The sequence below is a fragment of the Alnus glutinosa genome, chromosome 1, assembly GCF_958979055.1.
Source record: "Alnus glutinosa chromosome 1, dhAlnGlut1.1, whole genome shotgun sequence".
In the NCBI taxonomy this organism is placed as follows: domain Eukaryota; kingdom Viridiplantae; phylum Streptophyta; class Magnoliopsida; order Fagales; family Betulaceae; genus Alnus; species Alnus glutinosa.
The window spans coordinates 41,343,604-41,412,713 of record NC_084886.1 but is presented as its reverse complement, the minus strand read 5'-3'; the positions used below and the strand labels follow the sequence as shown (position 1 = coordinate 41,412,713).

Sequence of the window (69,110 nt, the reverse complement as noted above, 5' to 3'; positions counted from 1 at the left end):
GAGTGCTAGCATGGAGTTTAATTCTGTGGGCCCTCCAAGGCTAGCTCTTAATAGAGAAAACTTGCAAAAGGCCTCATTTTATTTTGGGTTGGTCCCTACTCACTATTTATATATGATCACTGACCCATTATGTGTACGCAAAAGGCTTCCTAATCATGAAGGATAAAAGGCCCTATCCTTCTCTTGCTCCTCCACGCAATGTAATTAATAAAATACACACCGTGACACCTTAAAAACCATTTTCCTTAATCAAGTGAATGCTAATGTATGCTTACAATATTGTAAGGGTTGCTTGGTAGTCTCTAAAACCCCAAAGGAATTATTAACTGACAACATTTCATAAGAATTCTCTGGATTTTAAACACAGTCAAAACTTTCTTGAAAAGTTCGTAAACAAGCAAACCTAACAAAGTAATACGTCATACTATCATACAAGAGCGAATTATATCATGAACAAGTATAAATATACCAGTGTCTACAGTTTTCTTCTTTTAATATTATGGACAGGTTTGAATCTCATTGGTGTCTATGGTTGTGCTCCAATGGAAGTTAAAAGGAGAAATAAGCATGGATCCTTACCTCCAGATCTTTCCTCTGATACCATTTCCCTTTCAGCATGAACTCTTGATCTAATAAATCATTTTTTGGGTCATATTCAGCTCTGCAGCCCAAAAATGGAAAGACCGCTTATCAGTTTAATTACTTGAAGAAGAGTTTAAAACTTTAAGCCCAAAACAAAAAGAAATTACTGAGGTAACAGAAGTTTGAATATTTACAATCTTATTTTCCTAAAGATACGCCTCACACAAGTTCAAGTGATTATAAAATTGATGTTGCCTTATGCTTCATTCAGATCATTGCATAAGTTGTGCTTCTTTTTGCAACTTTGAGTATGTGCATCAGCAGGTTTCCTTTTTTTCTCAAAATTTCAATGCAAAAGCTTCAGATTCTTTTCAAATTTCATTCTTGGTTTTATAAACTATCTCCATTTAATGCCTTCCGGATATCCTACATGACAATCTACCTAACAACCGCAAAATAGTCTATAACTTGAAACATTGACGTTCAGGAAGTGGTCTTTTACATTAACAACAGTCTAGTAATTAAACAAAATCAAATAATAGCTTCTAAATTCACAACTTCAGAATTACAGTCACTGTGAACAGCCATGTGAACCCCACAATTTCACAAGCTTGTTAAATCCTGAAGCCCGATGTAACCCATACACATAAATAAGAACTAAAAACCAACAGTTCCAAAATAGAAATTCAAAGCTGAGCAAATCCAGTGGTTCCCATTTAAAAATTTACGCCATATTATCAAAAGGAAAAAATATTAGTGAAACAAATTTCAGAACATCTACGAAAATTTAATACAGTTCAGACCCAGCATATCCATCAAAAAGAAAAAAACTCTGCTTGGCAGCTGAGAAAACTAAACAAAATCAAACAAAATCAAAATTTAACTCCTCGCTCTACGCTTTGCTTCTTTCCACACACATACAAAAGAAGTAAATCAAAAAAGGATACAATTCAATTGTAGTCTGCCAAATCCAAACAGTTGAATCAGGCTTAGTTGTGTGAAGGGTTTCATTTTCCTACCATCTCAGACCCAGATACCCAACAATTTTTTTTTTCAATTCTATCACTTTCCCACCTTTTCTCAGCAACCAAACGGAGCATAAACCAAATCCCATCTACAATTTCATGAACAAAATCACAAACTTTTATCAGAAACAACGAAAAAACGATGGTTGTTCGTTACCTCGGTGGCCGAATGATAAAGTTGACAAGCTGCTCCATGGATTCAAACGTAGACAACCAACGATCTCCTCCTCTAGCTTTGTCCGAGCTCGTTCTTCTATTACTTTTATCGAATATGATATTAATGCTTACAATTTCTTTTCTTTTCTTTTTTTGTGAAATTGTTTCTATAATTTAATGGTGAGGAAGAAGCAGAACAAAAACAAAAACAAAAGAGGGAAGCTTCTTGATGGGTACCGATGCATTTCTCTCTCAATTTCTCAAACAAAAAACCAAAGGAAGAAGAAGGACCAGCCTTTGTTGGTTTCGTTCCCCATGTTTTTGTTTGTTCTCATTTGTTTTGCTTTTTTAAAATATATTTTTATTAAAAAAATTACTAACTTAAATTTAGAGTCTGTTTAACTTTGCAATTTAAAAAAATAATTTTTAAAAATGCAGTTAAACATTTAATCAAATCATAATTTAATTTTTTAAATTTTGTATTTTCAAAAAAACACCCCTTACTTACGATTTAATAAAACAATTTTCTACTTTTTTAGATTAAAATTTTTTTAATTATACTTTTTATTTACGAAATCACAATTGCAAACCTGTTTTTAATAAGAAGGCATAAATGTATGATGGGATCCAAATGTGAAAATATATAAGAAAGATTTTTTTAACAAAAATAGAAGCTTTATGCAAAAACAAAAAGAGAAACTAGATAGTGGGCTTTTTGAAGTGGATCCCATTGGGGGTATGGCCCAACTGGGATGAGCTCCTCTCCACATGCAAAATTAGCAACGTGCCAACAGAGACCAAACTCTGACCAATAGGAAAAAAACAAACAAAAACTATTTTTTTTGAAAAAAAACATGCCAACAAGATTCCCTCTCCCACTTTCTCTCTCTCTCTTTCCTTTTTTAATTCTCCCCGTGCTTATAATATTATCTATTTAATCAAAGTTATTTCTTCTTAATTCAGTTTATTCAATCAAAGTTCATACTTTTTTGTTGAGTTATTGGAGGGTCCGAGTTTTGCTTAATGTACACTAGATACAAACTAGCACTATCAATGGTCTTATAATTTAGTAGTATTTTTAGGAATTGATGGGATAAAGAGATTAAGGATGCTTTCATCAATTGCAGGAAAAGAAAAAGTGTGACGTCCTACATACAAATGGTATCAGAGTCATTGTCCAGCCTGAGATAGTGGGAGCGTGCACAAGCCCAAGAGGGTTGCCGGCGGGCACTCGCTGGGATGCCAAGAATGGGGTGATCCCATGAGGGTCGCCAGCGAGGACGCTGGGTCCCAAGGGGGGGTGATTGTGACGTCCTACATCGCCTGGGAATGGGGATGTGCTTATATCTATAAATGCACCCTTTATGACACAACTCGTTTTAAAGCCGTGATGGCAATGAACCTATCAGAACTCCGCAGTCAAGCGTGTTGTTGCGAGAGCAATCCCAGGATGGGTGACCTCCTGGGAAGTTCTGTTTGGGGAGCCAAAAGCGGACAATATTGTGTCATTTGGGGTGGGTCGTTACAAAAAGAGGTATTTTTTAAAATATATATATACTAGTGTATATAAATGTTAGGGGCAATGTGGCCTCTTTTGGGATGCAGCCTTAGACGGAAGAAACAAAAAGATTGAAGTGGAAGCAGTTGTGCGTGACAGTTCAAGAGAAGTCTTAGTGGCATTATCCACGAGAGTTCTATATATTAATGATTCTTATGTAGCAAAGGCCATGGCTGCATGGAAGGCTGTGACTTTTTTATGTGAAATGCGGTTTCAGCAAGTGATCTTTGAATGGAATTCCATGATCGTGGTTACTGTATAAGTTCCATGTTGGAGTAGGTTCAGCCAGCTCATTAAATACACCAAGATAAGGATCCACAGCTTACAAGCATATGATGTGAGGCACACTCGACAGGATGTCAACAAAGCAGCCCACCAACAAGGCAAGTGAGCATTGTTGAAATTGTTAGATCAAGTCTAGCTTTGAGGAATGTTTTCCTTCCGTGTTCATATTATTGTTCTTGTTGAGCAAGAGTTTTTTTAATTAATTTTTAATAAAACCACTTTTGTTTAAAAAAAAAAAAAAAAAGGTGGAAGAAAGCAGGGGGGCTCTAAGGACAACAGCCTTACTTGGTATGAGTTAAAGTAATAGTGTGATAATGACTTCGTAGCTTTCTTTTAAACTTCATTGATGTGAAGGGTCACCCTCCTTACCAAATGGTTCCACTGAGATCATGTTGTGCGTTAGAGTTTTGACTCAATTGAGTTGCCTCACCCACCCACACACGTATGCAGCAATATGAGTTTTTCACTAGCTACCCTAATTAATTAATAGATATGTATGAGTTATTATAGGACAAAAATATTGTTAGGGTTTTTTCTTGTTAGTTAGGAAGCCTATTTAAGATGACAGAGGGTTAGGGTTCTTACATTTTTCAATTAAAAAATAATAAAAAAATAATTTTTTTTAAAAAAAAAACTTAAAAACTCAAATAAATAAAATAAATAAATAAAACTAAAATTTTATTTTTTTTAAAAAAAGAATTGGGTATTTGGGGGGTGGCTTGCAGGCCACCCCCTGGCAGCCACCACCCACATGCAAGCCACCCCCCACAAACACCCATATTTTTTTTAAAAAAAAAAAATTCAGTTGTTTTTATATATATATATTTATTGAAAAATGACACGTGGCAGGGGTATTATATGCATATTTCGACAAAATTGACATTTTTGAAACGTTTTGGTAATTTGAGAGGCCAGAGTTCAAGCGTTGACAGTTCGTGGGGCCAATTGAAAAACGACTAGCAATTTGGAAGACTAAATTGTAATTTTTCCAATTATTAATTTAGTTTTGAGCCCCTCCCTTAAAATTTTAATTTCGCCCTTGGCACCTCCAACTATTGAGTGACACTCAAAGGTGTAAAGTTGAAAGAGTGATAGGTATGTCTTCCATTATTGATTAGATTCAATTTGTAAAGCATAGATCATCAAATGTCTATAAGAGAGTTTAGTAATCTTATCATAAAATTTTAACATGGTATTAGAGCATGGATGCAAATGCTATATGCTTTCAATATTTTGATTATGCACATTATTAGATCTGTGGCATGCTGCACGACCCATAATAATAAAGTTTCTGCATGTTTCTTTTGAATCTTGTTGATCACAGAAACATGCTATCCAACAGGCCCCAACTTCATCATAGTTCTTCATTTTCTTTGCTTCTCAAGAAACTTGCCCTTAGACATACATGATCCTCGTTCTAACTTCCCAAATATTGTTCTAAATTAGTTTCTAAATTACTATTTTTCAATATATACATCTTCTGCAAAAAAAACATAAAGCATGTCCTTGATATAGGCAAGTTGAAGAGATAAGAATGGTTGAGGTTCATTTTTGTTGGAAACTTCGATTGTTCGAGCCCAACTTCGATCGTTCTTTGGCGATAGTTCAAAGGCTGTAGATTTTTAAAATAAATAAAGAGATATTCCTTTTAAATTTATTTGAAAAGCATTTTATTAAAACGTGTAAGAGGTTGAATTTTAGGTCATTTTTCTATTTTATTTAAATATAGGTATTAGGTATGAGAGGCATTATAGATTCAAAGTAAATTGTCAATGGTGAGTATTGGTGACATGGTTCAGCCTATATGAAGTATCTCTATAGGGTGAACTAGATATTCTTCGGCCTTTAAAATCTGCTCAACTAAATTGTAATTAAGTTGTTGTTGATTTTATAGACATTCCATAGCAAAATACTCATCATTTTACCAACCTCTTATGCTTTTCCTTATTTTGACTTTAAGATCTCAATTTTCAATTTGATAAATTTAAGACATGAGTTTATGCACATTCTAGATTCATGATATATGCTAGGTTTTCTGTCAAATAAGTATTAGAAATAAGTGTGAAATACTATTATGTCCCTCCAATAATTTATTTTTTAAAATAAAAAACAAGTGTAGGGCGCTCGCCCAAACTTGAGTGGCCACTGCCACCTTAAGAAACTTTTGTGTTCGAAATGAAAGTTCTCTTTTAAGATGATTTTGTAAAAATGTAATTTTTGTATACAGTTATAACTTATAACTTTGTTTGAAATTAAATTTAAAACATGCATGCTTTTATTTCACAAAAATTCATGCGCACATACATCCACATATAGAGAAACTATACGTATCTATGTGCTTATTTATTTTCGTAGGTTTGAACCACCCACACAAAAAGTCATGGTTCTACCCCTGATCAAAGTCTTTAACAATTTTTTTTTTCTTAATTGAGTAAGGAAAATAGTTACAATGGAAGATTCTTTACACTCTTGATCCGAAAGGAAGAGAGTGGACGATCCTAAAACCAAAAAATAGGTGAGCTCCTCAACAACATACTCAACAGGAAAAACAGTGCAAAAATACATATAAAGGGTAAAAAATTGGTCAAACAAGTGACATAGTCCTTTCAATAAAACACACAAAACGGTTATAGAAGTAAAAGATGCACAGATTAAGGCAAACCTATATAAAACCTCACTTGGAAACAACAAGCACCAAAAAGAGGCTGAAATTGAAGATGCACTACTAGAGTTCGATGCAGGGACTGAAGAAGAGAGAGAAACCAACACATATCCGGATTCAAAAGCCTCCACTAAATGATCAAACCACAAATAAGCAAAGAGATAATAACACGGTTGCCCAAAAAAAAAAATACAATAGAAAAATAACAGAACGCCAAAAAGCAGCTGGAGCGGCAAAAGAGGACGTTGGAGCCTAGAGTGAGCAAGACCACAGGCTAGAGAGGAGGAACCAAGCAGGACGACGGCGTGCTTGGGGCAAGAAGTGGAGGTGGAGGCTGAGCTGCAGCTAAGATGAAGTTTGGAGGGAAAAAAAAAAAAAAAACACCTGAAGGAGAGAAAGAAAAACAAGAGAAAACAGAAGGAAAGGGAGGAGCGAGGGAAAGAAATCCATCCCTCCTCCCTTTAGGACCACTAGAGGTGGAGGAAAAACCCTCGCAAGGAGGTGGGAAACCTTAGCTTACTCGTAGAGAGAAGGTGGAGAGTCTTTCTCTAGAAGAGAGAAGCCGTTAAAAAATCTATTTAATCGTCGTTTTGTTTCTTTTTTCTCTTTAAAGCCTTCGAACAACTGAACGCAAGTGCCCATGCATGGATATAGATTTTGGCTAGAAAGTTGCAATGGCTTGTTTGATTCGTAACTCCTGGAAATTTATTTATGCTCTACTATTTACCTACATGCTGCCTTGTGGTTAATTGGTGTAATGTTGACACTTTTTTCTTTTTAATAAAAAATAAAATAGTATAAAATTATATACATTATTAAATATATAAACTTTAAATTATGACCATAAAATAAAATAGACCGTATCCATTTCAAATAAATGAAACTCGTCCGTGGTTTGTATCATTAAGATTGTAGAAGGAAAAATACCACTTTTATGTCTTAACTTGACAAACTTGTAGAGAAATTCCATTTGGAATATTCTGAGAATTTTGGATTATACGACCGATACCCAAATATGCCTGGAATTTGGCAATATGGGCAACTTTTACATTAAAAATTGGATGTTATTCGTCAAAAGGATATGTTCTGCGCATAATCATAAATTAGAAGCTTTAAAGCAACCAAATAAAGAGTCTATTAAGCTGGCTGTTAACAAACAGGGCGTTACTAGAGCTTTCTGCCACGGCAATAGTTAATAGTTTGAACTTGGAATCATGAATCATCACTCCATGATCATCATCAACAAACAAAAAAATAATCATAATTTTCTTTTTACAAATCAATGTTTAGGAGGAAATTTGTAAGATTCCTTGTCCAGTGCTTCAAAAAGTGCAAAAGAGAGGTCATGAGCACCAACAAGTTCAACAACCATTCTCAAGCATTTGTTGGATAATTGCTGAAACACCAAGAAAGCTCACTGTCAAACTCAAACATATGCCAACTCGATTTGGTCCAAGCAACCCAAAAAGATATTACAAACAATCATTCATGTTCCCCCTCCTTTTTTTTTCTTATTTTTTTTTTTTTAACGAACAAACAAACTGAGAAATAAACTAGATACTAGGTGGAAAGGTTCCTACCACCTCTTGAAGTAGATGGTGGGTCCTTACCACTTATAATTGGAATTGAAGATAATGGATCGGAGGAGGATAAATGAGAATGCTACCAAAAAAAGATCTAGTTGTGGCCCAATGTGCCACGTGGTGGGCACAGAAGTTTGAATTTCTAATGATTTTGTGAGCTTTTCAAGAGGAATAAGCTGAGATGGATCCAATTGTTTTTAAGATAAGGGATGAGATCCTCCAATCTTGAGTAACAACAGGATTTTGGAGAGCAAATATGACAACTTGGGAATCACCTTTCAAGATCGATAAAGTGATCAAGTTGTAGTGATGATGCCATTGAGACAACTAACTTGGCTGCAAGGGCTTCTCCATAATTTGGTTGGCATGGAGGAGATAGTTGAGATACCATATGGAGAATATGGCCTTAAGAATTTCGATATATCGCAACTTGGGGTTGAGAATGAATCTTTAAAGGCTGTGTCAAAATTGATTTTCACTAAGGGGGTTTAGGAGGTAGCTATTTTTCTGGTAAAATGGGAAGAGAGGGATGCCAAGTATTGAAATGTTCCACAGTAACCATATTGATATGTTTAGAGATAAGATAATATCAATATTGATTCCTTCATGAGGAGATTTGTTTCGATAAAACTACAAGAGGTTACAAGCCACCGCTGCAAAAATCTAAAATTTATGATGTCCACTGGAGGCATATTCAGAGATGTCACTGGAGAAATAATCTGTTGAACCCAATTTACCATAGTATTGAAGTTGAAGGCTGAGGAATCTAGTGGCCAAAAGGAATACAGACATACAAAACGTGCAATAATGCAATTGAAAAAATAAAAAAAAGGTGATGAAGAGAGTCATCACCAATTTTGCAAAGCGAACCTTCCGGTAATCTATTTGGGAATGGCAATATAGAATTTATCTTGGAAGTTGTGGGAAGGATATTCCAAGCAATTTTTCACAGGAATAGTCTTAACCTATCATTTAGATTTAATTTCCAGAGAGACTTTTCCAAAATGGTTGGAAGGATGGTATAATCAACTTGATGATTAGTTGCCAAGATAGAAGGATATTTCGGGTAGGTCTGAAATTTGGTAAGGTTGGAAATTGGAATCCACAGGCTGTGGTCCATATAGGGAAATGAGAGTTGATTGAGCCTCGTAGACATGCACCAGATATGAGGACTGAGGAGTGATTTGCATTGGAAAATACCTTTCCTTTGAGTTGCCTTTTCCTTCTTCAATAGCGTAGACTTCATGTGTCAAAGTACGGGGATTAACTGACTTGTGGGGAATTCTTCCTTGAGGGCGTGCGCTTCACGTTGGGCCTTGTGGACAGGGCGGGCTTGGGTGTGGAGCGATCCCTGGTGGTCTTGGAAGTGGGGGGTTGTGGGCTTTTCTGGGAACCGATTCCGGGAGTGTTAGATGAGTTCGGCTTCTCGTGAACTCAGTTTGATTCAGCTCACTTAAATTTGATTCGGTCTTAGTTCGAAAAATAAATGAGTTGTTTGTAAACATAATAATTTCCTTGTATATTAAATGAGACATACTCGTATAAATTTGGTTCGGCTCGGACAAAGCTTATAAGCTCGACTTGTATAAGTTCGAATCGAATCATTAACTCGCTCGTGTGTGTGTGTTTTATATATATATATAAATGTATAAAAATATGTTTTATAAATATAAGATTCTATAATTATAGTGTATAAATATTAACATAGTAAACATAATATATGTAATACTACAAACATTCTATTTATAATGTGAAATATAGATCAAAGTTAAAATTGTATTGAATTTTAATATATTTTTTATTTTTAAAATAAAAATTATTATAATACTCCAATTGGGCTCGAGCTGCCCGAGCTCGATTGGAGGCTCTGCTAAGCTCTTAACAAGTCGAATTTGAACAACCCCTCAAAACTCAGTTCAAGCTCAAGCCCCTATTTTATGTTTTCTAGCCGAGTCAAGCAAATCTGGCAACCCCAAGCTCGACTTGGCTCGAATACAGCCTTACGATCTCCTATTTCAGTAGTTTTCCATTTCTTTGGACTATTTGTCTTACTTAAAGGGAATGGAATCAAGTAATAGAGGGTCGCATGCCTCCATTTCACCAAGTATTATATTTTTATCGACAACTATTACATGTTCAAAACTAGTGACTAAAATAAATGAAAAACTGGTTGGAAATTGTACACAAAAGATAGTCAAATACAAAATTCAGGAGTGGTTGAATCGTGTATTCGTGTATGTTAAAGTATAGGGAGCCCCAATGCAAAATTTTCCATAACCCGTGTCCTTTCTCAATCAAGGAAAAGTATTATATGAAAGTCATAGCCTTAAAGTAAAGAAGTAAACCATCTCTACTACTTTTATTCCACATTATTCAGCAAAACAAATACTTTAATCCCCATTCAAAGCTTTAATCTACAAATTATTCTACCTCCACTTGTGATGGGCTGGGGAGAAGGCTGTAGAGGGCGGAAACGTCGGAGTCTTATCTCAAAACTGTTATAATAACCCAAGCCTCTCTTCGTCCCTCCAAACAGAACAACAACTATTTTCCTCCACTCGTACACCACCCCTATCCAGTCAGGAAAAGCCAACACAACCTTTGCCTATCGACCACTATTTTAAGGATCCCCCACCCAAATAGCCACTTGTCTCTCCTCTTTCTCCTCTTAAAGGCAATTCCGGCAAAACCCATCAGCCATCCGGCATTCCCGAGGTATTTTCTTTGTCCAACTTTGCTTTGTACAAGTGAAATTTTCAAGATTTTGTGAAGTAATGGGCTGCTGGGTTTGTCAGGCAGACACTAAGGTGGCAATGTGTCTGACGCATTTGGTCATATAGCAGCCTGAATCTGGCAAACTGGTCACCAAAATTTGACACATACCTACCCTTTTCTTGAAAGTAAACATTTTTTTCTTCTTCTTCTTTTGTTTGTACATTACCCCATAATCTTAAATCGTTTGTTCAAGAGTGATTTTTAAGTCAAGTGCATGCATCATTATAAAAAGAAGAAACATATTATGCATTATCCCATGAGTGCCTGCTGGTGGGACTATAATCACCATTGGCTTAACTCTTTCTGAAGTTATTGAGCATTGCCTTCATCTTTTTATTTTATTTTTGCATTCAGTAAAAAGAAAGAAGCAAAGAAAAGAAAGCAAGTTGTGGAGAGTTTCCCTTTTTTAAAAATGATTCCTACGCATATCTGGTCCACATGAGGAATGGTTGGGTAGATGCCAATGGGCAATGAACAAATAGTCTATGGGCTCAGGAAAAAAAAAAAATTAATAAGAAGAAGAATAATAGTCTATGGATCTAAAAAGTCAACCATATAATAAATAGTCTATGCATCTACAAGTCAACCATGTTGAACTTCATATTTTCTCATTAATAATTTTCCTTCAAATTTGTCCTTGACAAACGTCACGTTTGACTTCTTTTAGTTTTATGTACTTTAAAACCAATTTTGAGTGCTTAATTTCTTATTTAGCTTAAGTGGATTTGATTTCATGATATAAGTTTTTTTTTCTTTGTAAAGGTAATTTAAGTTGTTAATGGCTATTCATGCCTCTGCAATGATTATAAATGATGATACCAAAATAGATGATGAGAAAGAGAGCAGAAATATTTTTAGTTGCTGGGTATTCATTTACATGACACACACACACACACACACACACACACACACACACATATATATATATATATATTATGAATGAAAGGTACTCATATTGTCCATACAATAATACATAATGTCCAGTGGGCAACCTGAAAAATGTAATGAGTTCCAGGCCACATCTCAATTATCCGCTCTATTGTTCAGATGGATAGTGGGAAAGATCCACTCATCCACACCCCTTTACACACACTCCATGATATACTTATCTTTGCTCATAAAAAAAGAAAAAGAAAAAAAAAAGGGAAAAAGTGAAAACGTGATAAGAACCATTTTACATGATATTTCATCGTTTATTAATGGTTTCCATAGGATTAGTACGTGTTCTGTTGTTGGATTTTTGCATGTATTAAACTTTTCAGTCTAAATCCAAAGCTGTTTATTTTCGGTGGGGAGCAGGTGAAAATGGCGCAGATTTTGGCACCCTCTACCCAATGGCAGATGAGAATTACCAAGAACCCCGCAAATGCAAGCCCCTTGACAGCAAAGATGTGGAGTTCTCTGTTATTGAAACAGAACAAGAAAGGGTCATATAAAAGCTCAGCTAAGTTTCAGGTTTTTGCTCTGAAGTCTGATAACAGCACTATCAACAGGCTAGAAAATCTACTAGATTTGGACGTCACCCCGTATACTGACAAAATCATTGCTGAGTACATTTGGTACACGATCTTTGCTTACATATGTTTGAGAGCAATTTCTGGTTCAGCTAGATCTATGTGAACACTTCCTAAATTTTAAGATAATGTCATACTCATTTTGAAACAGGATTGGAGGATCCGGGATTGATCTGCGTAGCAAGTCAAGGGTATAATAATGTTAATGACATGATACAGTAGAATGCAAGCGTCCATTATTTCTCAATGTTTGATTTTGATTTTTGTAGTTTAACATGTTAAACATTGATATTGTTGTTACTTCCATTTTAAATTTTTTAGACAATAGCCAAGCCTGTTGAACATCCATCTGAGCTCCCCAAGTGGAATTATGATGGATCAAGTACTGGTCAAGCACCGGGTGAAGATAGTGAAGTAATTCTATAGTAAGATCTTAAGAACAACATGACATTTTTCAATTTTAGTCTTTGTTACACCATAAGATTGACCTAATATTTTTCTTCAGCCCTCAAGCAATTTTTAAGGACCCTTTTCGTGGTGGTAACAATATCTTGGTAAGTAACTAGTTATATCTGAAGATAATGTATTATAATCATGGAAAAACTACAACTTTGAAATTGTTTGCTTTCTGATGATATTATGCATTGTGCTTTAAACAGGTAATTTGTGATACATACACGCCAGCAGGCGAGCCTATCCCAACAAACAAACGCCACAAGGCTGCTGAGATCTTCAGTAGCAAGAAGGTTGCAGGTGAAGTTCCATGGTAAGTTTCCTCTTATTATTTTAACTTAAATTTAGTATCCCATGCTTTACAATCAGACTGTTAGCGTGTGAGAGAGAGGCAGATTGCATCCACACTACTATGTTCAAAAGGCCTAATGTACAAGTAAATGTATATAGTTTAGTGTTAACATCCATGATCATGTTTTAACTCAACAATGATCATTTCGTTTCCTGAACTGGACATTGTTTATATTAATACATAGTGAAGAAGTACCATACTCGTATGTTTTTTAGGTAGTGAAATATATTTTACGAATGAAAATTGTGCTTATGATTTCTGAATAATAACTCAGGTATGGGATTGAGCAAGAGTACACCTTACTTCAAACAAACGTGAAATGGCCATTAGGTTGGCCTGTTGGAGGCTATCCTGGTCCTCAGGTGCTATGAATTTATATTTAGATAACTATGATTATAGGATTATGTAAATTTGATTGTGTTTTTTTTTTTTTTTTTAATGTGATACGAATGTATATGATACTTTTATGCTTGTTTCAGGGTCCTTACTACTGTGCTGCAGGGGCAGACAAGTCATTTGGCCGTGACATATCAGATGCTCATTACAAAGCTTGCTTATATGCCGGAATTAACATCAGTGGGACCAATGGAGAGGTTATGCCTGGCCAGGTTCTTCTCTCACCCTCCTGTTTCTTATCTTGTGTATGAAATCATGTTACGTTTATCACCATTGATTTTTGTGATTGACATGCAGTGGGAGTATCAAGTAGGGCCTAGCGTGGGAATTGAAGCTGGTGATCATGTTTGGTGTTCAAGATACATTCTTGAGGTAATCAATTCCTATTTACTTTTGGGGTATAAAGACTATAGAAGCCAGCATAACCAAAAAAGACCTTATTGGTCACAAGAGATCTATTAGAAACATCTGCTATGTGAAATGCAAGACACTTTCTAAACCTCAAGAAGTTCCATTTTGCTTATGCGCAAACTTGGCGAATTTGCAACTGCTATGCTAAAGAATTTTCAAAAGTCAATAACGTCAAACTTACAGTCAGGTTTTTGTCCAAACACCATCTTATTGCTCTTAGCCACTGGGTATTCTCTGTGATATCATTGTCTAGGAAACTTTCAATCAGGATATTAATAAAGAAACCTTTCTATTGAAAGCACAGTGCAGAAAAAAAACATGTCTTTTTTTTTGTCTGTTATATTTTTGGTGCTATTTTTTAGAACCTACAAGATTGTTATTATCTCAAACAAATGATTGACCAAAATAATTTATATACGCCGAATCAGAAATCAAGCATGTAGCTAACAAGTTGGGGGACAAGTAGTTTAGGATTTTCCTTTGATTGCCATTTGTTCATGATCATGTGCTGGAAGAAATGTCCTTGTGTGTGTCTAGGTTGGTGGGTCTGTTGTACCATTTACTCATATCTTGTTTCTCCTCTGTCTGACAGAGAATCACTGAACAGGCTGGTGTTGTTCTCTCACTTGATCCAAAACCAATAGAGGTAATAAACGCATATTATACATACAGCATTCCGTACTTTTCATGATAGATAAAGCTCTCATCACTTAATTGAATTCGCAGGGCGATTGGAATGGTGCAGGATGCCACACCAATTACAGGTATTTGACTCTGCTAGCTTTGTTTCTCATCTGTTTTTAGTTTGGCCTCTTTCTTTATTGATGTAGGACGGAATTTACTAATATTTTCGGCAAAAATGAAAATAGAAAAAATGTCCAAATTAATATTAGAGCAGCGCCGTTTGATTAGAAAATTACCTGTTCTCAGACAATGGAAGTACAAAAGAAAAGACTTGATCGTTAAGCCAGAATTTTATTTTATTTTCTTATTTACAATTAAGACTTTATTTCCTTTACTTATTAGGACTAGATTTGCTTTATTTATTTATTTTCCTTACTAGATTTACTATTACTACTAGAACTAGGTTTACTATTGCTACTAGGAATAGGTTTACTATTACTACTAGGATTATGTTTACTTTCTCTACAAGTATTTATCTTCTATAAATAGGCTTGCTTATTATATAAAAACTCAATCAATTGAATTATTATCAAATCAGAGACTTCTCTCTCAAATATTCTACGGAGTTTTATATTTCTTTTAGCCTACGGGCTTGTTTAATGTTTTTGGGTAGAAGACGAAGACACTTCTCCTTGAAGAATCAAAGACGTTGCTCTTTGATTAGTTACCTTAGTCTTCCACTACATCATTTATTTTGTTTCATTTTGTATCTCCTCTCTTCAGGCCCAAAAAGGGGAAAAGATAGGGATAGGATTCTATCAATCAAATCAATAATATGCATACATGGAAAGCATGCTAATTCTATGAGATATTCATTATTGTTGGTTCACAGTACAAAGAGCATGAGAGAGGATGGAGGCTTTGAAGTTATAAAGAAGGCAATTTTGAATCTGTCACTTCGCCACAAAGAGCATATCAGTGCCTACGGAGAAGGAAATGAGAGAAGGTTAACGGGAAAGCATGAAACAGCCAGCATTAACACATTTTCTTGGGTACACTCTTCTCCAAATCTATTTGTAATGAACTTAAAACAATCAGAGAATTAAATAAATATCTTCATAATTATATTTTCAAAATCTCTTATAACTTCAATCTGCAGGGAGTGGCTAATCGTGGTTGCTCGATCCGTGTTGGACGTGAAACTGAGCAGAAAGGCAAAGGTACCACTTCAGCAGTACTGCAACAATATTTCTCTTGAAGGCTCTAATTAAATGATAGGGAAAAAAGAAGAAGCAGAGGATCAATTCAAAATTCTACTTTTTGTCATATTCTAAATCCAAAGAAGACCAGTACTGGCTTTTTGATATCTAACTTTAATAATTCTCCAAAGATTAGGAAAGTGTTGCAATTCTTTAATTGATGCCACAACTATGATGACAAATATCATTTTAACTTCAGTGATTGACCGAGATTGAAACAGATCCATTAAAAGCATACATGACTTAGCAAAGTAATTCTTTTGAAACTAAAAGAAAGATGTTACCAATGAATACTGTAAATCCTGTGAGTCACTACCGATCTTTTGATCCTGGGAAGGTATTATAGTTTTTCTCGGTCAAATTGTTTACGTTTGTTTCAAAATGCTAATACTCTTCCCCTATTTTGTTTTCACCATTTGCTTTCTGACTTTTCCATTTTTTTTCTTTCCCCAGCTTTTAACTTTTTAATTCTGAAATTGTGTCTGTTTTGATTGCTAAACCATTTCATGTTGTCTACTACTGTGTTAGGGTACTTGGAAGATCGGCGTCCAGCTTCAAACATGGACCCTTACATTGTGACCTCACTACTGGCAGAAACTACAATATTATGGGAGCCAACACTGGAGGCTGAAGCTCTGGCTGCTCAGAAGCTGGCATTGAATATTTAAAGTGGATTGGTTCAACATTACCCTGAAGGCATTCAGAAGGAAATCACTGGAAATTAGTTAGCAGGAAGCTTTTTGCCTTCTAGACTTGTTAGAGCAGAGATCTGTTGTAAATAAGGGGTCTCGAAGTGAGTACTAATCTTTCATGCCCAAGCTTGTAGAATAGTTTCTCAGATGGAAGACGTCCTGCCCACCAGAATTTCATCATGAACACATTTGACAGCTTTTGTGCATTTTACTTCGGATTTGTGCATGCACCTTAAATGTTCTCAACCTCAGTTCTTCAATAATGACATTTTATGGCCATTTTACTCTACTTTTCATACCACTGATACTGTGGAATCTATAGCCATTTTCACCTGTTTTTATTTACTAAATGACGCATTTGAGTACAGGAAAACTTCACACAAGAAAGGAATAGAGAAAATATCCATTGTTTGTATAAGCAGGGAAAGATATTCCAGCTAAATAGCGAGGGATTCTTTTCCCTTCCATGAGGCAAGCCCCGCAATGGAATGGAATTTAAGCCGTGACTTTGAATTAAAGACACCCCATTTTAATTTCAAAAAGCAAGGAACATAGGGAAATAAAAAAATATATCTGGCTGGACCGCCTTCATCTGTTACTGCTTTCTGGCAAGAGAAAGAACAACTCCTTGCTCATTATATATCTATATATTCCTCTCCTAAGCTCAACAAGGGTAACCCAGTTGAGGTTTTTCTGCTCTACTTTTAAACAATATCAAAAGGCCAATATGGCGTCTGGAGGATCAAAATCAGTAGCCTTCATCCTCCTAATCGTCAATGTTATTTTATATTTCATTGTGACTGCGGTTGCTGCATGGGCGGTGAATCATGGGATTCAAAGGGCTCGCGAGACAGGTAGTTTACATAGTTTGACTGACATCATAAAACTTTGTAAATCATGTCACGGTTATAACTTGTTGTAGCATATTTGCATTTGCAGCATCCGTTTTACAAATTCCTGCTCGGATATTTCCAATATATCTCCCAGTAGGAAACATGGCGACCGGTTTCTTTGTCATTTTCTCGCTCATTGCCGGTGTTGTGGGCATGGCCACCTCCCTTACTGGACTCAATCATGTTGCCAAATGGGATGCACCCAACTTACACACAGCGGCCGCCACTTCTCTCTTAACTTGGTCACTCACTCTTCTAGCCATGGGGTATATATTTTTCTGCTCTTTTCTGGGTCTCTTTTTTTATTATTATTATCTTAATGACGTGAAACCCCCGAACCCACCTTCGATGGGACCGGCCGGGTAAACCCTGAATATCTGCCTGCGACAAGTATCGCTCAAGACCGGGGTGTTCGTAAACCGGGCATCTCCATGCAGGTCTTTCTGGGTCTCGTTTTCCTCTTACTGTTTCAGTTTCTGATATTGAATTGAATGGTGCAGATTGGCATGTAAAGAGATTGAACTTGGCTGGACAGATTCACACTTGGTAAGAAATTTTTTTAATAACCTGAAAACAAAAATAAAAGAGAAGATTATAATTAAAGGACATTTGTAATATTGTTGTATCAATATACAGAGGACTCTAGAAGTCATCACCATTGTGGTGACTGCAACACAACTCTTTTGCACGGGTGCTATCCACGCTGGGGTTGAAGAAATTGCACGACGTCATAGAAGCCTGATTGGGAGAGTTTGAGCTCCAGGGTGCTGCACTGCTTATCTGTTGATTGCTTTTCAGACATGTACATATCTCCATGACTGAGGATTGATTGGATTGTGAATGATTTCGGTTTTTTTTTTTTTTTGGGTTTTAAAATGAAAGTTTCAAGTGCTGGTTGTAAGTCCATTGTGTTGATCTTAATTGGACCATTTGGAGTGTGATATCAATATGATTGAACAAAAGGAGGCTTATCCCATGGCATTCTGTCATTTAGTGAAGAAAATTAATTTGTTGGCTCTTGGCAATATTTATTTGCATAATAAAGCTTTATTTCACGTTGGATCGTAGAAAATTCTTTTAACCCAAATTATTAAAGGGACTTATGTCTTAAAAGCATGTGATTATCATATATATGTATTTTTTTAAAATGGATATGATAATTACATGCTTTATTAAAAATGCATGTAAAAATCGCATGCTTTTAAGATATATGTCAATTTAATAGACTCAATTGAGAGAATTTCTTTCGACCCAACTTAGAGAAAAACTTTATCCTTATTTGCAACAATAACGTTGTATTAGAATTAGGTTGCCTATCCCGAGGGAGAGGGACATATAAATGGATTTTTATACAAAAGGGCAAAAAAAAAAAAAAAAGGATGTGCACTACGAAGTAGCATATATATATACACGTTGCTTTCTACCCCTTGGGACGGATTTGAATTTCTAGCAATTAGTTATTCGAATTATTAGTAATTCAGACAATTAGTTGTGAGCAGACCTTTTATGGAATCCACTTAGTTAAGCAGGTCTCGAGTTGTCTGTCCACCCGTTCGAACAGATAAGCTCCATAAAAATCATCTCGCACTTATCTATTCAGATTGCTTGAATAGGTATGTGTACCGAATCTCAATCTCCTTGAGACTCAAATGTGGCCTAAATTTGCTCTTCTTGATTTTTACCCCTAATAAAGGGAAATAATCCTTTTCAATTTGAAATTGCAAATGTGGTTCTTCTATTATTCAATTGACCCATCTTGACTCCATCAATGGTGGTTTACTAAGAAAGGCTACTTCCATTATTACATATATTGGTAAGATGTACAGGTGACCAGTGTTTGGGAGTGTTGGCCAGTAATGGCTAACTTAAACCTGTTGGGGATTGCGTAACGAAATGGAACTTTTAAAGTTAGAATGAGTTCTTTACAAAAAAAAACTTCAATTTTAGGCTTTTTCCAAAAGTGTGTTTTTGGCAAAAACGTCAAATAGGTCCCTTTTGAGTTTTTTTTCACCAAACGGACCAATTTTTTGTTTGACACAACTTTTTATGTATTAAAAGTACTTTTTAAATTCTTTAATGCAATCCTAAACAGACTCTTAAGCGTTTTCATATTGGCTTGAAACAAAAAAATGGAACTATTATCAAATTGCCAAAATGTGCAAGATCTTCTAATGGATGATCTCCTGGCCATCCATTTTGTGACATTGGGTTGACTCTTCAAAATGAGCGCTTTACGTCAACACGGGCTTGGTTTGGATAAACTCCACTTGAACTCGGTTCGTTTAATAAATAAGCCGATATATTGTGATCAAACTCAAAATTATAATCGATTATTAAACTATACATATTTCTATAAACTCATTTGCAACACAACTCTACATTTTGAATCTTCCTATTGCCCCAATGCGAGTTCTAATTCTCAACAATTTTCTCTTATGATCTAATTTCGTTTGGATGCTTAATAGTTAATATCATTTCCTCTGCTTCCAAATATATTATACACTGTTGCACTCCATCTCAATCTACACAATATTGCTTTCAATTTATGGCCTTTCAAAGCTCTTACAACCCAATTCATAAGATCCTCCCACTCTGTATATATGCGGATCTTTTACTAAACACTTACTCAAAATCTCTTTTCATATCCTTTTACTAAATGTTGGGAATAATTTTGATGGTACAAAATATTTTTATTGATATTAGGTCATATTAATCCGAAATAATAATAATAAAATAAATAGAATGCAGCAGAATAAAATTAGAGTAAGGAAATATTTCATATTAATATTATAGAATCACGTATAAGCGTTGCCCTTAAAGGTTGATTCGTACCTTTCGGAGTAAATAATTTAGTGTGATCGGATCTCTTGACACGTAAATTCTCAGGATTAGACTATAGCATCTACTTTCATTGAGGACATACTTCAAAAAACGATGGCTAATAGAACAACCTCTTTGATTGAACTTTATCATATTTTTTTTATTGAAGAAAAGCTAATAATATGAAAAATAGCTTTATGGCTCAAAGGAAGTGTTTTAACAACACTAGTCTACGCATGACATTGAAAAGAAAAGGAAATTATTTCTTTGTGCAAAACGTATTGTCCCTCCTTGGGTTTGAAGAATATTTTTTCTTTATAGAAGAGAGAATGTCTACTTTTCTAAGGAACGTGGAGATGAACGTTATGACTTGAAGATCAAGTCATAAAATTTGATAATGACCAAACGGTCAAAAAAACTCTGGAATACTAATAAAAAAACTCTTGAAAACCTAATATTTCTGCGAAGTACACACATTATGTTGGAGAAATAATCCGCACCGAGGCCACTTGGGCCCAAAGTCAAAGGACCAACCATGCCAGGCCATCTTGGTCAAGGGTCGGGGTCACCTCAGCCACAAGCCACCTCGAGGGCCGGGCACCTTGGGCATGAATCACCTCGGGCTCCAGAATATTCATTCAACACAAAACACATCGGTGTTTCAGAGCTCAAATGGATCATTTCAGACTTTCTGGAATTACCAAGGATCTCGAAAATCACGGTATCAACAAGGAATTCCGAGAAATCCCGGATACTTCGCCCCTAGATGCGTAGTAGGGACAACACCACGGAACCCCAACATTCCGCATGTCGCAACCCACATTTCCCCTAATTATAAACCCCCAGGAATTTAGGACGTGCGGAACCTCAAACCCACGTTGCCACTAACTGTAGACTCCCGGGAATTCAGGACATGCAGAGTATTTCAACCGTCACTAAAACCTCTATAAATACAAGGTCTTCACTGGTAAAAACTACGGGAAATCTACTGAAAAAATTACTCTAAGTATTCTCCTTCAAATCCAGTGCTAACTTAAGCATCGGAGCAGGATTATCGGCATCTCCCGACGCAGTGTTTCTTTTTCAGATTTCAATAGAAGGAAAGTTTCAGACGAATCACAGGGTGACACATCAACAATCGGAAAATTGTATCAACACATTACACCTCTCTTATATCCCCATTTCAGCATCATTTTCCATGTTGATAAGTCATCCATTACAACCAACCACAAAATAAATGCTTGCTTAGGAATAGGCAAGGGCGGAATCAGGATTTTTGATGTGGGAGGACGAATATATATATATATATTTTTGATAAGTTGGGCAGACAGACTTATATAAATACAAAACCACTTAGATACATATAATTTCTGTCTATGTATGTTTATATAAAATAAAAGCATAGAAGTCTTGAATTTAATCTCATGGCATAAACAACTAGTAAATAAACTAAACACGATCTATATGGTCCATGAAAACCAGTACTTTTGAGTGTAAACTCTTTTTCCTAACAAGATTTCTGAAGCCTTAAACAACAACAATGTTGGGAGTCAAGCCAAAACATTAATAATGCAATTATAAAATCATTTAACTTATGATGCCAAAACAAACATTGTGAACTTAAATAATTGCAGAATAACCATTCAAAAAATTAATAAATAAATAGATATTTTCATCATATTCCACATTTTTGCTGGAGGGAGCTAGGGTCTGAAGAAAAACTAAATGAATAGGGTATTTTAGGTTTTATTTTTATTTTTTATGTTGGAAAATGGGGTAAAAGTCCATTGATAGTCACTTGCATGTCAAGAACGATCTATTCCCGCCCAATTTGGACGACAACCAATTGCGCTAACTTATACAGAAACCTCTCCGCTTTCTTTTTTCCAATTAAGCCCTCACCAATGAACTGCACGCACCGTACCTTCCCAACGGTCACATTCTCTCCAAACCCTACCTGTCCCAAAACCCTAATTCCCCCAAATCTCACTTCCTTCCTCTCCCATACCCTCCCATACCCTAGACCCCTCCTTTCTCGAAACAAAGTCCTCCAGCCGGTGAAGAAGATAACCCTCCGAAGTAGAGCTTCCGCCAGTGATAATGGCGCAACCGGGAACTGGGTGAAGTGGTTGCCCACCGGAGCTATCTCAGCCGATAAAGTTCTGAGGCTGATTTCCGGCGCCACCGCCAGCCCCATTTACCAATTCGTATCGTCACCCACCACTTTTCTTCACTCCGTGGACCCCAGAGTCAAATTGGTGTGTTCAATTTTTCTCGGTACTGTGTGATTTTTGTACTTTTTGTTTGATCGAGATGTACTGTAGTGAAATTTGGTTGATTGGGTCATTCAATTCATGGGTTTTGTTTATTTTTGAGAATGATGGAACCCATTATAGAATTGATAATGTTTTAATTTTGGGATTATTTTTGTAAGAATTTGTGTTAGAGGAAAGTTTGATTGTTTGGGAAATGTAATTCATTTATGAGCATTATGAGAGAAGGACATGAGTATGTTGTTTAGACTTTCTGTAAAGAAATAAGGTAGTTAATAGTTGAAAATAAAAACACTTAGCAGGCGACTTATTTTTCAACCTAAAATTTTCAATAACCATTTGTCACAAATTAGCATTTGAATGCTAGACTTTATGTAGATTTGGCGAATGCATTGACTGGTTATGGTTTTATTTTGTATTCTGAGCAAATTTTGTCTTTCTTCTAATAAGTAAGTGAAGGGAAAAGTAAACAATATGTCTGAGGATTCTATTCCTGCTCTCTCTCTCTCTCTCTCTCTCTCTCTTCTTCTTCTTCTTCTTCTTCTTCTTCTTCTTCTTTTTTTTTTTTTTTGGGTTTTGATTTTGTTTATAATATCAAGTTGTATTGGTTTTTCAGGTATGGCTTTTGGCTTTAGTTGTTCTACCAGCAAGGTCCAATGTAATAATGCGTTTTGGACTAGTGATATACTTGACTTTTCTGTCTATATGGTTTCTCCCAAAACATGTTTGGATGGTGAGTACTAGCCTTTGACTTATAAAGCGTGAGGAACTGTATATAATTTGATAACTTTTGGATGTTCTTGTACATTTCTTGGTTAAGACATTTGGTCATTTGAAGCCATTAACTAGATTGCATTCTAAATTATTAAGCATGAAGAGCTGTTCGTACATTGATCAAATTTTTGGTCTCCTTGTCAATTTTTTGCTCAACAAACTTGGTTATTTTCAACTTGTTAACAAAATAGAATCTGAACTTACAGAATAAGGAAAGTAGGATCACATACTGGGTGTGCATATCTAACTTCTCTGCTGCAGTCATATGATATGGTAAGCTTAAGTTATCTTATCTGTTTTGGATAAGTTGGGTATTAAGGTTAATTTGTTATTTTTAAGATTTGAGCCAATAAGTTCAGGTTTCACTTACATATTGTAACAGGGAAAACACACTTCTTTTTAGAGTTAACACCTTGTTAATTGCTGCCTCGTCTCATGGTCATTGCTCAACCCCCCCCCCCCCCCCCAGCAAAAGAAAAAAAAATCTACTTTTAGGTTCCGTATTACGGTTGTTTATGCTCTTATGTGATTTTTATCCTTTTTTTATGCCCTGTGATCTAATTCAAAAGTCATATACCAGTGGATCTGTAATTAATTGGCTTAATTATAAATATCTATATACATACATATATTGGTTGAAGTGAGTAGAACATGTCATCACCATGTTTATTGTTTTTTGTAGTTCAAACTTGAATTAACCCTTCTTTCTAGTAAAAGTGCATGGTAAATGCATATACTAGTGTGTCTGTTTTGAAAACAATAACCAGTGTGCTGATGCAGGGAAAAATATCTATCTTGCTAATTCTCTAACAACTCTTGTAGGACCAATTGGGAAGAGTGGCTTTGCTTTCTGGAATTTTATTTATTATGTTGGGGCTGGGTTCGGATGGTGTCCCACCTCTTGTCCAGTTGAGAACTCCACCACCTGCAATGATGGGATTGCCTAATCTTCCTGCATCCTTGAGAGGTTACTCGTATTTAATTATGAAGCTGGGACCATTACAATTTACAAGGAAGGGCCTGTCGGTGGCAAGCACTGCCGCATGCTTAACCTTCACTGTAAGTTGTTTAATAACTTGTTTTGGTTCAGACCGTTTTTCCCCTTACTAACTAACTTGGATATACTCTAGCCTTTCATTCAATTTGGATGTGTTTTAATGTTATAAGGTAGCATCTGGAGGCTCAATAATAGTTTTATTCAAGACTGGAGTCATTTGAACAAGAAAGAGAAAAAAAAAAGAAGAAGAAGAGAGTATATAATAGTCATACAAATAGTTTGAGGATTCAAATAATTGATTTAAAATAGACTAATAATGAGTGCTTATATGCTTTTTCTGAAAGGTCTTCCAAAGTGCGAGCCTTTGCCTGTCAACAACCACCCCTGAACAACTTGCATTTGCCTTGCGGTGGTTTATGCTTCCTTTGAAATATATTGGCGTCCCAGTGGCTGAAGTTATTCTTACCCTCATGCTTTCATTAAGGTTCATCAGTCTAGTGTTTGATGAGGTAAGAGAAGAAATGTACTCTATATATATATATATATATATATATATATATATATATATATATATATTTATTTTACTTCTTTTTTTACAAAACCTATTCATATTAATATTTATCCTCTTGGAATATCCGCATAATGTCTTGCCAGGTCCGTAATATTGCATTGGGGATTGTTTCTCGTAGGATAAATTGGCAACAATTGACGATGATGGAGACAATTGATAGTAAGCATATATTTTAAGTGTAGAATTGTTATGTGATGGCTAATGCCACTTTAATTTTTTTAGCCAGTCACATGGTGCATATGTTTTTGACCCCTCCCCATGATGATTATTCTCTGGGGAATGTTGGTGTATTAAATCTCATTTTGGCAGCAAATTCTTTTTGATTTGATAATTATATTATTTTTCTTCTGGATTCTTATGCTTTGGCAAAGGTGTCTCATCAGTGTCTTGAAATTAATTACTCTGGTGTTTTGTTTTACGTCTTACTCCCTCTAAAATAAATAATAAGGTCTCTCTAAGTTGTGATTTATGTGTGTGTTCCACGCAGGAGGGGGGAGGTAGTTGCTTTAATTCTTAAAGGTTAAAGCTGTTTCTGTCTCCTTTTCCTCACACCAACTTCACATCATTTGGATATCATGGTTGTCTTACTCTCTCTTCAAAATAACATTATAAAAACTTCTGGAACAATGCTAAACTCCACCTTACCATGGTTGGCTTGAAAGTTTAGCCTTCAAACAAAGTTAACTTGCAACCCTCGGTAGTTGATACCAACTAAACTGCAGCTCATTGGTGTTCCTTTTTCTTGGTATTGTCTTCACATTATATCCAGGCTCTTTCCATGGTGGGTCATTGTCAGTGCATGATATGCAGCCAGTCATCTTTCTTACTTGATTTTTTTCCTACAGATTATAACCTTCATTTTGGTCATTACTTGGTACATTATGTCTCAAGGAATGAGAAGGTCAGATTAACCACTATATTTGAAGAACCGCTTCATTTTTTGTTGAAGCAATTTGTAATAGAAACGGTCTCATGGAACAGTAGTTGTACAGACTGATGAGATAGTACTTAAATGATAGTCTATGTGATTGTGTCTGCTTGAATATGCTTGAATATCTTTTATTCATCAATAAAAGGAATATGCTTTCCCATTACGATGCTTATTTTTTTTCATACCTTTTGTTTTTGCAGTTTTCTTTATCTACTTTCGTCGGATCTTCAAAAATTTATTTAGCCATGCGGAGCAGATTTCACAGGTTTATGTTTCAGCTAGATGCATACATATTTTTAGCACTCTTTTATTTTTTATTTTTTATTCTGACATAAGAAGTTTGCATCCTTCGAAGAGTGTTGCTTGTATTTGTGTTCACACGCATACGCGCATAATGAAAAGTCCGTTTTAAAGTCCTAAGCTTTAAAGTTAAGGAAATTTACCAATGCCTATGTTAGAGTTTTTGGTGCATTCAACCACCATTGCAAATACCCATCAGGATTCTACATACATTAAGAGACCTATCAAGCCTTTGAGATATGATTAAAGGGTGTATAACCTATTTTGTTCAATCTGCATCAGGGTAATTAGTGTCTTGCTAACTTGAAAGAAGTGCTTTCTTCTAAAGTTTCTGATTTTAAAATTTTATGAAATTTGTGGCTTTACAGGCAATGATAGTCAGAGGTTTTAGAGGGGACAGCAACGCTCATAAAATCTACTTTCTTTCAAACTCATCCTTTGGGGTGGAAGATATCGTTTCCTTGTTGTGCCTGGTTGGTGTTACAGGTGCTGCCCTTTTGTCTGATTACTTCTTCGTGTGATACCCATGCCCACTCTTGCTTTGGTAATTCTCTGATCCTTTTAAAAATTTTATCGGGAGGTCGAATGGATTTTGCTTATTTTCTGCACAGTTGTCACTCGATTAATTTGATTGGCAGGTAATGGAGATTCTTTCAGTTTCTGATACCATACGTCTGTTTTGGACTTATACTCAACTTGTAAGTGTTGTGTTTTACCAATCTTAATACATTCATGGGCACTTCATAAAGAGGAGCATTAGAGGTGCATATATCTGTAAAGTATGCTTGTATTTTGCTCTTTACTGATAAGTCATCCCTCCTTGATTGAATCCATAGCAACTCTCAAGCACTGTGATTCTCATATATTGTTTTACACTATTTTCTTGGGAAATGAGTTTCTGCTGTTGAAAATCTTTACCTCCTCTTAGCATAATCGATATCTGACTGGGAATGGATACTTTAATTGCTGTTTTTTCTAGTTACCGATTCTCTCGATTTATCATCTGCCTATCTATTTATCTTTTGCTTCGGCAACTTTGAAAGATGATTATACACAGTCAATAGTTTCTTCTGTCAATTTCTCTTCAAGCAGTCTTCCTTTTCTTTTCTTTTTTTTCATTTTTTTTGTTCTCTTTATTCTACTTTTAACACTAAAAATTATGATGCTATCTATCTACGAGAAGCAGTGGAGCTTTTACTTTCTATTCACAAGGAACGTTTATGATTGGTTCTTGTAATTGCTACCTTCTTCTTTAATCCAAGAAGATACCAAACTCCATGCACATTCCTTACGACTTGGAAAAAGGAATTTAACAAAAGTTAATGTTCAAAATCACTTTTGGGACCAAGGTTTTGTCTACTCACTGAAAAGTGAAAGCCAATACTTGAAATGACCAACATGGTGGGGAAGAGATTCCAACAGCTTCAAATGACCAACATCCAAGAAATACAACAAATTCAACAACCAACTTATCACTCCAGGTGTAAACCACTAGCTCCAAGTTGCGAACAAGAACCAGAAGACCAAGAATACGAGGAAGGTGAAGAATTCGAAGATGGAGAAAAAAACAAGCTATACCAGCTCCACCACACCCAGTCTTGCTGTGCTTACCTTAGAATGCTGACATCTATCCTTTTTTTTTTTTACGTATTTTTTTTATATATATTTTTCCCATTAAAAAAATACTTAAAAACAAGATGACAAAAGAAATAATAATTAAGAAGAAAAATTTAGGGGTGGCCGGGCCAAAATGGGTGGTGGCCAAAACATGCATTGGGGGGGAATAAGATCCTCTCCATTTCAAATGAAATAGATACTATCCATTTTATAGTCAGGATTTAAAATTGATGCATCTAATGATGTACATGGTTTTACATTATTTAAATTTTTTAAAATACGTGTCAACATTGATTTCATATACACCATTAGATGAATCAATTTTAAATCTTGGCCTTTCATTTAAAATGATAGTATCCATTTCATTTGAGGATCGTATTCCGTAGCCGAACCATCCCAAGAGCCAACCTCTCGTTGTTGTTTACTTTCTTTTTTTCTTTTGACCTTTGAGAGTAGCCGAACCAACCCTAAAGGCTATGGGGTGGTTTGGCCTGGGAGGCCAAACGGAGGTAGCCCAGCTATCCCAAGACACTTGCGGTGGTTCTTTAAGAAGCAACTTCATTTGTCGCACACCGACCCAACTTAACCCATCATCGGATCATTGTCAACAAAGTTCCCACGCAAGCACTGTTCCCAACCCTCGCAATTCGCCAATGGTGAGGAATTCAAAACTTCCCTTATCGTCGGCCTCTTTCTGCTTAAGAGTATTTGCCAATGGTGCTCTGTATTGGGTGGTTGTGCGTGAACACGGCCCTGAAGGTACCCTTTGGAATGTCGTTGCTTTTGATTTATCCAAGGAGACATACCAAGAGGGGCCACAGCCTAACTATGATGATGGTAGTTTCAGTCTATCGAGTATCGAATTTGGATTTCTTTCTACAGTTGGTGGTTGTACGAGGATCCCTTTGTTTGGTTCGTCACCATATCCAATGTTGTGGGAGCCACACTGCCGTGTGGATAATGAAGGGAGATGGAGTCAGAAACTCTAGGACCAAATTAGTGAAGATTCCGTTCCATATCAGCAACAAATGATTCAGAGTCAACAGTTCTGGCAATTCATGGTGGTGAGCTTCTTCCTTGTGATTCTGTTGATATCAAGACCTATGTGGATAGTTTAATCTCTCACCCAATGCTATGAATGCGAATGAACAGTAGCACTGCAACAGCAGTATTGACAAACAGAGCAGAATTTGGTAATGGAGCAAGAGGTATAGGACGAGTTCTCTAATTACTCCACACTTAAAATTAACAAAAAACTGTGAACGACCAGAAATCATGAATTAGCAACTATAATACATAATGCGTCTTTTGCTTATGCAATGTGTAGGCAATATGAAAAAACTAATAACAACAGAGAAACTCCAAATGAACAACTCACAGACTCACACTAACAAAACTGTTTATATGCAATTCTTCAGTGAATCTCCAGCTCCTTGGAAGAAGCAATAAGAGAGTGCAAAGTCAGCAATAAAAATACCAACAAGTGAGATAACCACAGCCGAAGTTGTAGACTCCCCAACACCTTTAGCACCTCCCATAGTGGTAACTCCCCATGCACAGCTCACAACAGATATAATTGCACCAAAAACCTGTGACTTTATCATCGCACTAATTATGTCCCAAGATTTAAGTGCTCTTTGAGCAGAATCTAAGATGATGTTAATGCTAATCCCATAAACACTATCAGCCAAGAGGGCACTGGATGCCATCCCCAGTGTGAAACACATCAGAGTCAAAAATGGTAAAGCAATACAGGAGGCAATCACCCTAGGTGTCACAAGATAATCAACAGGGTCTGCCCCAAGAACTCTCAATGTGTCAGTTTGCTCAGAAACCTGCATTGTTCCTAACTCTGCTGCATATGCACTTCCAATACGTCCAGCAACAACAATTGATGTAACAACGGGACTCAGCTCCCTTGCGAAAGCCAGAGCTAATACCCCACCAACAGATCTGTTTAATCCCAATCTGGTGAATTCTCTAACAAACTGGATCGTGAAAGCCATCCCAACAAAAGCAGATGTTAGAAGACAGACCCCCACTGATCTTGGCCCAACTCTCTCCAGCTGCTGTAGAGTATTCCTCCAGTGGACTTTTCCCTTCAGAGTCCTGATAATAACCTGTCCTGCCAGGATAAGAACTGACAATCCCCTCCACAGATACCTAGGTGGTGACCATTTACCGAGAAAGGTTTCTGCTTCCGAATTGGGTACATGGTTTGTATTTGTATATTCTTGTAACACAGGGGCAGGTGGGGAACCATCATCAGTATTGGCAATTGCACACAATCTGGTCAGCGGCACAGTCATGAGAGATTTATGTGTCCGAGGTCTTCCTGCATAGTGAAGTTCTCTAGAAAGCTTTTTTAAATGAGGGGTTTGCATTTTCATCCAGCCATCTGGTTTTATGGTGTTTCTTCTGCAAGTTTAAAAACTTCAATCAAAAGTTGACAGGCATGAAGGTTCAGCATATGCAAGCGTGCATACAAAAAAAAAAAGACAGAGAGAGACAGAGAGACAGACAGACAGACAGACAGACAGAGAGAGAGAGAGAGAGAGAGAGTGACCTGTTAGAGAAGCACAAGAACGAATGAAAATGTGAAGCTGTTTGCATAGTTTGTTTCTTTGTTAATAAGAAATAATCTGACTTCAGCCAGGGAGAGGATAAAGTGTCTGGAATCTGTGTCACAATCAATTAGAGAACCCAATACGATCACATGGAATGGGTTCCCTTAAAACTACTGTAGCCAAAAGAGCACTGAGACTCAATTGAAGGTAAAACCTGTGTATACCAACAAAATTGTAACAAATCAGGAATGGCAAGACAGAGTAAACAAAAATGATTACAGACTTAGTCTTTAAATTGAAAGAAACTATCAATGAAATAAAGAGTCCGTGAGATACAAGTGGTCTAATTAGTCAGTTAAGAATTGTAGTAAACCAGCACCTAGTTGAGAGCATCTTGGAACGTTCTCAGTAAATTGTTTCTAAATAATTGCGGCATGGGGTTGAGGATTTCGTCAAATCCTTTAGGGAGGAGCCTAAGGCAACCATCATTCGGAGAGGAGAGAATAGGTCCGGTTGGTTCTTGGAGGTTGCGGTTTACGCCGTGGATGGCTGGAGAGGGCTGATTCTGATTCCCAAAGGCTGTGATGGGCGGGGTTGGAGTCGTGTTTTTGGGGAGCTGAGCAAAGCTCTGGTCTTTCTTGAAGCCACAGTTGGGTCTCCATTTTCTGACGGCCCTCTGGCAGGGAAGAAAGAGGGCTCTTGCTGTGATGTCAATTATAATGCTAGGAGTCGGGTGGGGTTTGATACATCCCAAGTTCAAAATAAACCAATAAGAGAATACCAAACAAACTGCATGGCGTGTCTTTTGATCTCAAGCCAAGTCTTTCTGCATCTATTATTGTAGTCAACAGAAGGGCACTTAATTTTCATGTCTTCATCTCTTCTATTCAGGAATGCACACTCTAAAAAAGTTAGGATTTATTCAAGATTTATCAACTGGCACTATATGTCTATATCTACATCATCCGAAACACAATAGTAACAAGCATAGAGGTATTATTTATCGAATCTGGTGAGCAGTAGCAGCATGATACTGAAATTCTGTCACTAGATGCAAAACATGGTATCCACAGTAGGTGTCAAATTGGAGTTACGAATTTTCAAATCTGAGATAAAAGAAATTTGCCAAATATATCAAAGAAACATTCCTGAAAATTTTTCTCCATCTATCTTTCTTATCAAATTAGCACAAAGAACCTTATCAGCAAATTTTGCACATTTATATCATCATCCCACAACACTCATTAAATGAAATATAAATGTTGTTGAACCATTGAGATTTAAAATTCACTGCGTTTGGGACATGAAGGAAACTTGTAATAGTTAGATTGGACGGTGTTATTGCATTCTTTTCTAAGCATGAATGATTTGGATGCATCATTCAATACTCCACTGAACCAGCTTTCATGCCAATTTGCACCTCTTAATCTGAGAAATAGAGTATATAATGGATACCTCTGAGATGGGTTTATGTAACAATGCATAATGAAAAAAATCCAGAATAAAAGGAAAAAATCAGAAAAATGGCAAAAACTCAATAAACCCCCCAACCACCTTATTACTATTTTGGTGCCTATGAATCATCAAGTTCTTGGACTCAAAGCATTGAAGACTCTGTAATGATTTTTCATAAAACTGTCATTACCCCAAACCTTTGTGCATAAATTAGTGCAAACCAGCTAAATTCTCTTGTCAATCAGCTGGTCCTGTAAGCTGAAAGGCCGTAGTTTGCAGGTTTTACTCTGTAAACTTTGTTTGGCAGCTGTTGTGTATCATTTGTGGAGATTGAGGAATGACTTATGTCATGGGAACACTCCACGGACGGAAGAAGCTCTTGTAGGCTTGTAGCTCAAATTCAGTGGGAAGTAAGGAGTATAATCATGTTTAGGAGGAATTTTGAGCAGTCTGCTATGTCTGTTAGACTTGTTCAAATATGGAAGTTGTAGTTATGTGCTTGATGTACTTTGTTTTCTCCCTATAGTCGGTGTTGTTTCCTGTTTTGTAGATAATGGCATATCTGTGTAGCTACAGGATTTGTGTTGTTCCCTGCTGTTGGGAGTGTTTCCAGTTTTTACTGGAGTGAATTGTACTTGAAGTGTTTGGTCACAAAATATCACCCTCCGCTCTATTCTTATATGGTGAGGTGGTATCATTTGAGAGAGCTCATGGGCTTAAAGACCTAATACATAATAGGATATGATTCCATAAAAAGTCACTAGTTAAAAAATCCTGAAGAAGATGGCATCTGAAAATAATTACATTGTTTTAAGTAATTTAGTAAAATGAAATATGCGAAGCCCATAGAACCTGGATAGTGTAAAAGAAGCCGTAACCCAGGAAAAAGAGTGTGCACCAACAACCAAGAAAAAAATAAACACATACACAATCTTGAGGTGCTATTATTATACTCTTGCAAATGCCCCAAAACAATTAAGGTACAGGTTTCCACAAAACACTACCACTCCTGTTCGGATGTTCCTGCTTCCAACCATCCCTCCCAACTCCCATAATATGTTCAGAACAGTTAACTCCATAACTTACAACCTAAAGGACAATGAAGCAGTAAACTGTTGACTGACTCTCAACACCATTCTGCATATAAAGCACCAACTAATGACACACACACACGCCATGAACCAACCACCCAAACGCCACAAGATTAATCCTCATTTCCTTTCCTCAGCGGATGCTATAAAACTGAAACTAAGAAACCCAAGTGACAAAAATGAAGGAAATTCTGAAAAATTTCAGTTTTTCAAGAAAAAAGAGAGAGAGAGAGTGAGAGAGAGGGAGACCTTTGAGGTCGATTGTCCGGTCACTGATGATGCCGCTAGCTAAAGTCTTTGCTGGTAAAAATGAGAGACCAATCCGGCCCCTTGTCTTTTTCTTTCTCTAACTTTATACCTCAACAAAACCAGCGTCTCTCTCACTCTCACTTTGTTTTTCGTCTACCAATACATTTTCCCCAAACTGCAAATAATAAAAACAAGATAAATTTCAGTAAGCGACAAACTAATAAAATTTTAGATATAGAGGAAACAAAATAAATGCAGACAATGAAAGATAATTTCAAAAATAAAATAAAATAAAATAAATCAAACCCATGAGCTGTCGTGACCAAAATTTTCTAAAGAGATTATAAACATACGATTTAGTTTTCCATTACCCAAACATACCGTAACAGCCAGCAGCCGTAAAGATTGTTTCCGTTCTATTTCAAGTTCTGAGGCAACGTACAAAAAAGGTAAAGAAAAACCATCAAATCCGTGATACTTGATAAAAAAAATTTCCAGAATAAGAGCTTCCAATTTCTGAGAAATAGTCCCAAAATTAAGACCAACCAATTTCCATAAACTTTAAATTTCTCAGACCAAGCATATGAAGAGAGACGCGCAGATAAAAGTGATTTAACTACGTACCTGAAACACCGACATCGTCCGTGAACCCTCCCACTGGAAGGAGATAAAAGGAAGAAGAAGAAACGACTTTTTGGAGTCTGGACCTGCGTTATACAGGCGATATAGTATGGAGGTTTTTCTTTCTTTTTTTTTAATTTTTTTTTTTTATTTAAGGCGGAGGTTTTTAGAGTTCACATAAAAGGTTTGTGCTTTTATAAATTTATTTCAGAAAAAAAAAAAAAAAAAAAAAAAAAAAAAAAAAAAAAAAACCCAGCATTTTTCCTCTTTTACTTATTTTTTTTTTTGCAACAATTCTCTTTTAGTTTTAGATTCAAACCAATTCTATGCTGTTTTGATTTTCTCACATACGAAAATATGTCTTACTCTTGGATAGACTTGAATGAGTTTCAAATCCTTTTATTTTTATAATTATCGTTGATTTGCTACTCCATACCCATACCATTGTTATTGGTTGATTTTTTTTCTTGTTTGTTTTTGGAGTTTTTTTTTTTTTTTTTTTTTTTTTTTTTTTTTTTTGGGCTAGTTTCACAAATTTTGATTTGCGACCACTCATTGAGTAACTGTTTATATTTATCGATTGTAACTGCCAAAGTTTTGTCCCTTCCTCGAAATGATTTTTCTGTTGTCGTTAATTAATCTACTTCCACAAGAGAAAATTTGCAAAAGCCATTCTCATGTAGGAAGGTTTCTTTTTAATTATCACGAATTCATGTTTGATCATATTATTACAGAGTTGGAGTTGTGATTCTCCCCGACTATTTGAGGAAGCGATATCTGCAAATTAAAAACTCTTTCACCTTCATTTGAACATTTCTTTCACAAGGTGCCCAAACATGGCGTTCAAGGAACCCAAATCTTTTTTTTTTTTTTTTTTTTCTTGAATAAGTTCTCCATTAAAGAAACAACATAATTACAACTCTCGAGCAAAACAACTGAAACACGATGATACTGCAAAACAGTATCATACCAAAAACTTCACATCAAACAAAACACGCTTACAAACAATAACTGTCAACAAGCCAAAGAATGTCAAAATCTCCACACGACTTGCATCCTTCCCTGCTATAGAAACCGAGTAATGCTACATATTATCCTTGTATCCTACTTTTGTCCTTCTAAAATTGATGTCTCTTAAAATCACAATTGGATCAAAATTTAATAGTGGTTTATCATAAATTCAATAATGATTTTAAGAGCCACATCAAATTTAGGGAGACAAAAGGGCATAGAAACCACATTCTAAAGCAACTCAAAGAAAAAAAACAAGCCCAACCAACAACCAAACACTTGTACAAGCAGCAGGCTCTTCTCACAGCATTCAACTTCCACCTTCTGCAGAAAAGACTTTAAACCAAATCCAAAGATTAAACTGTAACTAGTGTGATTACATGACAAGAGTAGACATTAGTAAACCAAATCCAAATCTACACCACATGATGCTAAAGAGTTAATGCGGTTAACTAAGCCATGGAAGAGGCATACAGTGACATTCATATTCGGCATCCATTTAATTTAGAAACACTTATGCAGACAATATAATATTTTTTCTCACAACGAGTTTGGTGACTAAGATGCAGCCCGTCGCTTAAACCCAGAAACACAAAAGAGTTATCAGGATCTTCCTCGCCACAGCCTCTCTCCTGCACCACCATGGCCACCACCTTCTGCTAACCTAAATCCCTTTTTGAGTACCTTATGTGCTCCTCTTAGTAACTTTTCTGCCTCGTATATATTCCATTCATTCTCTGTACAATATTACATACCATACCATGGAAAATGTGCTCTTCTTTTCTATTTGTCAACATGTTCACAAACAAATGGCGATTTGTGCACAGAAAATTTCAAGGCAAGAAATGGCACTGTTAGTTTTAACCAATTACAGTCATAAATGATATAAAGTTGCATGTTCCTTCATGGGCCTTAAAAGAAATTGATAATTCATATAAATTATCTCTTAGGTATCCACCAATTCAGTCTGCACAGTATAAATCCCGAGTCCATCCGGGGATTGGATTTCATAATAAAAAATAAATGGCAATCGAAACCCATGCATATTTCACATCTTTGAAAATTGAACAGAAGGAGAAGTATTCTTTTCCATGGTAGCTCGATGGTCTATGTTACATAAGTTGCCATAGAGAAACCTAGCCACCCATGTCATTCAAACTACAAAAAAAAAAAAAAAAAATTGTGCTAAAGAGATGCCCAGCAATTGTTTAGGTTGTTTACCTTTGCCAACAAAGCTTTCTTCCACCCTCTCTCATAATCTCGTAGGCAAGTCTGTACTTTTCAAGAGATGTTGAACCAGCCTCTACGTATTTACATGCTGTCTCTCTTAAACTCCACAGCATCAGAGCTTTAGGTTCTTGAGAAGTACCCCCTGATTCAACATCACGAACAATACCGTATTCAGCATTTCTTGTCCACCGATGTAAGATGTAGCGAGACGGAATTTCTCGCACGTCTAATATTTGGAGAACTCTCAGAATATGTCTGCACAGCACGCCTTCAAATTCAAACATTTGACAGCTGCAACTCACGTTGAGATTGGATGCACAGAGAGTAACCATGTTTTTCTCATAGTCATTCCCACACTTCCGCACCAAGTATCTATTGGTGGCTCCTTCTTCATAAATCTTAAATCCAAGATAACTATAGCTTTGCAGAAGCTCCTTCTGAAATATCTTAAACACAGTAAGTGTGTATAATCTTCTACATTGTTCTTCTGCTGGTTCTTTTGTCTGCAAAAAGGCCTGTAAGTTAAAAGAGTTAAAGTCCTTGTTCCTCTCTTCCTCACGACGCCGCTCAAGAATTCTCTCATATCTAGACACGAACTCTAAGACTGGCGTTTGGGCATTCACAGCTGTGCCAAAGAATGACTCAATGCTTTCATTCATGGAGATTCCAGCAAAAAATGTGCCCCGTAAGTAAACCGGTACCCAACTTGCACGCTTTTCATACATTTCTGTCAGCCAAGCATTCTCCTTCAAGCCATATTTGTTGAGAAGGGCATTCCATGCTGTATCAAATTCATCGGCCGTCTGACTCTTTAGAGTGCAATTTTCGTACTCACATTTAAATGCATTATCCATTAAACTGAGAAACTCCTTTTCTTTTGCCTTAATTTGCCACAATGAAAAACGATGATGGGTCCCAGGAAAGACTTCCGCTACTGCTTGTTGGATGGCCTTGTCTTGATCAGCTATTATTGACAGTGGATATCGCCCTGACATTGCCCTAAGCCAAGTTTTAAATAACCAAGTGTAAGATTCCTTAGATTCATCAGCAATCAAAGCACAGGCAAGGAGCACTGGTTGCTTGTGGTGGTTAACTCCAACAAAAGTAGCAAAAGGAACCAAATATAAGCTGTTCTTGTATGAAGTATCTAGAACAATCGCATCACCAAACTGACTGCATGAAAATCTAGATCTGCCATCAGCCCAGAAAATACTCATGCACTTGCCATTATTAACTTCAACTGCATAAAAGAAACCTGTGTCTTCTGCTTGTCTGCATTGAAAATACTCAAAAAGTATACTGTACCAATCACTTCCAATGTGGTTTTCTCGACATCTTTTGACAATGCTGCCATTAAATATGCTAACAAAATCATTATTTTCCAACAGACCACCAACCTCCTCTACAAATTTATTTGAAGCATTAAAGCTTTTCTTATGCGCTTCCATTGGACACCCAAGATCATGATTATGATCTTTTTTAAGACGGTCCACTACCCACCCTCCATAATCTTCTTTCTTAATCCGCATAAATGCCCCACAACCTACTCGTGAAGGGTGCTGAAAGCCTTCCTTTGAGCACACAAATCGCCTGGATGTAATTGACCCATCAAGCTTCGAGCGAAACAATTGTCCAATCCGAACTCTAAATCCTTTATTTGCTGCATATGCATGATAAAATCCATATGCTTCACTAGCTGAATTGAATTTTAGACCCCCATAAGGTTCATCTTTGAATTGCCCTTCATTTCCGTCCCTTTTAACACGTTTACCATTAATAATGCCAGATGAGCATGGCCGTCCATCCCCTACTTCCTTGAGCAATTTGACTTTTGGCTTATGGCTTACATCAGCCACCAAATTCTTAACTACAAGTGTCTTCTGCTGCATAAAGAGAGGGCAGTTTTCACCCGTAGGTTCAAGATCATGATTGTGATCCTTCTGGAAATGGTCAATCGCCCACTTGCCAGAATCACGTCTTTGTACCCTTATGAATGCGGGACAGCCTGTTCGTGAATTGAGCTGAAACCCCTCCTTCGAGCACACAAATCTTCGAGAAGCAACTGACCCATCAGTCCTCGATCGATACAGCTGACCTATCCGAATCTTAAAGCCCATTCGATTTGCATATAGACTGTAAAAATCACGTGCATCATCTGCTGAATCAAACTCTAACCCCACATGAGGTTCAGGTCTAGTCTCTCCTTCCTCCTCTCCATTGACATTATCTGTTGCACGTACCATACCTATTGGGTATGCCTTTATAACCATGGTGCTCCCACACTCTTCGTTATAAGGAAAATCAGAACTGCATTGATACAAAAATAAAAATCTTAGGCCATAAATTTTCACATCTAATGATTAGCAAACGAAAAATACTTTTACATCGCTATTCAAAAGTAAAATCACCTAGTACTTCTACCAAACAAGAGGAAAAACAATTTCAATATGAGCTTATACCACAATCAATTTGCAATCAATACATAATGAAATGAAAAAGAAATGAGGGAAACATTATAGAAACAAGTTACTCGCAAAATTGAACAAAAATTACTAGACTGTAAATACCTTTTCTGATAAGTAATCGACTAGTGTAAAGACTAGAATGAAAAGGCAATCAAATTTAAACCCATTTCTCAGCTGAAGGCAGTAGAAAAATTCCTATAAACATTTCCAATAACCCCAGAAACAGAGAAAAAAGAAAAAAAGGCACTGAATCAAACCCAATGCTTCAATTTTTTTCCTCATCCCCCCATTTTCTCTCTCTCAGAGGGCTTCAATCGTGAACCTGATAAATTTCTATCCACACTTTCTCAGCAACCAAGCAGATGATTATACAACCAACCCAAAAAATAAAATAAAATATATAATACCTAATTGAGAAAAAACAACTCACAACAAACAAAGAGGTTATGCAAACACATTCGATCAAAAACAAGAAAATGAGAACCCAGCACATCACAAGTACATTAGATCAATGCAAAATCAAAGAGCAATCAGGGTTAGGGATTTATTTTTCCGTTGTTTACCTTTTGGCATTTGTGAAGTGGATGGAGCTCGATTTCCTGCCCATTACACGGATAGGAGTTACATTGTAAATCTTAGAAGGTGAACTTTGGGACCTCGATTGACATTTTGGCGGGAAATACACGAGAGAGAGAGAGAGAGAGAGAGAGAGAGAGAGAGAGAGAGAGAGATTTCTAAACAAGGGTTGGAATGTTATTGGGAAATGAAAATATCTTGGCCTTAGGGTTGACCTAGAAATCGGAACCGATATGAGTTTATGATCATCTGGACCAAGGAAAGGAAGTTGCAAAGGCAATCATGTAAAGTCGATGGATCTGGTAAGCTTTTTCCATGACGACATACTACCCAATGAGTTGCGATCCAGTAATATCGCATGAGTGAAGAAGGGCAATGCCGCTTGTAAAGCTCTTTCGTCGAGTGCGAAAAACTTTTTTGTTTTTACTGGTAGTCATCGACACAATGCCATAATTTTTTAAAATGTCACAATTTTCAGCCCGGTTGATCGTTTGAAGTGCTTTATTATTATTATTATTTTTTTACATGCAACCATTTGAGATATACAAGAGACAATTTAATCCCAAATACTATTCTATTCGTACTTACACTTATGAACTATGACTCACTACAACTCACGCTTACAAATTATCATCTTATTCTAAATAGCACTCTGAGTCAAATTTGAATGCTAAATGCAGATGAAAAATACTGCATGTACCTGGCATGTGGCACCAAGCCATTTACACTTACAAAACTACCCTTACCTTGGATGTGTCAAATGACATAATTGCCATCGGGCAATCTCAGAAGTTAAAAATTTGTTGATTTTCCAAACTACCTCCATTTAGGAGGTAGCAAATTACAAAAAAGAGACCTTAAAAAACCATTGTCTCACCAAAACTATACTAACAATAACAAAAATATAAAAAAGAGTGATGGCGATAGAGGCGGAGGCTAATGAGGTTGCTCCTAGTGGTGGTGGGCAATGGAAAAGACACAATCTTAATCTTTTCTTCATCCAGACAAAATAAGTAAAGAATCTGATGTAGCCAACTTATGCTTGGGGAAAAACATACAAAAATGACAAAATCCTTAACCTCGGCTCAAGTACTGAAGTGTGAGGTGGGGTTTGATACATCCCAAGTTCAAAATAAACCAATAAGAGAATACCAAACAAACTGCATGGCGTGTCTTTTGACCTCAAACCAAGTCTTTCTGCATCTATTATTGTAGTCAACTTTATATCTTCATCTCTTCTATGCAGGAATGCATACTCTAAACAAGTGAGGATTTATGCAAGATTTATCAACTGGCACTATCGAATCTGGTAGGCAGTAGCAGCATGGTATTGAAATTCTGTCACTAGATGCAAAACATGGTATCCACAGTAGGTATCAAATCACGAATTTTCAAATCTGAGTTAAAAGAAATTTGCCAAAAATATATATATATATATATATATATATATATATATATATATATATATATATTTGATAAGTAGAAATTTGCCAAAAATATCAAAGAAACATTCCCAAAAAGTTTTCTCTATCTATCTTTCTTATCAAATTAGCACAAAGAACCGTATCAGTAAATTTTGCACAATTATATCATCACCCCACAACACTCATTGAATGACATATAAATGTCATTGAACCATTGAGATTTTAAATTCACTGCGTTTGGGATATGAAGCAAACTTGTAATAGTTTAGATTGTACGGTGTTATTGCATTCTTTTCTAAGCATGAATGATTTGGATGCATCATTCAATACTCCACTGAACCAGTTTTCATGCCAATTTGCACCTCTTAATCTGAGAAATAGAGTATATAACGGATACCTCTGAGATGGAGGATTTATGTAATAATGCATAGTGAAAAAATCCAGAATAAAACGAAAAAAATTCAGAAAAATGGCAAAAACTCAATAAACCCCACAACCACCTTATTACTATTTTGGTGCATATGAATCATCAAGTTCTTGGACTCAAAGCATTGAAGACTCTGTAATGTTTTTTCATAAAACCAGTATTACCTGAAACCTTTGTGCATAAATTAGTGCAAACCAGTTAAATTCTCTTGTCAATTAGAATAACATGCAGAAAATACAGAAACAAAGCAACAACTTGAATGGTAAAATGCCATGATCTGAACCCAAAATATCACCCTTCGCTCTATTCTTATTTGGCGAGGTGGTATCATTTGAGAGAGCTCATGGGCTTAAAGACCTAATACATAATAGGATACGATTCCATAAAAAGTCACTAGTAAAAAAATCCTGAAAAGATGGCATCTGAAAACAATGAGCTATTGTTTTAAGTAATTTAGTAAAATGAAACATGTGAAGCCCCAAAACCTAGATAGTGTAAAAGAAGCCGTAACCCAAGAAAAAGAGAAAAAGGGACAATAAAATTTAAAACGAACAGGAAGAAACAAAACAAAAAGGAGTGATCACCAACAAACAAGAAAAAAAAAAACACAAATACACAATCTTGAGCTTGCGCACCAGAATCTCCACGCCCTCAAGAGCTGTGCTATTATTATACTCTTGCAAATGCCCCAAAACAATTAAGGTACAGGTTTCCACAAAACACTACCACTCCTGTTCGGATGTTCCTGCTTCCAACCACCCCTCCCAACTCCCATAATATGTTCAGAACAGTTAACTCCATAACTTACAACCTAAAGGACAATGAAGCAGTAAACTGTTGACTGACTCTCCACACCATTCTGCATATAAAGCGCCAACTAATGACACACACACACACGCCATGAACCGACCACCCAAACATCACAAGATTAATCCTCATTTCCTTTCCTCAGCGGATGCTATAAAACTGAAACTAAGAAACCCAAGTGACAAAAATGAAGGAAATTCTGAAAAAATTGCCAACATGCAAAAAAAATTTAGATGAACATAAACACAAATAACTAAAATAAAAGGAAAAAAAAAATTAAAAACACAATTTAACACGATCCCCGGCAACGGCGCCAAAAACTTGTTGTGCAAATATCCATCTAAATAATAAGCGAATAAATATACATTTTACTCGCAAGTGCACAAGATTAAAACGATAGTATAAAAAGCAAGTATGAGATCATTCCCACGAGGATTGGTAAATTGTGTTTAAAGAGAATTTTCTAAGATAGATATTTTGAATATAATTTCAATGGAATAAAGTAAACAACATAATTGAAAACAATAAAAAAAAAAGGATAGGACTCCAATATTCACAACTAATCATACTCATTTTAGGAAACGATATGCACAATGCTACAAACTATTGAGTGCTTGGGGTACTTTGCTGGGTCGTGGTCCTGCTCACCGTGTTTGGAAGCAGGTTCCTCTTTGTGTTTTGTGGGGCTTGTGGCGGGAGAGAAATTCTAGGCTTTTTGAGGATGTGGAGGTTCAGGCTGGGGCTCTTTGTAGAATTATGCTTAATATGTTGTTTTTTTGGGTGTCGGCGAATGGCATGGGTAGTATGTCGTACGCTGATTTTTTACTTTCTTGTTCGTTTCGGTCATCTAATTAGGGGCTCCTTTGTATACTCCCTGTGTACTAGGGTTGCGCCCCTCTGCGCTCTTTAATGAATTCTTACTTATCAAAAAAAACTATATTGCGATGCTTAATGTTTGCCGGCCACAAGGGCATGGGTGTATACTCCTGAAGCTCCTGATCTCCCTAAACAATGACTTAGACATGGGTGCATACTCTTAGCTCTTTTCTTTCTCGAAGGATTTAGCATGGGTGTATACTAAGTTGTTTTTCAAGAACGCATAAAACTATTAAAATCAACACACTCAAGTTGGAACATGGTATTTATTCCAGTTGTCTTTATGTTGATTAATCCAAGAACCTGTGATGGGGTTCTTTCATTACTCTATTATCTCCAGAACTCGGTGAGAAATTCAAGAAAACGGAAATAAAATTGGTCACAGTTCAGTAGCACTTAGAAAGCATGACACATCCCGCTGAGTAATTTCCAAAAACTCTAAGGCAACTATCTGAATGCATTGAAATTATAATTAATCCTCAACTACAAAACAAAGCATGGTTGTTAACAAGGCCCTAATACTATGAATTTCAAGAACGAGGCAATAGCATATGAAAATTTTCAGTTTTTCAAGAGAAAAGAGAGAGAGAGACCTTTGAGGTCGATTGTCCGTTCACTGATGATGCCGCTAGCTCAAGTCTTTGCTGGTAAAATGACAGACCAATCCGGCCCCTTGTCTTTTTCTTTCTCTAACTTTATACCTCAACAAAACCACCGTCTCTCTCACTCTCACTTTGTTTTTCGTCTACAAATACATTTTCCCCAAACTGCAAATAATACAAACAAGATAAATTTTAGCACGCAACAACGTAACAAAATTTTAGATATAAAGGAAAACGAAATAAAATATACTACAAAATTTAAATTGCACAGATCAAGTTATGGAACGAGTTTAAGCCGTGTAAAAAAAAATAAAAAAATCAAACCCATGAGCTTTAAAAATGTCGTGACCTAAATTTTCTAAAGAGATTATAAACATACGATTTTTAGTTTTCCATTCCCCAAACATACCATAACAACTACCATCCTTACAGATTATAAATTTTTCTTCTGAATAAGAGCTTCGAATTTCTGAGAAATATTCCCAAAATTAAGACCAACCAATTTCCGTAAACTTCCAAATTTCTCAGACCAAGCATATGAAGAGAGACGCGCAGATAAAAGTGATTTAACTACGTACCTGAAACACCGAGATCGTCCGCGAACCCTCCCACTGGAAGGAGATAAAAGGAAGAAGAAGAAGAAAGGACTTTTGGGGTCGATGGATCTGGTAAGCTTTTTCCATGACGACATGCTGCCCAATGCGTTGCGAATTTTTTTTTTTTTTGTTTTTACCAGTAGTCATCGACACGATGCCATAATTTATTAAGATTAATTCTTTTGGGTTAACTTTACACAAAAAGTATCCCCGTATTGGCGCTTTTGGCAAAATAGAATTGAATTATCAAAGGTCTTAATCTTAAATTAAATTAGTGTACTTAAATTTTAAAACATTTCACTTAAGTAGTGGCAAAGCTGGCCTTTAGAATTTGGAGGGGCTAAATTAAAAATATATATATATATATACACGGGGGCAGAATTTAATAGAATTTGTAAAAATACATATCCTTGAATTTTTAAAAAGATTTATAATTTTTTTTAACAAAATAAAAACAGTGGTATTTTAGAAATTTTGGTAAGCTTTAACAGCAAATCCTAACGGAGTACTCTTAAGTGAGGTATTTGAAAACTTAGATATGCGAATTTGAGACGTTCTTTTTCTCAAAACGATCGATAATTTGATACCCTTTTATTATGAAGTTATCCCAATTCTTTTAAATGTGCAATTTTCAACCTAGTTGATCGTTTGAAGTGCTTTATTTTATTTTTCATGCAACCATTTGAGATATACAAGAGACAATTTACTCCCAAATTACTATTCTATCCGTACTTACACTTATAAACTATGACTCCCTACAACTCACACTTATAAATTATCATTTTATTCTGAATAGCACTATGAGTCAAATTTGTATGTTAAATGTAGATGGAGAATAAATTATGGCATCTCTAATATGAGCATTACACAACTTGTTACATCAAATTATTCCTTACATGATAATCCACAAACCTATCAACTATACATATCATATTGTTCACTCATAATCGCTTATTGTTTTAATTTATACCCTATGCTTACGGTGGCTAGCTCAAGCTTTTGATCTTGTCGTCGATGTCCTATCATATGATACAATTCTCGTGTAAACAATGTTTAAAAGTAAAACGATGAGTCCACGACTCAGCAAGCAAGCAAAATTACACTAGTGTTTGGCCGCGCAAACATTGCATATAACCATTATAATCATACATACATATGGTCAACTTCATTACAATACTTTTATGAAAAACTTCACTTGTACATGCTTTGGCATTTTTCTCTGAAAACTAAACGAGTATCATGTTCTATGAAACGCTTATTTAGTAAGCAAATATCATTTCCATTGAATTAATTTGCTAAAAATCATACTTTCATATCTATGAATACTTTACTAAATCTTCAAACGAACGTTCTTTGTAAGCATCTTTCACAAACCTTTTTTTTTAAAAAACATACCTTCCTTAAAAATAAATATCTTTTATCATAATACAATTCTATAACTCATACTAATCCATAAACTTATATAGTCACATAGTTGCGAGGCACCCCTTAGTTGGGGGAGGAGTGGCCGCGTTGCCATCCCTTTTGTTGTGGGATGGGGATGATCGTGTGACCACCTCTATGTTGTGGCAAGACATAGTCGCACTGTTGTGAGCCTTCTACAACATAAGAGATGTTGTCATCCCATGTTTGCCACTCTTGTCTTAGTGTTCTTTCCCCCCCCCCCCCAAAAAAAAAAAAAATTGTTTAGTTTCGTAGTAAGGGTAAATTAATAACATTAAAAATAACTTAGATGCACGTGCCACTCACGTGTGATTGTTTCTACAATACTAGTGGCCAAATATGACTTAGGGCCAACTCGAAACAAAATGATAAATTGGAAGGGGCGAGTTGCAATAAGTTGTAATTTGAAAGTGTAATTACAAATAGGTAGTTTTAGGAATAAAATGTAATTTATCCAAAAATATATTTATAATTATAAAGCGACTATTTATTTGTAAACTCCATAACTTTAATTTAACACAATCTGAGGTAATGTTTTACACAATAGACATAACATAATTCACCATCATAAGTGTTGTGTTTGTCTTCACCTTATTCATTTTACCATCTCTATATTTCCAAAATTCTGACTCGCACTTCCATAAGTTTATTGCAAAGGTAGTTGTATTTATGAGTAATTCTATAAGTCTCTCGTGTGTCATTTTTGTGTCCATCTAAATTTAATGTGCTTTTTAAAATCACCATTGAACTTGTGGTTGATCACCGTTGAATTTTGATCAAATTATGATTTTAAAAGCTACCTCATTTTTAAATAGATACAAGAGTGGCACATGATAAATTTATAGAATTACTCCGTATTTAGTGGCAAACAGCCGTCTAAATTCTACGTGGAATTGAAATTGTGGTTTTCTACGAGTATCCTCAACATATGCCTAGGCTTATTAAGATATCAAAGAAGCCGACGAAGTTGATATTGTTACCTCAAAATTGGCATATAACTCATGTTTTTGATGGCATGATGGAACATGACTTTGGATGTGACAAAACCGACATATCATTGATCAAAGATCACGAGCATAAAAAGCTCTTACATCACAAAGCATAAAGTTCTGTAAAATCATAGCCACATGCTATAAAGTTACATAGTCATAGATATAAACAAAATTTTTACAATAAAGTACTATCTATAACTTTCATATTTTGCTAACCCATGTACAAAAATAGTTAAAGAGCAGATCTAATCTCTCATCGTCTTCCTTTCCCTTTCTACTCCCTGCTCATACCCTCTCCCTCCCATTATGGTTTTTTCTTTTGTTTGTAGGTGTTCTCCGACCAGATCAACAATTTTGTCATCTTCACTATGCATTCGTCCATCTACCTCCATGATGTGCCATTCATCTCTTCTCTAGTCACTACTTCTGTTTGTTGGTTGTATTTTTGCTTTGAATAAGAGTTTTATTCTATTTAGATTTACCCTAATGTGTGATCTATGAGATAAATGTTAGTCAGATGTAAAGAGTTATCTTTTATGTATCTCTCACTGCCTGTCTAAATAAATTTTTGGGGTAATTACCTTTTCCCCCATCAACTACCAGTTATTGTCAAAATGTCCCCATGAATTAACACTTTGACTAAAAAAGAGCATCAAACTACCATCTTTACACACTTTGGCCCATTCCATCAGGGATCCCGTTAACTTGGATAGAATATGCCATTTTTTACCGTTAATTTTGGTTTAAAGACCAAAATGCCATCTACAGTAATTAATAAAAAAATATTAAAATTAATTTTTTTAAAAAAAAAAAAAAAAAAAACCTAAGGGTTGGTGGAGGGGGTGGCGCGCGAACCACCCCCAGAGGTGGCCAGAGGCACCTTTAGGGGTGGCTCGTGGGCCACCCATGGCCTCTGGGGTGGCCGCACGGCCACCCTAGCCACCTCTGGGGGTGGCTCGCAGGCCACCCGGCCACCTCAAGGGGTGGCTGCTGCCACCCCCTTTTCCTTTAATTTTATTTTATTTTTTTTTTATTTTTTATTTTTTAAGATGAGAGTATTTAGGTCATTTTTAAAATTGGGTTAGGACATTTAAGTCTTTATATGTATTAAACTGACGGAATGGGCCAAAGTGTGTAAACATGGTAGTTTGATGTTCTTTTTTGGTTGAAGTGTCAGTTCATATGTGCATATTGATAATGACCGGTAATTGATGAGGAAAAAAGATAATTACTCCTAAATTTTTATCATAGGTAAGTTGTTCTAAATCCTTACATATTTATCTTCTTTCTCTTTCTCTCTCTTAATTAGTACAACGATCCCTCGCCTCTCACATACCTTTTGTTTATTATCTAGTATTTATTTTCCTAATCAGAATCCAATCGGCTCCCTCTGTGATTATCAATTCCAAAAGCCACAGATCAAACTATGATAATAATGCTGAGAAATCACAGAGATGGAGTCAATTGGGTTCTGATTAGGAAAAAAAAAAAAGAATAGAAAAAAGAAAAGAAAAAAAGCAACCCAAACCTTCTTATATACTTACATCAAAGCCGCTGCTTGAGCTCACGTTTGCAAGGCGATAAGGCGTTTCCACGAGTTCTACTGAAAGCGCTGCTCCGAACAGCCGCTTTACTTGTTGAAAAAAATACGACAAAAAGAGACTTATATAGCGAAGAAAAAGTTCCGAAAGCTCTTCTTTCACTCTTAATGGCCTACCATTTCTTCTCTAAAATTTGTGGATTTCATTTTCACGGTTGTGGTTCCGTTTCTGCAATTCTGCCTCAAGCCTCAAAGCCCAAGAATCTGTAAGTTTATTTTGAAGATTTCCTCTATTAGATTCATTGTTTATATATAAAGTTTCCATTTTCTTTTTTCTTTTTTTTAGCTTGAAAACTTAGAATCCCATTGATGAGAATCACAAACAGTGATCCTTTATGGCGAGGGCACCATCATCTATCGTAGTCTTCATTCGCCAAAACCCTCGCACTCGCCAAAACCCCAACACCCAGATTCGAAGCCTCACCATTGAGACCAAAGAAGGTGATTGTGGCAACGTAGAAGCCAAACCAAACCCACATCGCGAACCATCACAAAACGCGCACACTGAGTTCACAGAGATTGCCAAAGAGATTTCTAAGATCACGAGAACGAAACCCAGATGGGAGCAGACCCTGCTCTCCGATTTCCCTTCCTTCAATTTCTCTGATCCCAGGTTTTTCAATGAGGTAATGAAGCACCAAAACAATGTGCTTCTCTCGCTCCGTTTCTTTCACTGGCTATGCTCTTTCAGGGGTTTCTCACCTGACTTGTTGTCGTTGAATGCGCTTTTTGATGCGCTTGTTGAGGCTAAGGCCTGTATTGCTGCAAAAGATTTTCTTGATTACACGGGTTTTAAGCCCGAGGCGGCTTCTTTGGAGTGTTACATTCGGCGTCTATGTGAGGATGGGTTGGTCGAGGAAGCTCTTGGCGTGTTTGATAGGTTGAGAGGGGTTGGAGTTTGCCCGTCGATTGCTACTTGGAATTCGGCTTTATCGGGTTTTCTTAAGGTTGGGAGGACTGATCTTGTTTGGAAATTATATATAGAGATGGTGGAATCCGGTGTTTTGACAAAAGTTGATGTTGAGACTGTTTGGTATCTTATTCGAGCCTTTTGTGATGATAACCAAGTTTCAAAAGCTTATGAACTTCTGAGACAGGTTTTGGAAGATGGGTTAGGCCCTGGAAATGCTGCTTTTAACAGATTGATATCTGGGTTTTGTAAGGAGAGGAAATATGCCAAAGTATCTGAACTCCTTCACACAATGATTGCAAAAAACTGTGCTCCCGATATTTTTACATATCAGGAAGTCATCAATGGGCTCTGCAAGAATAGAAAGCGGCTTGAGGCTTTTCGGGTCTTCAATGATCTAAAGGACAGAGGGTATGCCCCTGATAGGGTCATGTACACGACAATGATTCATGGTCTTTGCAAGATGGGATTGCTTGGGGATGCTAGGAAGCTGTGGTTCGAGATGATTCAGAAGGGTTATATTCCAAATGAATACACATACAATGCACTGATTTATGGGTTCTGTAAAATCGGTAAACTTGAAGAGGCCAGGAAGCTGTACAAGGAGATGTGTGATAGAGGTTATAGAGAAACCACAGTGAGTTACAACACAATGATTGCAGGGTTGTGTTCAAATGGAAGAACAGATGAAGCTCATAAGCTGTTTGCAGAAATGCCTTGCAAGGATGTTGTTCGTGATGTGATCACATACAACACTCTGATTCAAGGTTTTTGCAAGGAAGACAAGATGGTTGAGAGTACAAACCTGTTAAATGAACTCCTGGTGCAGGGATTACAGCCATCGACTCCCTCATTTACCCCCATTATTGAAAAGCTTTGTAAGGTGGGAGACATTCAAGAAGCCAAAAAGTTGTGGAATGATATGCAAAGTAGGGGTCTGATACCGATGGTTTATACTCGAGATCATATTATTTCTGGCTTGTGCGAGCAAGGATATGTTGAAGAGGGGATGGAATGGTTGTTAGAAATGCTGAAGCTTAAGCTCAAACCAAATAAAGATACTTTTGAGAGACTGGTCCAATGTCTCTTAGAAAGGGATATGTCAAATGATACTCTACTTGTATTAGATTTTATGTTGAGGATAGGTTATACTCTCGAAGAAGGCATATGCCGGTCTCTGGTTAATAAATTTTGCAAAGAGAATTCCCGATTCGCCGAAACACAACTAGCAGATATCTTAGGATGAATGTGAGGTATCAATACTCTTCTGGATATGTTGTTTGTAGCTTCTATACCATATTTATGATCAAATTTACGAAGAGGATCAGTTGGGTGTATTTTTTTAATGACTGTGAAGCAAAAATTTATCTTCCAGGTATTTTCTTAGCATGATTTGGTATGTCATGAAGGCACTGATGAATATGATGAAGTTTATAGCTGAATCACTAGTATATATGCTTGATAACGGGGCCCAGCTAATTCTTAAAGTTTTCATTTTACGGCTGAAGATGCAATCAGTTTCCTGATGTAAATAACATACAAACCAGTGATTTCTTCTTGAATTTTTTTGATTGCTCAGAATCTTTTGGGCTTGCCCTTTGATTCTAACAAAGATTAATTGGCCTCTAGATATACTTGCTTTTTTTTGGTGGTCAGGAAAGCCTTGGTTATTTTGAAAACACTTTTTTGTTTTGAAAAAAAAAATATATATATATATACTTTTTCTCAAAATCAATAATTCATTACACAAAACATTTTTCAAAATACAAGACACTTTTCAAATATAAACCACACTAAAAACACTCATCACTCTTATATCAGGATTATTTTTCAAATTTAAACCAAAAATTGCTTTTCAAAACTATTAGCAAATGACAACCTTATTTTTACGCGATCGTTACTCATTAGGATGGTTGTCCTAATGAGTAGACTAGTTCATTTACAGCCCTAGTCGTAGCCATCTTTAGCTTACCATCTAGTGGTCGTGACCACTATATTGGTGCTCATCGTCAGCCACTACCAACCTCCATTGGCCATCGTCAGGCTTTGGCTACTGCCGACAACTATATTTGGCAATCTTCTACCATCTCCGGTCACAATTTATTGCCATCCCTACCGTCCCTTTGTTGTCTCCAATCACCATCTGTTACCATCCTTGGCGGCCCTCTATGTCTCCAGCCACTATTCGACCCAACCCATTGTCATTTTTACAGAGAACACCAAACTGTTGGGACAATTTCTGATTTGGTGATGTACACCTTTCATGGTGCTTTTTCCGAGTGCTACAGGACAAAGAAATCAAGCAAAGGAGCTTGCCAAGTGTGTCGGCAAGGACTCAAATTAGTATCTTAAGACAATTTATATGGAGTAGTGAAAGCACAATAATTAGAGTTGTTTTTATACATAGGGTATGAGCCTATTTATAAGCAATGAGTCATGTTCGACTTAGAGTCTGTAGGACTTGGAGTCCTATACTCCTATTCAACTTGTTGATTCCAATTCGAATTTGGGTATGATTCTTATTCCGGATTAGGTGGGATAAGAGCCATAAGAATTTGGGATTGAGACCTTATTTCGAATCGTGTGGGATAAGAGTTAATCTCGAAGAATTCAAGATTGAGACTTCGTAACAACCTTTCCTAGAATTTCGAGGTGGATTTTCCCCGTGAATCCCTCCTTGCATATCGAGATAAGGATCCCGTATATCCTCTGCCTCGGTTGGCTCTTGGTAGTTTTCGGATGTACCTGTGCCGAGACCAATACGAACCATTTTGTTCTGAACAAATTCTCTCTGTTGTCTTAGGATATTAACATCCGAGACTAATTTGTAGTATACTCACCGGTCATGGTCTCCCGAGACATATTTGTTTCTAGGGTGATCCGATACGAGTATTCTTCATGGCGATTCCGAAATGTCCTCTATCCAGGGTTGGCAAGTACCGAGCTACTGTATATAAGCCGTGTCTTTGTGAGCTTTAGGTGATCAAAAGACTTCATAGCCTAATGCAAAACCTTTAGGCCCATGATTATGAGATGAGATGAGATAAGCGGGTCTAAATAGAATTATTTCCCAACGCATTTCAACTTTTTTGTATTCTTGATTAGACCCATTTTTATTCCCTAGTAAAGCCTTGAATAAAGGGGAATTTTCTATCTTCTCGGACATTGATTTCTAAGTTTTGCCATTTTGGTTTTATAGCGAAGTAAACTTTTCTCTCTTCCATCATATGTCAACATCACTTTTGTGCATAAGCATTAAGCATAACGTTAAAAAAAAAAAAAAATTAAAAGCCTACAATTGAAAGTTGGTGGTAATGGAACCACCCGACCTATTTAACACCAAATCTAATAATAAAAAATAGTTACAATTGTTAAACAAATATGTATATGTAAATTTAAACTCTTATTATTAATTTTAAAATACATTATTGATATATATATATATATATATATATATATATATATATATTTATGATCATTTTAAAATATGTAATAAATATGAGGTTGATAAATGATAAATAATAATCTAACAAAACCCAAAAGAAATTCCAAATCATACAATAAACTGAAAATTCTGAAACCATTTAATTAATAATATAAATTAATAATCAAAACTTGGAAAACTCCATCGACCATCGACCATCGACGAAAGTACCTAGAAAACGTGGAGAGTCATCATCCACCAACGACTCAACGAGTCAAAAGGGTACACAAATCAGAGAGAAATCCCAGAGAGACACAGAGAAAAAAGAGAAGATAATAATGTTCAAGGACGGGTACACGGGTGTGGGCGCGAAGGGTGCTGGGGAGGTAGATCTTGAGTCAGGGGAGACCCTGTACCCGGGTCTTAGCTACGGCGAGAACCAGCTCCGATGGGGCTTCATCCGCAAGGTCTACGGTATCCTTGCCGCCCAGTTCGTCCTCACCACCCTCGTCTCCTTCATCACCGTCCTCTACACCCCGGTCAACGATCTCCTCAGAGGCAATCCTGGGCTGGTGCTCTTGCTCATGTTCCTCCCCCTCATCTGTACGTAAACCCCCAGATTCCGCCCTTTGGCTTCGCTTTTTCGATATGTATTTTTTTTTTATTTTTTTAATCTGTATGTATGGCTTTGTGATCTGGGTAATTCGTGAATTAACTTGCTTTTTGGTGATCTGGGTTTCTGCTGTTATGCATGCTTGTGTGTGTGTGGGTGAGATAGATGATGCTTGTCTCATTTAGAAAGAGGGGTTTTTTTTAAGAAGTGAGATCAGGTTCTATTTGATGGGCGTTTGATTGTCGATCCATTTGTTTGCAGTATTCTGGGTTTGATAGTGTTTCGATGTTCTTGCTTCTGGTGATTTCATTTTTGCTTGTTGGATAATCCGAGATTGGGATATGAGAATTCCCATTATGATTTCTTGCTACCCAGCAAGATAAGTATCTAAAATGATTTCCAAATCGGTTTTCTTTTTTTTCTTTTTTAAGGGGGGGGGGGGGGGGGGGGGGGGGGGGGGGTGTTGATGCATATTTAACAAAAATTTTATGCGATATAATTATCCACCAGAAAGAGAGATTTGTTGTTGCTAAAAGGATTCTCACCAGGGAAAATTTGAACCTAAATTTGCTTGGTTCAACTTCTATGTATCATTATGAGTGAGCATTGTGGACATAAGCTTATGTGGAGCTCTCAAAAACTCGTCCTTTCTGGCTCAAATAAGAACTGGCTGGAGGGTGTGCTCGGGGTTTCAAGATCCACTGGGTGTATGGATAACTTTATCAATAAAAAAGGAAAAAAAGGAATTAGTATTTTCCAAATTGATGCCATTCCTGAAGCAGATGATACTCTCAGCCAGATATGTAGATTGCTTGAAATGGCTAGTTTATGCAAAGTTGAACTTACATCAGCTGTGCTACCGATAATCAATTTCACTTTCCGAGGACTCGGTTGGATCCTTCTTGTGTCTTTGTTTTCGTTATTGATGTGCTAGCTTCATCGTCCTAACCAACCTAAGTCTCTGCAGTGTTGTGGCCCATGTATGTATATCAACAAAAGCACCCCCTGAACTTTATCTTCCTTGGACTTTTCACCTTGTCCCTGAGCCTTACAGTTGGTGTAAGCTGTGCTAATACGGATGGTAAGTGTTTCCTGCAAAGAATTCTAGGATGAAATATGAATTCTTAGGACTGTGATCTGATTATCCTTTTTGCATTGCGTGCATGCAGGAAAACTTGTGCTTGAAGCATTAATCTTAACCTCAGCTGTGGTTTCCTCCTTAACTGGGTACACCTTCTGGGCGTCTAAGAAGGGCAAGGACTTCAGCTATCTTGGACCAATCTTATTCACCAGCCTCTTCGTCCTTATCCTTACTGGTTTTCTCCAGGTCAGATCCTGCTTTCATTTACCTGGACATGTTCTTGATTAGTTCAATGTAACCCCAAGGAGTTGGCTCAAGTAGTAAGTCACTTGGCTCATTTGCTCCTGGTGCCTCTAAGGTTCGATCCTCCTCAAGTGCAAACAATTCATTGGGGCCAAGATCACGAGGGAAAGCCCGAGCTTTACCCAACCCGTGTGGAGGGATCGCTTTGCACGGTGTCCTGAGATCTAGTCGGGGACAAAGCCCCAAATACCCCGATTATCAAAAAAAGAAAAAAAAAAAAATTCCGTTCAATCTGAACATATTTACACATGCGTGTGCAGCCTTTTTCTGACTTGGTGGATCCTGTGTTATGCAGATGTTCTTCCCGCTTGGCTCAACATCTGTTGCTATTTATGGTGCAATGGGTGCCATAATTTTCTCGGGCTACATTGTGTACGACACCGACAACCTCATCAAGCGCTTCACTTATGATGAGTACATTTGGGCCTCCGTTACTCTTTATCTGGACATTCTGAACCTGTTCCTTTCCATTTTGCGGATTCTGAGACAGGCCAACAATTAGCTGTGTTGGGCATTTTGGCGGCGTGGGTTTTGGCTTGGCTGATCAATCTAATGCTACTACTACTACTACGCAGATTATCGTCTAAAACTGAACACAAAATTGTGTATAATATATGTTTCCCTATACTATTTTACAACCGAGTGGGCTGTTTATTACTTGCAGATTCTAGTTTTAAATTTGCCTTATCATGCTCGGCAAATATATTTTATGTGGATTGTTTTCCATTTTCTGGTCTTCTTCGAGTTTTGTTTGTTCCAAATTATGCTCAAGAAGAAGCCACTGCATGGTAAAGTGGCATGACCCTTCTGATTAATTTTGGCTACTTTTTGTCATGCGAAAAGTCAGCTTGATATTCAGATACAACATTCGCTGTTTGTCCTGCATGATTCAATAATATTCATCTCTGGCTGGCTCTAGTCTTTCTAAGTAATTGTATTGACTTTTTAATGTTATCTGCAGCTTCTTGCCTGGTTTTTTTTTCTTTTCTTTTCTTTTTTATTTCAATAAACTAATTCTGCACAAATAAGAAGCTACCAGTTCGTTAGGTGGCCTGTCTTATTTACTGGTTTCTTGCTCTAATCCTTGTTAAGCAGTAATCTTTTTTCTTACCCTTAAAACCTCTCTCCCAGGCGCCCCCACCCCGTGGCGCTGTAACTAGCCAGTTTGATGGTCAGATACTCGATCGGTAGGAGTTTCATGCATGATTTGATCACCGGTCTCGTCCGAAAACGGCCTCCAGGGTGGTGCAGTGGCTCCACCTTCTGCCAACAGTTTCAAAGTCTCCAATGGCACCTCCCCTGGTTCCTTCTTCCCAACTGTTCCAACTGTATCCAAGTTTCCAAGGCTTCTGCATGTAATGCTAGTATATCATCAACCGGAGGCTTATTTTTAGCAAAATCATATCTGGATACAGTTGGTCCGACCAAACTTCTATTACTGGTGGAAATTCTAATTATTACAAATTGATATTCTCTTGTGCCCTAACCGGGTGCGGCGCATAGAGCACTCTGCTAGAAGTTGGCTCGAACTCCGTTAAAAGTTGGTTCGAGCCAAGTCAATCAGAGTGCTCTAGTAAAAGTCCGTTCGAGCAAAGTCCAGACAGAATATTCCGCTAGAAATCCGCTTGAACAGATCATCTGATGCAGAATAATTTGGGCGATCTTCTATTTTTGGCAAAGAATTAATTCTATCACTTTTGAGTTTTTCTTGATTTGGTTTAATTTTTGACATTTATACTTTCCTTCATTTCTATGAATTTCAATCTTTATGCGATTTGGTCCATTTTAGGTTGGTGCTAAAATTAATTTCTGGCCTTTCTAAGCTCTTAGGTTTGTTATAAAAGAATCATGATTGTATGGAGAATACTATTTTTTTTTTTTTTTTTTTTTTAAAGTTGAATAACAATTTAGCTTTCATTATAAACGTGTTGATCTGTGAATTAAAAATACAACTTTTCAATCACTTTTATCGCTTTTGCTATGTCAATTGGTATCAGAGCCTTAACTAGCTTGGTCTAACAACGGAAATGCAAGCAACCACTCTAATGACGAAGAGCGTTGAGTGCACGCCCCTCTTCAAGCTTTTTTTCTTAAAAGAAAACAGATTTTAATTATTTTTATATATTTTATAAATTTATATATTTCGAAATGGATGATACGTATCAAATTTGATCGGTGCTGACATGGTATTTTAACATTTTCTGTAAAAAAAATTTAAATCAGAAGTTTGGTGTGCAAAAACCTATTGTTATTTTTGCATACCACCATTAAGCTCTCAAAGAATTTTTATACGTGGAGTTTATTACAAATCGGTATAAACATATGGGCTAATTTTTTTTATTTTTTTATTTCTTTTAAAAAAAAAATCGAACAATATATACCTTAATTTATACTGTTTTAATTTTTTTTCTTTTTTTTTTAAAAAATACGTTTATTTTATTTATTAATCAGCGCATCAAATGGAAATAATACTATTGTTCGAGATTCGAGAAAGCTGGCAGTACGCCCTTGCCGAATGTACTCTCCTAAACAAGCTCTTTTAATGAGCCCCTTATTGCAGTGTAGATTAATTTGGATTTTTAAATTTTTAGAAAAAAAAATAAAAAAAAATAAAAATTCAGATTAAGGAATTTATTGGTACTTCTGTAGATCTCAAGGATAGCTTAAATGGTTTTGGGTCATCAAAACGAACCTAGCTATTCAAATGTTGATGCTTAGAGTAAGCACTGACAGGGTTCGTTCGGGGCTGTGATTAACTCTTCATAATCATTAGTCCAACTAGATGATCATAAAAATTAGGCTGCCATGATGCTAGCTTGTTGCAGCACCTCTACCGCCCATCAATTGCCGTTTTCACCTCTGTTGAGGCAGCTGCCGGCGGTGTCTCAGCCACAAATTGGGTACAACGATTTGAAAATATGTCCTTGAGCATAGAAATCATTGCGATTTTAACGGTAACTAGGCAATTAAACCCTAATACACAGTAACGCCAGGTCAAGAATTCAAATAAGCTCTGAGACTACAAGTAACATGAAAGAAGTAAAGGGGTGGGGAAAATGATTCTTGACGTCGATTTAGAGAGAAGAAAAGCATAACAAGCATTCGCTCAATGCTTGGGTTCCAATCCAGCTACGTTCATGATATAGACCGATGGTACCCAGCTCTATAAGAACAAAGCCATTATCATTATGGCTAACACGGAAAGGGAATACAAAATTTTCTATGATGATCTTGGCATCAATATAGAAAGAGTCGGTGCAAATAAAATGCTGTATCCATCTAGATTGCAGAAAAGAAAAAGAAAAAAAGATAAGACATTCTGGCTTTAATATTACTGAACTGCAACAGTAAGAAGAAAACCAGAAGAATGCCTGTCAACACAGTAAGAAAAGTCGACTATGATTTGAAGGATAAGGTCCTAGATAAAGCTGAAATCATGAAAACAGCTCCATGTAAGTTATGGAACTGATCCAAGTAATTGGTGTTCAGCAGCACATTGACAATTTTAAACCAAAAAGGCATACATGAAGCTCTACCAAACGTCGATCATGCAATCATAGAACACCATATAATTGGCCATGACAAACACCACAGGCTCGAGATAGCCTTTAAGTTGAATGGTAAAAGGATTTCCCACACACAGTTTAATACAAAATATTGGGTAGTGCAAGGACCTTCCATTAAGAGAGGGAAGGGGGGTGTTATTGGAAGTTTCAAATTGAAGTAATTACAAAATGAAACAATAAGATGAATCTGATAAGTTTCAACTAAAATGAAACAGATACAAAGACGAATATTTACAAATTAATTTATAAACACCAAATAATCAAATATCACTATCATGTAAATGGAACTTTGCAGGGGAACCCAATCAGGGAGGGTATAGACTCAATTTTATTAAGTCAGAACACCTATAATGTATAAAAACTGAACTAATCACGATTTAACAGGCACATTATCATCGTCATCTTCAATATCCCAACTCAAATCCTCGTCTTCCTCCGCTGCGCTCAGCCGCTTATGCAAATCAACCCTACATGAGCTGCCAACAGCATCCCCTTTGTTCTCATCATTGCTTCCAATGTCTTCAATCTCATCCCACCCAAGATCTTCCTCTGGTAATGAAGGCTGGCTTGAAACAAGTGAAACATCACTATCTCTCCCAGATTCCACACCATCCGTCTTCCCCTCCACCACCCCTTTCTCATCCGATCTCACTTCCAACTTACCGCCACCACCCGCCTCATCATTCTCTCTCTCATTTCCAACATCATCACTACTGCTTGATTCAACCTTTGACTCGGACCCATCATTCTCTCCATCTTCGTCATCAAAATCCCAACTCAAATCCTCCTCTTCCCTGGAAATTGCTCGCTTCACAAGCTTTGCTCTCGCATCCTCCGCTTGCCTCAGCTTATGGACCCTGTAAAAATACCTACTCCAAAAGCTCTCCTCATCAACCCTATTCGGAACAACCTTCTCATATATCTCTCCAACCGCACCATTCTCTCCAATCAAATTCCCAATCTCCTCCCTCTTCTCCTCCATCACAAACCCTAGTTTCCACTCATTGAAACCCTCCAAATCCTCCGGTTCCTCTGAATAAGTATTCATATCACACTGAATCGCACGCAATTGAGCATCAAACCTACTATACCGTTTCAAATCCAAACCTCGACTGTTACTACTACTACGATTCAATTGCTTAGTGTTAGAATTATTGGTATTATCATTATCAGAGGAATTGGAATCGAGATCAGGGGCTAGAAGAGAGTCCCTACCGTGAGCGATGATCTCGGCTGTCGATTTCCAAACGGAGCTCCCGATGATGTCGATGGCCTGGCCGACCGACTCTAGCGACTCCTGAGCGACGGACGCGCTGGCCTCGAACGACCCCGGGAGGTCCTCGACGGCGCGCGAGGCGACTTCTCGGATCACCGCCGTCTCTTTCTTCAGCCCGGATCCGAACTCCTCAAGGTCCCGCCTGTAGGTCTGGATCACCGACTCCGATCTCGACGCGATCGTCTTGATCAGTCCGCCGAAGCTCCAAGCGCCGTTAGGGTTCGGGTTCGGATCCGGATCTTCGTTATTGTGTGGATCGGAGGGGTGAGGGTCCTCGGACAAGACGGACTTGAAGAAATCCATGGGGAGGGAGGGAATTGATGTTTGGACAATTACGCGGGTTTGGGGGGCGATTGGTTGGCGTGGGTTTGATATTTTAAGGGTTTATGCGGTGAGCGTCCGTGAGAGGAGAGGAGCGATTAGGAAATAGGAATATCATCATCAGGCCAAAGCGATATGAAAATGATGCCATTAATGGTGTTGGTATTTATATGGGTCAACCTCCGACGTGAACTGGCGTTCCTGTAATTAACTTCGCACAGCAACTTGCAATTTTATTTTTATTTTATTTTTTTTTTTAAAAAAAAGATATATATATATATATATATATATATATATATATATATATATATATATATATATATATATATATATATATTGCAGCTCAGTTTGTCACATGATGGGTGCGCACAAAAGTTTGCACTTCGATTAATATGATTTGCTGATCAGCTAGTTGTTATTGTAATTTTTAGTATTTATCAAATTTTGCTTCGACGTGAATTGATTGGCATGTTTACACACTGTAATTCTCTATAAGTAATTATGCATTAGACTCTTCTCTATATTAATTAAAAAAAAAAGTTATTTGAAGAAAATTTATCCACTTAATTTATTAAATTGACATGTGTTCCCATATTTTTAATGAAACATGTAATTCTTACATATAGTTTAATACATTGGTACACAACATCAACAACAACAAAAAAAAAATAAAATAAATAAATCAACCCAATTTGAAAAAAAAAAAAAAAAAAACCTGAAGATTTAGCACCGAAGAGTGATTTGGTGAATTAGAGATAAGTTTCCCACGTGATTTGATGAATTAGAAGTCATTGGCAATAGTTAGGGGTCATGAGACTCATGCTTATCATTCATACTTATTTTCTCACAACTATATATTACGTGACACGACACGACACGATACGAGACGAGACGAGACAAGACGAGCAATATAATTCGAGTTCATTTGATCGCTACAAATCAACAATATAGGATTTTTCTTTCAGACCTTATACAACAAAAGTATTACATGTTTGAATCCACAAGATACACAGACATACAGTTCTTGTGGATACTCTCCTACTTGACTGTAGATTACAAAGGTTTGCAGTTCTTGATGCATCCTCTTTTACTAGTGCGTTGAAATCCTACAAAAACACATGATCTTTTCCCCTTTTTGGTCAAACTGTTTTTGCAGTCATTACTAAGTATAAGCACTAAGCCTTAAAAATAGGATATGAGACCAGAAGGAAAGGCAATAACTAGGAGAAATGACCTAGCAATCAAGAATTGGCAAAACCAGATACCCTTTCAATTTCCTTCATGATCAGTTCCTTTTCCTCTTCAAATTGCTCATCTTCAGCACCTGCAAAGTAAATTAAGTTAGCAGTTATGACCCCAACGGAAAGGAAGGTTTTATATGTAATGTTTTAGAACACAATTTTGAGCCCATTTTTTTTTTTTTTTTTTTTTTAATATCTGGAGTCAACAAGCTGCTGTCTAGGAGACTACACTGCCCAAAAGATATAATAATAACCTTTGCCGGTAGAGAGATCGTGAAGCAAATCCAGCAATTTCTCATGGTTTTTTGCTAGAATAACCTTTACTTCTCGGGGCTTGTTAGGATTAGCAACAAAAACCTAAAAAGGAAAAAAAAAATAATAAGAAACATGGATGGTAGCAGCAAAGCCTAATTCCTTAACAGCGTAAAAAAAGAATATTTGTCCATGAAATAGATATTTTGCAGGATGCCTTTGGTACTTCCTAGGTGCACCAAAAGGAACATGAAAAAAGCATAATTAGCAACTAAGGAAACCGGAGAGAATGAGAGTAATCAAATCACCTTGAAAATGTGGAAAGCAGATATTTGAATATTTTTGCTCGAGTCCTGCTCAGACAAGCAAAAACAATAGCAAACAAACAAAAAAGTTAAAAGCACAGAGAAGGAACATAACAAACATGTTTTTGTCAATGTTACAATGATACAGGCTATACAGCGAAATTGGAAAGCTATTCTAATATACTTAGGGCTGTCTGTTAGTTCATCAAGAATTAACATTATCAGCTCAAAGTTTGAGCCAAACCAGGAGGCAGAATAGGAAAATCTAGCCAGACAGGCATATAAAAAAAACAAAGTTTTGATGGCATCAGCCGATGCCACATATCTGAAATTCACAGCCAAGAGATTGCTAATAATCTACTTTCCTATAGAACAGAAATCCCACCTAGCACTCCACAACCCATCTGCATAAGTAATTGAGAATTTAATTTGTATCACGAGGACAAATCTAGGATGGCATTGGACCATTGATCAGATCTCACTCCTTGGCATAAACAGCAGAAAAATGCTTGCCTTGATGTTGATTTCAATATAAAAATATCAGTAATTAAAACTGTATGTACGTAAACTACAGGTACAAGAGAAGGGAAGCTGAGCAAAAGAGAGTAAGAACAAGAATGTGACGAAAATAATAAAGACATGTCTTCAGTTACACAAAACTAATATTCCATGCTCAGTAACCAAACCCTTACATCCATGTAATAGTGTACAGCATTGCTCATGTAAACAAAATAACACCAAAAGAATCATAGAGAATAAAGGAAAACAGAAAAAACAATCCTATACCTTCAGCAATGTCATCATAACTTTCAAGTACTGAACTTCTGAAATGTAGCGCTTCATTATATGGGAATTTGGAGGCTCCAAAAGAAATTCCGAGAGAAGCTAAAATTCATGAACATTCTATTGTTAGCACATCTAATGGATCAAACAAACAAAGAGCACTTCTAGAAAACTATAATGAGAGCTAACCTTCAAAGATTGCCTCCTTGTCACATAATTAGTAGATGTCAAGAGTTTCTCATATGAATCAAAGAACTGCAAAAAGGATCTCCTATTAGTTAGCTGAAAGATAACATGGGCTATAAATATACAAAAATTACTTTGAACAAGGCTATCTTCACTGACTGCACCATGCATGTGTATAAATCAGGGCATTTGTCCTTGATAGTCTCCAAAAAAGCATGAATTAAGATTATTTTTATACTATCATCCAAAAAAATTTGCAGTGAAGCAGATCTTCCATGTATAAAATACTTAAATCAAACATACATTAAAAGTTCCAGCGCAACAATTGCTGACTAGATTTGCTCAGTTTCATATAGTAAGAAAGATAAAAAGCAACCAAACCTCATCATAATGAGCAGTCAAATATTCGGAGACCACTGTTCCATGTTTAGTTAGCAGATCCTGCCAAACATTTATTTAGGGACATATAAAGGAATAGCAAAGAAAGGGACTGGAGTATTCAACAGGAAAACACAAAAGAATAGAGAAACTCAAACACTGATAGACCTAACCTTAAAGGTAGAAAATGCATCAGAAGCAACATCAAAAGTAGGCAACTCCACAAATTTGAAGAACAACTCAAAGCTTGCAGCCTCCAATATGTATCTGAAAAATGACTAAAACATTTAAACGCGTGAAAAAAATAAAAAAATAAATTTCTTGCAACAAGATAAGAGTGCATGAAAGCCAAAATCCCCCAACAGAAGCAAAGACCACAAGAACCATTTTTTCATTAACAATATTGCAACATTAAAATCAGCTTGCAATTTGAAGTTTTAATTAACCGTATAACAACAATTTTAAAGTGAGTGACAAATCCTCAATATCTGAAGCTATGATACGTCCCTCATCACACTCCAAACAGGGACAACCAAATCTCTTTTACTTTTACTTCAACAACATGATAGAAGAACCTTGAACCCTACAAGTCCCAGAAATACTGGGTGAACAGCAGATAGCGTCACAAAAAACAAAACAAAAAGTTTGGGCACCAATTTTTGGGCACTTAAATAAAAAGTTTTCTAGATACCACTTAAATATAAAGTTTGTTGATCAAACTGCCATATGCCTGAATGCTGGTCTAGAAAACTTAACCCATTATGTGTTTATGCAGCTCCAAGACACCTGTTTATAATATTCATTTAATTTAAGCAGGCCACCCAAAAGGTAATAAAAGCGATATTTGTCTATGAAAGCTTAAACACATATAAAAGACCCAAAAAAAAACTAGGTGAAAATGAGCTAGAGGCTCCACATGAAGGGAAAACTTAAAAATTTATGATAAATTTCATAAAATGGATTCATAGTCAGATATTATTCTTAAAAAAGAAGTAGCACAGAATAAAAAATCATCTTTTACATTTGGAAAAAATATACTTAACCCCCTCAAACTTACACCTCATTGGTACTTAGGACACCAAACTTTAAAAAGTACATTTAACCTCTACAAACTACCACTTCATTATTATACATTCCGATAGCGTTTGGCATTAAAATGGACGGAAAATGACACATGTGACGAAATACACGTGCTAAATTTTTTACTTTAAATGCCCAAATTATTTCTAAAAAATTATTTTAAAATAAAAAACTCAAGGTGTGCCCGAATGACCCCTTCAGCCTTGTGGGGGTGGTTTTGCCATCCCTTGACCTATTCAAGGGTGGCTAAACCTAGGTCAAGGGTGGCTAAACCACACCCACAATTTGCCACCCCCTCAGCCTATGGGGAGTAGTTCGGCCACCCCTACCTTGTGGGGGTGGTTGGGCTACCCTCGTGCCAGTTTGAGAACAACCGGACCACCCCCTCACGATTGAGGAGTGGTTCGTCCAACCCTTCATGTTATTTTTCTTTGTTTTTTTTTTTCTTCTAATAAATTTTAGGACTAATTTGGGCAATACAAGTAAAAAAAAAAAAGTTACATGCACGTCACGTGTGGCATTTTCCATCTATTTTAACGTTAGATACTAACGGATGTTGGAACTGGAAACAAAGTGGTAGTTATAAGAGATCAAGTGTCACTTTTTAAAGTCTAGTGGCCTAAGTGTCAATGGGGGGTCAGTTTGAGGGGGATAAGTGATTTTTTTTAGTAACTATGTTTGGGAAAAGTAATAACAATACATAAATGAATACACTCCTAAGTTGAGGGTAATCTTCGCATTTTAGGCAAATGCCTCAGGCTTTGTCACTTCTAAAACCAAGTAATATTGTAAATAAACTATGACAAGTAACAACCAGTATATGATGATATCAAAAAATGCAATAATTCCATATGGACAAATCCTATGCGAGTAGATTTTTGTATCTAAACAATGAAATACAGCTCGTAAATGCTATCCACAGACATTAACAAAAATTATCATCACTGTTACAAAAAGGTTCAAACAGTCATAAGGAATTAATGGTTTGACACAAGCACCGGCAATTGAGCCTCCAAAACCTCACCTTACAGAAATTTTCAAAACATATGCCTTAAAAGCATCCTAAAGACTATATTCAGAATAGAGTATCAAAAATAATGGGGGTGATAGTTATAAAGGAAAGGTCACAATTGGAAGTTTTGTGAACTGGAAGCATAATAAATATGCCCAAGCAAATTCAATCACTTCTTTTTCCATACAATCCTATACAATCATCACCAATGAAGGAGTAACAATGGAGATCCTTTCACAATATTGCACCAATTTTAGCAGGGATTATTATGAAACAACAATTAGAGAAGAAAAAGTAAAAAGAAAAGAAAAACATGAAAAGCCGAATGTCTTACTTTGCAAGTGTCGGGAATTTGATGCATTCCCTCAACATATTTCCACAATTCAAAGCAATTTCCTTGTTATCATACCTGGTCGGAAAAGATAACAATAAGTTACACAACATTATCTTATTAAGTTCACTAATAACATAGGACTGAATGGTGAGTGGTAAGTACATAACAACTCAAGAGAAAGCATAGCTACTACAAAAAATAGCAATAATCGGCAGGCAACGCTAAAACAGTTAATTGGGGCACTAAATATTTGACAGTAGGTAAACAATGTAAGAATAAAAAATGAATTTCTACATAACATCATTCTAGTTGACTATAATTGGTGGGACCTTAATAACCAAAATAATCTAATGCGAAATCCTTTCAAATTAGTAACAACACTCTGCTGAATCCTTCTGTATGGCAGCATTTTCTCACTTCATCCTACCTCATGAAAATTCTATAATTACCAGAGCACAAACTCCACATAATAGTGGAAACCCATTCTCGTAATAGAGATAGAGAGGGAATAATCACATCAAGTTGTTATTAATATTCAGTGTGCCTTTTTTGATTTGATAAGGAGATACCTCCAATGTGCATGAGACAAACAAAACAAATGGGGCAAAGAAAAAGATTAAATAAAAAAAAAAAAAAAAAAGGATGAAGGAAAAATATCAAAAAACCTCACCACACGACAAGAGAGTCTAGTAACTCCAAATGGTTTTCAATGTATTGCACGCAGCAATACGTGGAGCCAACCGTCTGCTTCAACAATATGGACCAACAGTGGACTAAATCCTTTCTTGCCTGCGTTAAAAACACTACATCAATGTGAGAAATCGGTTAAGCCATATGCGCAACAAAGTGCTCACTAAAATTCCTGAAAAAACTTACTTCCCATCCCAATGTTGGTAACTTGTGAACCAGAAGAGCAATAATGTCTTCTTTACATATTTCTTGGACCAGCTGTGTGACCTGATCCATATTTGGTTCAGCCTCCCCATCTCCGCAAAGCATACATCTCATAGTTCCAAAATTCTTTTCAACTTCTTCCAGGGCCTTTAGTTCAAAAAAACAAGCATCAATATCCAAAAAATACATAACAAAGAAACCAATTCCAACAGAATAAATAACTAGCACTCTTGGATTTTTTTTTTTTTTTTTTTTAACTTTCTTCCATAACAAAAACACTTCTTAGAAATTGGTTCAAATTAAATGGTCACGATGTTGACATATCAGCACATCACTTCAGTATTTACTATATTTCACGAGTTTTAAAAGTGATAAACCTTGGCTATTTAATTTGAAAACTATAGCTAAGGTTGAAGAAAATCAACGTGGTATAATACCCTGGAAATTATAAAGCATCTTAATCCATGAACTTTTGTTGCCATTTCAATTTCCTCCTTAGACAACGTTTGCTTGACAGTAATAGAAAGTAATTTCCCCTTTTATGTAATGTAGAATTTGCAAAGCGAAAGCCTTTCACTTCTCTCGCTTTTAGAAACAAAACTACATTGCAGGTGTAGCCAAACAATTCCTTAGCAAAATTTCGACGTTAAGAATGTTCCAATCAACAGTCCCGAGGGAATGATATTCATTCTCTCCAAGAGGTTTAATATATTTCTCATAATTGATCGTAGAACCACGAATCTAGTATCAATTTCGTGATATGTATATGAAAAGAAAGGGAGAGATCGAGACCTTTTCGAGGGCTTTAACTTCGACGACGGTTTTGGTGTCGAGGGCCACGAGGCTGTCCTTGATGGCCTTGGCGACCTCCTGTGGGGTTTTGGGCCTCGACGGCTTGAAGAACGAGAACGACATGGTCGATTGCGATCGCTTGTTCTCTGTGTGTGCGTTTGATTTTTGCTAGAGCATGCTGTGGATCGCCCGATGATCATGCAGATTGCAGAGGTTCACAGCTCCTCAACTTCTAATTCTATTTCACTGTTTTACCAGATTGGAATGTCGTTATCTGAGAGATTTATTGAGTCGACGTGTACAGCAAACGAAAAGTACATTCTGTCTTAATAGAGAGAATTCCTAACGGTTTGCTTTCTTGTGCACTACCTAAATATCTATCACGACGAAACTTAGAAAGCAAAAACCGCCTCCATAACTAACAACTAAATCATTTCCCCCTCCCCCCTTTCTAGGTCGCAAGACTCGCAAATCCACCGGAAATAGGATCATCCGAAATTCTTCTTTTTTTAAATATATATATATATATATACACACACGGATAATATACCTATTTCATTCCACTCAAAAAAATAGAGCATGTTGCACTAACAGAATAATATCATAAATACAATTATATATATATATTTTTTTATTCAAACCTAATCTATGAATTGTTTTACTACTGCTTTGATTAACCCATGAGTAGCAGAGTCAGCATCGCTTCTGACATGAACAATATGTCATTCATGCAATCTATTAAGCACCCCTCGAGCATCATCCACAAGTTGTTCATATCTACTCCAATTCCGTTTGCTTGATTTTACTGCATTAACAATTGGGAGTGCATCACCTTCCAAAATATTTTTTCGAAGATCCAAGTCTATGCTAAATTCTGTGACATGTAGAGCTCCCAAGGCTTCAGCTACAACTGGCTTGAGGTTTCCCAACTTGGTCAAACTTTTCTCAGCTATCACATCTCCCTTGTGATTCCTCACTATAGCTCCCAATCCCATTCGCATATTTGTCTTGTCAACTGTCACATCATAGCTAACTTTGTATAAATCACCTAGTGGAGCTTTCCATTTGGGTTGTTCCTTCCCACTATTCTCTTACATCCTAACTGTCTCATCTCCTATAATCTTCTTGTATTTATCATAAAACTCCATCGACCCTTTCGCCACTAAGTTGGGATCAAGAAATTCCCCCCATGAACTATTGTGTTCCGGCGAAACCATATTCTTCTAGATATGACCACAAATAACTCAAATTATTCGGTAGTACATTTCATGGGCATACCCTCCACAACCAACATAAAATCAAATCCACTACAAAAGCTTTTTTGAAATTTTCTCCCACAAGCTCTCCACTCATCCATCGATGATAGGCAACTCCAAAGGATATGAATAATATTTTCTCCCTCAGGACCACAAATAAGACAACAAGTTTCGCTTACTATACCTTGTTTCAACAAGTTTTTTTTTTGTTTGTTAGTCAAAGGTTGTGACATGCTCTCCACATAATCATCTTAGCTGCATTTGGTAGCTTCAAATTCCAGATCAACCTCCAAATCCCATTTCCTCCCGATCGATTGGACCCATCTCCTCTTAGCAAGTCTTGTCTTTCTTTTCCATGTGATATGCACTGCGCACAGTGAACTCGCATGTGGTGTTCCCTCTCCAAATTATGTCATTTGGCTGATTGTAACAGCTCAATTGTAGCTTGCAAATGGCCATCACCCCATCTTCTATAAAGATCACTTTTAGCAAACCAGTGTTCCACCATTTTGTATCATGGTCTACGAACTCACTCTCTTTAGCATTTATCGCTAGTATTCTCATTGGTGAATGAACCGAAAATGTAGTTGAAATATTTAGTATTCCCCCCAAATTTTCACCATCTCCCAATTTCCAATCCAAATAAGCCCCCATTTAAGCAAGTCACCCGCTCCTTGAATGCTTCACCAATCAAAGGACGGCTTTTTACATAGTTCTGCTTCTAGAATTGAGCATCTTGGATAGTACTTAACTTTCATAATTATTGCCTCAGGCTGTCAGGATCTTGTAATAACCTCCAACACCGTTTGGCTAGCAATGCCTTATTAAAACACACAATGTCCCTATAGCCCATTCCTCTTTATGCCTTCGAGCGCCCCATTTTTCGCCCAACTCATCCAGCAAATTTTGGCCTCCTTTTCTTAGTGACCCAACTAGAAACTCTACATCATTGAATTGAACTCTTGACATAGGCTTTTTGGTAGCTGTAACACACTCATACTGTAAGTTGGTATGGCTTGGACCACCGCCTATAGCAAAATTTCATTCCCAACTTGAGATAAGAATTTGAGCTTCTAATCATTTAACAAAATTGGATAATCCAAAATTCTTTGGTGTTGTACCATATATATATTTCTCATATTTTAATTATTATTTTTATTTCAATATTTATCATGTTTTAAATTCGATAGAACATGATAAAGTACTAAGATAGCAAACATTGAGTAAACAAAAATGATAAATATTAATATAATAACATTTTAATTATTTAATAGTAATGTTATATCAGAAAATAATAATGGCAATGCTCTTATACAACTAGGCAAAGCAATGTTTGGAAACGACTTTGGAAAGATGAATGTTCCTAATGCAGTGAATATGTTTATGTGGATGGCGTGTAATAATGCATTGTCCACAAAAGCAAATATGCTTAAAAGGAAAATAGTTGGGGATTCGTTATGCCCTATATATGTGGGTTAAAGACAAAAACTACATAGCATATTTTGTGGAGTGGATAAAAAAAAATAGATGTATGGAGTGTGTGTGGGAGGAAATTACAAAGGAGCTAC

At 36.5% G+C, this 69,110-nt stretch overlaps 10 protein-coding genes across 16 annotated transcripts in view; 5 read left to right on the top strand and 5 right to left on the bottom strand.

Moving 5' to 3' along the window:
- The window catches only part of LOC133881839 (uncharacterized), a 16,193-nt gene extending 14,107 nt beyond the window's left edge, over nt 1-2,086 (bottom strand). Inside the window, exons 1-2 of the mRNA XM_062320887.1 lie at nt 1,765-2,086; nt 580-661 (exon numbers count right to left, since the gene is read on the bottom strand). Coding sequence (XP_062176871.1) covers nt 580-661; nt 1,765-1,802 — 120 coding nt within the window. The 5' untranslated portion in view covers nt 1,803-2,086. The remainder of the gene's footprint in view (nt 1-579; nt 662-1,764) is intronic.
- An 8,203-nt stretch (nt 2,087-10,289) lies between these two features.
- On the top strand, nt 10,290-16,616 carry LOC133881819 (glutamine synthetase leaf isozyme, chloroplastic). Its single transcript, XM_062320864.1, has 14 exons — nt 10,290-10,566; nt 11,926-12,185; nt 12,292-12,331; nt 12,462-12,565; nt 12,646-12,694; nt 12,800-12,906; nt 13,220-13,307; nt 13,425-13,553; nt 13,639-13,713; nt 14,345-14,398; nt 14,479-14,516; nt 15,269-15,428; nt 15,536-15,596; nt 16,164-16,616. Exons 2-14 carry the CDS (start codon nt 11,932-11,934, stop codon nt 16,301-16,303), a joined length of 1,299 nt encoding a protein of 432 aa, XP_062176848.1. The 5' UTR covers nt 10,290-10,566; nt 11,926-11,931; the 3' UTR covers nt 16,304-16,616.
- A 298-nt stretch (nt 16,617-16,914) lies between these two features.
- LOC133881828 (membrane protein PM19L) lies at nt 16,915-18,292 on the top strand. Its single transcript, XM_062320876.1, has 4 exons — nt 16,915-17,181; nt 17,267-17,486; nt 17,721-17,766; nt 17,857-18,292. Exons 1-4 carry the CDS (start codon nt 17,055-17,057, stop codon nt 17,974-17,976), a joined length of 513 nt encoding a protein of 170 aa, XP_062176860.1. The 5' UTR covers nt 16,915-17,054; the 3' UTR covers nt 17,977-18,292.
- A 3,542-nt stretch (nt 18,293-21,834) lies between these two features.
- Nucleotides 21,835-26,799, top strand: LOC133858929 (protein ABCI12, chloroplastic). Its single transcript, XM_062294377.1, has 8 exons — nt 21,835-22,298; nt 22,930-23,046; nt 23,910-24,146; nt 24,429-24,593; nt 24,739-24,814; nt 25,787-25,851; nt 26,255-26,430; nt 26,525-26,799. Exons 1-7 carry the CDS (start codon nt 21,843-21,845, stop codon nt 26,405-26,407), a joined length of 1,269 nt encoding a protein of 422 aa, XP_062150361.1. The 5' UTR covers nt 21,835-21,842; the 3' UTR covers nt 26,408-26,430; nt 26,525-26,799.
- Nucleotides 26,800-28,748: 1,949 nt separating this feature from the next.
- Nucleotides 28,749-33,632, bottom strand: LOC133881793 (protein TRIGALACTOSYLDIACYLGLYCEROL 1, chloroplastic). Of its 4 annotated transcripts, XM_062320852.1 has the most exons (6): nt 33,490-33,616; nt 33,247-33,293; nt 32,866-33,040; nt 30,450-30,950; nt 30,070-30,284; nt 28,749-29,921 (listed from the first exon to the last, which is right to left on the bottom strand). In XM_062320852.1, exons 5-6 carry the CDS (start codon nt 30,114-30,116, stop codon nt 28,904-28,906), a joined length of 1,065 nt encoding a protein of 354 aa, XP_062176836.1. In that variant the 5' UTR covers nt 30,117-30,284; nt 30,450-30,950; nt 32,866-33,040; nt 33,247-33,293; nt 33,490-33,616; the 3' UTR covers nt 28,749-28,903. The 4 variants fall into 4 exon arrangements, with proteins under 4 accessions (XP_062176836.1, XP_062176828.1, XP_062176814.1 ...); XM_062320844.1 differs by lacking the exon at nt 30,450-30,950 and having other exon boundaries at nt 33,237-33,293; XM_062320830.1 differs by lacking the exon at nt 30,450-30,950.
- A 1,836-nt stretch (nt 33,633-35,468) lies between these two features.
- On the bottom strand, nt 35,469-43,642 carry LOC133881767 (protein FAR1-RELATED SEQUENCE 7). Of its 4 annotated transcripts, none has more exons than XM_062320797.1 (5): nt 43,483-43,642; nt 42,896-43,069; nt 39,848-40,112; nt 38,756-38,791; nt 35,469-38,034 (listed from the first exon to the last, which is right to left on the bottom strand). In XM_062320797.1, exons 3-5 carry the CDS (start codon nt 39,886-39,888, stop codon nt 35,715-35,717), a joined length of 2,397 nt encoding a protein of 798 aa, XP_062176781.1. In that variant the 5' UTR covers nt 39,889-40,112; nt 42,896-43,069; nt 43,483-43,642; the 3' UTR covers nt 35,469-35,714. The 4 variants fall into 4 exon arrangements, with proteins under 4 accessions (XP_062176781.1, XP_062176787.1, XP_062176803.1 ...); XM_062320803.1 differs by having other exon boundaries at nt 39,848-40,025; XM_062320819.1 differs by lacking the exon at nt 39,848-40,112.
- Nucleotides 43,643-47,299: 3,657 nt separating this feature from the next.
- Nucleotides 47,300-49,831, top strand: LOC133881759 (pentatricopeptide repeat-containing protein At5g18950). Its single transcript, XM_062320789.1, has 2 exons — nt 47,300-47,741; nt 47,822-49,831. The coding sequence occupies exon 2, from the start codon at nt 47,871-47,873 to the stop codon at nt 49,689-49,691; it is 1,821 nt and encodes a 606-aa protein (XP_062176773.1). The 5' UTR covers nt 47,300-47,741; nt 47,822-47,870; the 3' UTR covers nt 49,692-49,831.
- Nucleotides 49,832-52,084: 2,253 nt separating this feature from the next.
- Nucleotides 52,085-54,592, top strand: LOC133881750 (BI1-like protein). Its single transcript, XM_062320779.1, has 4 exons — nt 52,085-52,472; nt 53,450-53,563; nt 53,652-53,809; nt 54,162-54,592. Exons 1-4 carry the CDS (start codon nt 52,208-52,210, stop codon nt 54,366-54,368), a joined length of 744 nt encoding a protein of 247 aa, XP_062176763.1. The 5' UTR covers nt 52,085-52,207; the 3' UTR covers nt 54,369-54,592.
- Nucleotides 54,593-57,509: 2,917 nt separating this feature from the next.
- LOC133881742 (uncharacterized) lies at nt 57,510-59,183 on the bottom strand. The gene has a single exon (XM_062320766.1). The coding sequence runs from the start codon at nt 59,009-59,011 to the stop codon at nt 57,803-57,805; it is 1,209 nt and encodes a 402-aa protein (XP_062176750.1). The 5' UTR covers nt 59,012-59,183; the 3' UTR covers nt 57,510-57,802.
- A 750-nt stretch (nt 59,184-59,933) lies between these two features.
- LOC133858928 (uncharacterized) lies at nt 59,934-66,552 on the bottom strand. The gene is made up of 11 exons (XM_062294376.1): nt 66,287-66,552; nt 65,477-65,641; nt 65,271-65,389; nt 64,601-64,675; nt 62,348-62,441; nt 62,178-62,237; nt 61,800-61,865; nt 61,614-61,712; nt 60,831-60,875; nt 60,525-60,627; nt 59,934-60,353 (listed from the first exon to the last, which is right to left on the bottom strand). The coding sequence occupies exons 1-11, from the start codon at nt 66,407-66,409 to the stop codon at nt 60,271-60,273; spliced, it is 1,032 nt and encodes a 343-aa protein (XP_062150360.1). The 5' UTR covers nt 66,410-66,552; the 3' UTR covers nt 59,934-60,270.
- Between the last annotated feature and the right edge of the window lie 2,558 nt (nt 66,553-69,110).

Coding starts and splice junctions, on each gene's coding strand:
- LOC133881819 (XM_062320864.1), top strand. CDS start 11,932: ATGGCGCAGATTTTGGCACCCTCTACCCAATGGCAGATGAGAATTACC. Junction 12,566..12,645: donor GATAGTGAAGTAATTCTATA/GTAAGATCTTAA, acceptor ATTTTTCTTCAG/CCCTCAAGCAATTTTTAAGG. Junction 15,429..15,535: donor GCATTAACACATTTTCTTGG/GTACACTCTTCT, acceptor TTCAATCTGCAG/GGAGTGGCTAATCGTGGTTG.
- LOC133881828 (XM_062320876.1), top strand. CDS start 17,055: ATGGCGTCTGGAGGATCAAAATCAGTAGCCTTCATCCTCCTAATCGTC. Junction 17,182..17,266: donor TCAAAGGGCTCGCGAGACAG/GTAGTTTACATA, acceptor TTGCATTTGCAG/CATCCGTTTTACAAATTCCT. Junction 17,767..17,856: donor GCTGGACAGATTCACACTTG/GTAAGAAATTTT, acceptor ATCAATATACAG/AGGACTCTAGAAGTCATCAC.
- LOC133858929 (XM_062294377.1), top strand. CDS start 21,843: ATGTCAAGAACGATCTATTCCCGCCCAATTTGGACGACAACCAATTGC. Junction 24,147..24,428: donor CCGCATGCTTAACCTTCACT/GTAAGTTGTTTA, acceptor TTTTTCTGAAAG/GTCTTCCAAAGTGCGAGCCT. Junction 24,815..25,786: donor GATGATGGAGACAATTGATA/GTAAGCATATAT, acceptor TTGTTTTTGCAG/TTTTCTTTATCTACTTTCGT.
- LOC133881793 (XM_062320837.1), bottom strand. CDS start 30,116: ATGCAAACAGCTTCACATTTTCATTCGTTCTTGTGCTTCTCTAACAG. Junction 29,922..30,069: donor TTCTTGTGCTTCTCTAACAG/GTCACTCTCTCT, acceptor TTAAACTTGCAG/AAGAAACACCATAAAACCAG.
- LOC133881767 (XM_062320797.1), bottom strand. CDS start 39,888: ATGTATCAAACCCCACCTCACACTTCAGTACTTGAGCCGAG. Junction 38,792..39,847: donor ACTTCAGTACTTGAGCCGAG/GTTAAGGATTTT, acceptor TGTAATGGGCAG/GAAATCGAGCTCCATCCACT. Junction 38,035..38,755: donor CACTTCACAAATGCCAAAAG/GTAAACAACGGA, acceptor GTATCAATGCAG/TTCTGATTTTCCTTATAACG.
- LOC133881759 (XM_062320789.1), top strand. CDS start 47,871: ATGGCGAGGGCACCATCATCTATCGTAGTCTTCATTCGCCAAAACCCT.
- LOC133881750 (XM_062320779.1), top strand. CDS start 52,208: ATGTTCAAGGACGGGTACACGGGTGTGGGCGCGAAGGGTGCTGGGGAG. Junction 52,473..53,449: donor CATGTTCCTCCCCCTCATCT/GTACGTAAACCC, acceptor AAGTCTCTGCAG/TGTTGTGGCCCATGTATGTA. Junction 53,564..53,651: donor AAGCTGTGCTAATACGGATG/GTAAGTGTTTCC, acceptor GCGTGCATGCAG/GAAAACTTGTGCTTGAAGCA.
- LOC133881742 (XM_062320766.1), bottom strand. CDS start 59,011: ATGGATTTCTTCAAGTCCGTCTTGTCCGAGGACCCTCACCCCTCCGAT.
- LOC133858928 (XM_062294376.1), bottom strand. CDS start 66,409: ATGTCGTTCTCGTTCTTCAAGCCGTCGAGGCCCAAAACCCCACAGGAG. Junction 65,642..66,286: donor AAGTTAAAGCCCTCGAAAAG/GTCTCGATCTCT, acceptor TTTGAACTAAAG/GCCCTGGAAGAAGTTGAAAA. Junction 60,354..60,524: donor CGATCTCTCTACCGGCAAAG/GTTATTATTATA, acceptor TTTACTTTGCAG/GTGCTGAAGATGAGCAATTT.